The sequence below is a fragment of the Ananas comosus genome, linkage group 24, assembly GCF_001540865.1.
Source record: "Ananas comosus cultivar F153 linkage group 24, ASM154086v1, whole genome shotgun sequence".
NCBI lineage: Eukaryota > Viridiplantae > Streptophyta > Magnoliopsida > Poales > Bromeliaceae > Ananas > Ananas comosus.
The window spans coordinates 1310083-1381129 of NC_033644.1; the positions used below are offsets into that span (position 1 = coordinate 1310083).

The 71047-nt window shown below is 35.3% G+C and overlaps 7 protein-coding genes and 1 pseudogene across 13 annotated transcripts; 5 read left to right on the top strand and 3 right to left on the bottom strand.

The window, feature by feature from the left end:
• On the top strand, positions 4656 to 9278 carry LOC109728776 (probable methyltransferase PMT18). 4 transcript variants are annotated; one of them, XM_020259300.1, is made up of 7 exons: positions 4656 to 5192; positions 5310 to 5350; positions 6199 to 6899; positions 6995 to 7205; positions 7292 to 7589; positions 8122 to 8589; positions 8715 to 8940. In XM_020259300.1, exons 3-7 carry the CDS (start codon positions 6204 to 6206, stop codon positions 8938 to 8940), a joined length of 1899 nt encoding a protein of 632 aa, XP_020114889.1. In that variant the 5' UTR covers positions 4656 to 5192; positions 5310 to 5350; positions 6199 to 6203. The 4 variants fall into 4 exon arrangements, with proteins under 4 accessions (XP_020114889.1, XP_020114888.1, XP_020114890.1 ...); XM_020259299.1 differs by having other exon boundaries at positions 4656 to 5355; XM_020259301.1 differs by lacking the exon at positions 5310 to 5350.
• Positions 16001 to 21646, top strand: LOC109728583 (transmembrane protein 120 homolog). Its single transcript, XM_020259011.1, has 10 exons — positions 16001 to 16255; positions 16751 to 16829; positions 16929 to 17023; positions 18475 to 18579; positions 18667 to 18746; positions 18949 to 19039; positions 19114 to 19221; positions 20005 to 20091; positions 20909 to 20977; positions 21109 to 21646. The coding sequence occupies exons 1-10, from the start codon at positions 16031 to 16033 to the stop codon at positions 21295 to 21297; spliced, it is 1128 nt and encodes a 375-aa protein (XP_020114600.1). The 5' UTR covers positions 16001 to 16030; the 3' UTR covers positions 21298 to 21646.
• LOC109728505 (sphingoid long-chain bases kinase 1-like) lies at positions 23165 to 30200 on the bottom strand. Of its 2 annotated transcripts, XM_020258916.1 has the most exons (8): positions 30123 to 30200; positions 28374 to 28751; positions 27432 to 27525; positions 27308 to 27345; positions 26292 to 26438; positions 25477 to 25576; positions 24319 to 24785; positions 23165 to 23735 (listed from the first exon to the last, which is right to left on the bottom strand). In XM_020258916.1, exons 1-8 carry the CDS (start codon positions 30147 to 30149, stop codon positions 23586 to 23588), a joined length of 1401 nt encoding a protein of 466 aa, XP_020114505.1. In that variant the 5' UTR covers positions 30150 to 30200; the 3' UTR covers positions 23165 to 23585. The 2 variants fall into 2 exon arrangements, with proteins under 2 accessions (XP_020114505.1, XP_020114506.1); XM_020258917.1 differs by lacking the exon at positions 30123 to 30200 and having other exon boundaries at positions 27432 to 27535; positions 28374 to 28532.
• LOC109728796 (protein ENHANCED DISEASE RESISTANCE 2) lies at positions 37054 to 41747 on the top strand. 3 transcript variants are annotated; one of them, XR_002221107.1, is made up of 4 exons: positions 37055 to 37238; positions 39160 to 40128; positions 41182 to 41583; positions 41656 to 41747. XR_002221107.1 is itself a non-coding variant. In XM_020259327.1 (3 exons), coding segments are annotated over exons 2-3 (942 nt in total). In that variant the 5' UTR covers positions 37054 to 37238; positions 39160 to 39187; the 3' UTR covers positions 41195 to 41728. The 3 variants fall into 3 exon arrangements, 2 of the variants coding, with proteins under 2 accessions (XP_020114916.1, XP_020114915.1); XM_020259327.1 differs by having other exon boundaries at positions 37054 to 37238; positions 41194 to 41728; XM_020259326.1 differs by having other exon boundaries at positions 41182 to 41728.
• Positions 43073 to 46609, top strand: LOC109728609 (telomeric repeat-binding factor 2-like). The gene is made up of 5 exons (XM_020259064.1): positions 43073 to 44112; positions 44537 to 44997; positions 45720 to 45907; positions 46098 to 46164; positions 46255 to 46609. The coding sequence occupies exons 1-5, from the start codon at positions 43209 to 43211 to the stop codon at positions 46294 to 46296; spliced, it is 1662 nt and encodes a 553-aa protein (XP_020114653.1). The 5' UTR covers positions 43073 to 43208; the 3' UTR covers positions 46297 to 46609.
• LOC109728839 (cytochrome P450 89A2-like) lies at positions 49562 to 51327 on the top strand. The gene has a single exon (XM_020259373.1). The coding sequence runs from the start codon at positions 49720 to 49722 to the stop codon at positions 51304 to 51306; it is 1587 nt and encodes a 528-aa protein (XP_020114962.1). The 5' UTR covers positions 49562 to 49719; the 3' UTR covers positions 51307 to 51327.
• Positions 56773 to 58744, bottom strand: LOC109728870 (cytochrome P450 89A2-like). Its single transcript, XM_020259407.1, has one exon. The coding sequence runs from the start codon at positions 58703 to 58705 to the stop codon at positions 57125 to 57127; it is 1581 nt and encodes a 526-aa protein (XP_020114996.1). The 5' UTR covers positions 58706 to 58744; the 3' UTR covers positions 56773 to 57124.
• LOC109728504 overlaps positions 71025 to 71047 on the bottom strand; it is a 484-nt pseudogene continuing 461 nt past the window's right edge.

Consider the following 71047-nt stretch of genomic DNA (forward strand, 5'->3'; position numbering starts at 1 on the left):
TATAAGTTTTTTTGTACTTATAAATTTTCGGCCATTGGATAAAGATATGTGCGGTTAGGATCACAGTGATCCTCTAGGGTTGAATGGTTGGTTGGTTGAATAGTATGATCTGATGAATGAAAATAATCAAAGGAATAGATTTACGGTCGAAAATTTATGAGTACAAATAAATTTATACTCATAAAAATATAGTAGCCGGACTCATGCATCATTTGAATCATTTTAAAGAGGAAAGAGGCCACAGTTTTATTTTGGTCCTTTTCACCATCTGGAGGTGTGCATATGATATAACTAATAGAAAAAACTATGACTGTGTGTAGTGTAAAAATGACTCTGTTAATAACACCATTCTAAAAAATCATAATTTATTAGGTTTTAATATTAATTTTGACATCTTAATTAAGCGAGCAATTTATTAAAAGAAATGCTTTACGGGCCATTTCTGTTAATAACTAATTCAAAATGGTCCGTAATTTATGTAAGCTTTATATGTTTTCTTTTTTTAAACTTATTTATTGGAAGAACCCTAATCTTATAAAAGGCTACTTGTGGACATCACTGGCTCTGTACGGGACTGGGGCCCATTTAACGGATAAGAGCAATTATTCTCTATGAACAGTATAGCTTTATTAGAAACCACGTGACACATGAATCAGATCTTGCATCAAGATAATTAAATAATTAATTAGATTCTTGGTCCTAAATCTTTCTCTGATATTAATTCACAGGGCCAAAGCATAATGTACTAGATGATTAATAGTTCAATAATAATACTATCCCCTCAAGTGTTAGTTAATACACTTATGGGGACACACGTAGGAACACATATTCGCATTTCGACATATGTCCCCATCCGAATTTGCATCTATAAAAGAATATGGATGTTAGTATGGTCTCGTCAAAAATTCGACCGTATTCGACTGTTTTCATCCCTAATCATAGTTACATAAATTGAATTCATGTTTGATTCCAAAATACTGAGATATCGATGCAAATTCCTTCCTATCAATTTAGAAAAGTTCATATTTTAAAACAAATAGCAGTAGGTTCTTTAAAAATTAATTGTTTATTCGTTCTTGTAAGAAGTATTGCAGAAAATATCTATGATCCAGTAAATAACTTTTTAAATTACAACTGATTGGCCCTAGAGCAAGTGGCAAAGGGCTTGGTGGTTGGTACCCGAGACCCGAATTCGAATCCTAAGTTGATTCACATTTCTAACTAAGTTTATTTTTAAATGAAATAAACGAAGCGGGTAGTGTGCTATCTATCTCTGAATAAAAACTTGGTGGTTAAAGATTAAAAACTCTGAAATCTTGTCGAATTAATAGTCATACAACGTAAACTATTAGGGAGAGAGAGAGAGAGAGAGAGAGAGATAAATAATAATAAAAAAACCCCTGGGTAAAATGTTATCCATTCATCCCACAAATTTCACCACGGTATCACACCCCAGTAATACAAAGGGAAGTGTTTTTAGGTGAATCCTTCTTATTTCAAGTTTTTTTAAAGATAGTACCCATCTAAACCTAAAAACTGTTAATTGATATCTGTGGTTCGTAATAAACCAATTTATTTATACGATTTCTATAACATAAAGGAGAAAGGAATAACTACTTACCTAGTCTAGGTTAACTTTTTGTTTGTTTTTCCTTTTTATTTTTTTTATTATGTACAAGATACATGGGAGTGGTAAAACATCAAATTTTTCAAAAAAAAAAAAAACTCTCTNTTGGAAAATACTTTTTTTTCAGATTTTTTTGCTCATTTAGTTCTAAAGAAAACTAGCCGTTTTGAAATTTTTTTTTCAGATTTTATGAAAAACTAGTATTTTCATCTTTTATTTTTGTTAACAAATAAAAATACTAGTTTTTCATGAAATTTAAAAATTTGTTTCAAACAGTTAGTTTTTCTTAGAACCAAACAAACAGAAAAATAAAAATAGGCTAGTTTTCTATAAATTTTTTTTCTATATATTTCCAGAAAACAGTTTTTTTAATTGGAAAAGTAATTTTTGTTCGTTTGATTTCTAGAATTTTTTTTTTTTAAATTGTTGTCTAAATTTTATGAAAAAAATCTTCTTTTTATTTTTTTAAAATTTTCATTCAGAAAATAAAAATCATGGAAATGAGGTTTTCTATGAAACACTTTTTCTTTAGAAAAATAATTTTTCATGATTTTCTAAAAAAAGAAACAGTACAAGCTGGACAGTGTATCAATAATTGAATGTTTTCATCAGAAATTTACATATAAACAGTTCCACATCAAATAATTATAAAAAAGTTAAAATTTAATATATATATATATATATATATATATATATATATATATATATATATATATATATATGTCTATTCTAACTGATTTTAGCTTTGAAATCAGTCGAATTTTATTAGATACATCGCATTTTTAGCGTACGATGAACATAAATTAAAATAGAATTCTATCAATCAATCCTAAAACATTATTGTGATGAATGACTAATATGAATCATTTTTTATAAAATTGTATACATGAATTAATTAAAATTATCTGTGCATGAACAATTATCGAATGGCAATATTAATATATTTAAACTTACTATACATGTATCACATTTAATGAATGATAACTAGATCAAATGCATATATTTGTTAAGTTGATAATGTCACTATCTCAACCAAAATGATACATTTTAGTAAGTTTTATTTTTTAAAATTTTTTTATTTTAAGCCTGTGTTACCTATACACCTCTAGACTCATATTCTTTCTATAGTTTTATCAATTATTTATTTTTTTTTATTAAAATCTAAATAAATTTTTATAAATCTAGGATAGAAAGAATGTAAAACTTATACCAATATATAGATACACAAAAAACATTTTTTTTTGGATCTTTTATTAATTTTTTCTTCACTACTATTGAAAGTTTTTAAATTTATTTCGCAATACTCCAAATATCCTTCTAAAACATAATTCCATTAGTAAATTCTAATGAAATAAAAAAGAATATTTAATTTTTTTTAAAAAAACTAATAAAAATATTTTGGCCATTTAAAAGTAAATAAAATATTTTTAAATTTTGTAACAGCATATTAGATGTTATTATTATTATTTTGACATGACAGATCTATTAAATGTAGTTAAATTCAATAAACAAATAACAAATAAATAAATAAATTTTTATATATNTCGACTTTTCACTTTTTTATTTGAATTATTTAAATTAGAAATTTTATTAAATTTTTTTAAAAAAACTTCAAATACTATCTTTATGGTTTCACACTTTCTCACTTTGGTACCATATGGTTTAAACTGTATCGATTTAGGATTCCGTGGTTTTATTTTTTTCTTTTTATTATCTCTTCCATAATTTTTTTTTCGTTAAATCAGTGACAAAGTTAAAACTAAAAGGTATTAAAATGAATATTCGATAAACTTAGGTGAGATATATGAAGTTTTTTGTATATAATTTAACGAAATATTAACGGAGAAACTGACGAAAAGAGAAAAATAAAATCACAGAATATTAAATTAATACATTTTAAACTACATGGGACTAAAGTAAGAAAGTGCGAAACCACATGGGTGATATTTCAAGTTTACCCTTTTATTTAATATCTTCTCAACTTTTCACTTTTTCATTCGAATTATTTGCATTATTTAAGTTAGAAATTTTATTAAATTTAAGCCAATACAATTTCTATATCATTTTCTATCAGTGTGATTTTTTTGAATAATATGATAAATCAAATTTTCGTATGCAGCTGTCGTTGGCATGAAATTTTTTTTTTACTATTTCTTTTGTTACTTATCTTATAGATTATAGCAAATGCAAAATGGTGTACATAAATGAGATGTTAACACTATTTCAAAGTTGTTTGCTGTTGAACTAAATTAGTAATATAGTTTCGGAACAATTTAACAATAACATTATTTGCAGTTATTCATTAATTGATTTTGTTTTACTTACTACAAAATTCTTAAACTGTTGAATTTAAGATAATCATCAGTAAATTCAATAAAAAAAACAAAAGTTAAAGAGTAATTAATGATTATTTATTTATTATTATTTTTTTTTTGCAGTTGAGGGATCATTTAAAGAATGGACTAAAGTAGAGGGGTGACAATGCGAATTGCTAATTGAGGATGAAGTCATGAACACAAGAAAGTGTTAAATTATAAGAAGCAACTGCTATTATCTAAAAACTTAAACGGATAGAAAACAACGTTTACATATTTTTATATTTAACATCTCCTTATATCTGCGCTCGAGACTTTTTACGAAACTCATTACATGGACTTGAATTAAATAGGAGAAAATTAATAATACTTGGAGCTTAGCATAATCCAAACTTAGAATTTTTTATTCTGGTACCATATTAAATAATACGAAGTAATTGTTATTCTCTATAAAAATTTAAGCAGATAGGGAACGATATTTAAATATTTTTTTTTAAAAAAAGATAACATATTATCTGTTTTATTTATTTTTTTAAAAATAAAATTAGTTAGAAATATGAATTAATTATGATTTGAGCTTAAAATTTCGGATGCAAACCATTAAGTCCTTGTCATGCACACTAAAAACAATCAACAGAAAGAACAAAGCAACCAGCTAAGACACTCTCTCTCTCTCTCTCTCTCTCTCTCTCTCACACACACACACACACACACACACACACACACACACAGCAATAATTTTGTTTGTTTTTTTTAATCAAAGCCTTTTTGCAAGAGGGCCTGATCCTTCTTCTTGTGAGTTGAGTTTTGATTCATCTTTTATTTTATTGTTTACAGAGATACTGTATAGGGTGTGGTGGGCACTGTCCTACAGATCAGTTTTTTATGGTTTTATGTGAGTTTTTAGAGACACCCATGTGAACAAACTCTGGGCTTTTTCCAGCATTTTCTGAGGGAGGTGTGTTTGGTAGCAGCAGCAGCAGCAGCAGCAGTAATAGCAGCAGTGATACCAGTAATAATAATAATAATAATAGTAGTAATAGGGCTCAGCAGTCACTGGCCCCTCTCTCCTCCTCCTTTTCTGGGTCTAGTTGCTGCTACATTTCCTTTGATATTTTTTGCTGGGCCTTTTTAGAGTGTTTAGTGTGCCTGTGAGGGGGGTTAGTGGTGTGGAGTCTCTCACCCTTTTCCCCTTCACCCTTTCTGATTTGGTTGTGTTGAGTGAGTTCACTGTGGTGGATCAGAGCTTGGTACCTTCTTTTTTTCTATACTCTCTCTCTCTCTCTCTCTCTCTCTCTTTGTTCAGTGAAAGTTGGTGGTACAATCTTTGATGGTTTCTGCATTGGATGCTTCTTCTTCTTCTTTAGTTCTCTGCAAGTTCTGAATTTTTCCTGCTCTTCTCTGCAAGGTTTGGTACACTTCTCACTGTTCTTGTTCTCTTACTATTATCATTATTGTTATTATTATTATTATTCCCTAAAAAGTCTATTTTACTTCTGATCTGTATTATGGTCTTAATTTCTTGCTCATTTCACATTGCAACTTGAACATTTCTACAACCTGTTTCACAATTTCAAACATCTTTTTGAGTGTGTTATCATTGATTTCTTTTTCTTTTTTTTTTCCTTGTATAGTATTTTATCTTGTAGTTTATACTTCCATTTAGGCATTAACCATTGCTTATCTTTTTTTGTTTTTGTTTTTGTTTTTCTCTTCTAGTGTTGCATTTTTGGTGTCAAAAGAGTACCTTTTCTTTTTTTCTTTTTTTTTTTTTGTTCTATGATGGTTCTTTGGATTCCTCTTGTTTTGAAAGAGAAAACCCATCTTTGATGTTCCCTCTTTTATCATCATTATTTTTTTGGGGTTCAAGCATTATTGCATTTTAATTCTTGCATTTTTTCTTTTTTTTTTTTGGGTGTCAAAAACCAATCTCTAATACCAAAAGAAAATATTGCATCTCCTAAAACCCTTGCTTGTTCAATTATTACCTTTTTTTTGTGGTGCTGTTGAAAGAGTAAATTTTCCTGTTCTATGGTTATTTTTTTTTTAATCTCTAATTTGCATTCTTGCTCCAATTCCCTCTTTTAGGTGTAATGGCAAAGGAACACAATGCATCTCCTAAAACCCTTGCTTGTTCAATTATTACCTTTTTTTTTTTTTGTGGTGGTGTTGAAAGAGTAAATATTCCTGTTCTATAGCTTTTTTTTTTTTTTTTTAATCTCTAATTTGCATTCTTGTTCCAATTCCCTCTTTTAGGTGTAATGGCAAAGGAACACAATCCATCTCCTAAAACCCTCCATTTAGAATCCAAAAGGAAGCGAATCGCGTGGATTATCAGCGTCGCCGGTCTCTGCTCCATCTTCTACATTCTTGGAGCTTGGCAAAGCACAACCACATCCTTTCTCAATAACAACAACTTCGCCGCGGTAACCGCCAAATTCCAATGTAACTTCCCTTCTTACCGATCTGCTAAGAAACAATCGCCGTCCAAATCGTCGAACCTCGACTTCCATGCTCACCACCAGGTGGGCTTCAATGAATCCTCGTCCGTGCCCGAAAATTTCCCTGCTTGTGATCTAAACTTTAGCGAGTACACCCCGTGCCAAGACCCGAGGAGAGCGCGAAAATTCGCAAATGATATGCTCAAGAACATGGAGCGGCATTGCCCTCGGAAAGGCGAGCTTCTCCGGTGCTTAATCCCCGCCCCGCCGAATTACAAGAACCCTTTCAAATGGCCGATCAGTAGAGATTATGCTTGGTTTGATAACATCCCTCATAGAGAGCTGAGTATCGAAAAGGCCGTTCAGAATTGGATTCAGGTCGAAGGGAAGCGATTCCGGTTCCCTGGCGGCGGCACGATGTTTCCGAGGGGAGCTGACGTATACATCGACGATATTAATGCTCTAATCCCTTTAACCGACGGAAATATCAGAACGGCACTCGACACAGGATGTGGAGTATGAATTTTACCTCTATGTTCACTCTCTTTCGGCGATTTAACATCGAATGCAACTTGTTATCTAACATCTCTCCTTTGTGTTGGATTACGGAGGTCGCGAGCTGGGGAGCTTATCTCCTTAAGAGGGATATTCTTACGATGTCATTTGCGCCGAGAGACTCGCACGAGGCGCAGGTGCAGTTTGCGCTGGAACGCGGAGTCCCGGCGATGATCGGCATTATGGCGTCGGAGAGGATTCCGTATCCGGCTCGGGCGTTCGACATGGCCCATTGCTCTAGATGCTTGATTCCTTGGAATCAATTTGGTAGGTTGATTTTTCTTCGGTATTTGCTATTTGTAGTTTTCTCTTGCATCTATAATTGTTAACATGTCTTTTTCGATGCTCATTAGATGGATTGTATCTGATCGAAGTGGATAGAGTTCTAAGGCCCGGAGGTTATTGGATCCTCTCGGGGCCGCCGATTCGTTGGAAGAAGTACTACCAAGGATGGGAGAGGACAAAAGAAGACTTAAAGCAGGAGCAAGATGAGATCGAGGACTTGGCGAAGCGCCTCTGCTGGAAGAAGGTGGTCGAGAAGGATGATCTCGCAATTTGGCAGAAGCCCATCAACCACGTCGAATGCGTTCAGAGCCGTAAAGTCTATAAAACTCCGCATATTTGCAAGAGTAACAATCCCGATGCTGCTTGGTAAGAACTATGCAGTTTTTCTTATTTTATACAATTAGTCTTGCTAGTGTCAGCTAAGGTTTTAAGTGTTCATCGCCACGGGCCGTGTCTACTGTGTCGTACTGTGCTAACAAGATATTGGCAAGATACGACCTACCGATGTCACGGCTCAATATTATCTTTTCTTCGAAATTTGAAAGTAGTTATCTTTATAAAGTGTAAAAGATTTGATTAAGATATATAATAAGCAATTCGAATATACTGGTGCCAAAGAAAATAAACATTTCGTGTAATGGTTTGCTGACTCAGAGGCATTTTTGTGACGGGCACACATACTGTGCCAGCAAGTTCTCGGCACAATCTCGTGCCACGGCACTTAAATCCTTGGTATCAGCGACTTGCTGGATCTCTGAACCTAATTTGTCGATGTTAGCATGCCGATTCATCTATACAAAACCGTTGTTCCTATAACTCGATGTCGGACTAGTGAGGTGCGACGCATAATTCCATAGTGTAATACAATAAACATTAATGGTGGAATGAAATGTTTTAGGTACAAGAAAATGGAGACTTGTATAACCCCCTTACCGGAAGTGAACAGTTCAAAAGAAGTTGCCGGCGGAGCACTAGCAAAATGGCCGGAGAGGGCATTCGCCGTCCCGCCAAGAATAAGCCGCAGATCAATTCCGGGCATCACCGCCAAGAAATTCCAAGAGAACAACAAGTTGTGGGGCGAGCGAGTGAACTACTATAAGAAGCTCATCCCGCCTTTGACTCAGGGGCGATACCGAAACGTTATCGACATGAACGCCAACTTGGGCGGCTTCGCAGCTGCGTTAGCGAAGCACCCCCTTTGGGTAATGAATGTGGTCACCGCCGATTCGGGACCGGACACTCTCGGCGCCATCTACGAGAGAGGCTTTATAGGAACATATCAAGATTGGTGTGAGGCTTTCTCAACGTATCCGCGAACTTATGATCTCATCCATGCTGATGGTGTGTTCAGCATTTATCAGGACAGGTGAAAATGAACTGACACTTTCATTTACTTCTCCTCTTTGTTACTTATTATTTGTGCATTTCGGTACTGTTTGAATCCCCATGAATCTGACTAGAGTTTGTATTCTATTGATCAAATCGTCGCAGGTGCGACATAACCGACGTTCTCTTGGAGATGGACCGCATACTACGGCCCGAAGGGACAGCGATAATTCGCGACACCGTCGATGTTTTGGTGAAGGCCCAGGCCATAGCCAATGGGATGAGGTGGAAGAGCCAGATCATGGATCACGAGACCGGGCCATTCAATCCCGAGAAAATCCTTATCGCGGTGAAAACTTACTGGACCGGTAAACCGATCCAGCAGCAGTAACTGCGGCTCCCGAAAATCGCAGCCAAATTCGTCGGTAATTCGCAGACAATGTAGTATGAAGTTATGTGATATTTTATAGTACATAAAGTAGGGGTTTTAGGGGTAAAGGTGTTATGTGGTTCATAATTTGTTTGAATATTGTTAGGAAGGGATAGTATCAATGTATTGCTATTCTCACTTGCAAGTGTATTATGTGGTGAGCTAGATGTGTTCTTGTTGCAATTGATTTTTTTTTTTTTTTTAAATGTTGTTCATTTCGAGTTGTAACACTCCAATAGTCGTACATCGAATGGAAAAAATAATTCTGATTTGATTATGAGAGGCATCGTAACTTAATATCCGACGAGCTATTATTGTTAGCGGGTCTGATCGTTATAAAATTACGACTATTGCTTAGCTTATAATTTGTGGTTAAATTTTTTGAGTATAAAGCTATCTTTTTTTCTTTCCTTTTTTTGGGTGTGTTTTTCATGGCTTAGAATTGTGTATGCAGAATTTCGAAAGAGTTGATATCTTTTTGTATTTGGAGAAAGTTTTTGCAATTTTCGTTTTTAAAAATTTAGATAGAGAACTTTAATTTGCTTCCCAGTGAGATATCATATTTTCACTTTGTTGCTTCCTCTCTTCTTTTTTTTTCCTTTTTTTTTTTTCCTTTTTTTTACAGCAAGGAGTTGTCATAAAAACAATAGATGAAGGACATCAGATTTTTTTTATTTTTTATTTTTTTGGTTTCACCCTCTGCTGCTCTTTTTTTTCTTCAATCCTTTTTTAGCATTGTCATGATGAAACAGTACACAAAAATTAACAACAATGGTATGGTTATAATAGGATTTAAACATTAATAAAGTTGTTTGTAAGTAAAAGAATATCAAGCAAGAGCTTTTAGTTCTATGGTACATTTTTGATAAACAAAGGTGTTTAAAACCATAAAAAGTTTAAACCCTTTAGTCAAACCCAATTAGAAATGGCTCTAATCTCCTATTTTAATGAAAAAAATTTAGAATGCACCGGTTATATTGCTGACGTAGCATTCCCAACCAATAAAATTGTATTTTTGGTTCACCATCATGATTAATAGAAAAATATTTTTATTGTACTTTTCTCTTAATAAGAGAGATGTGATTGACTCATTATTGCTGATATAGTATAAGTGTGATACAGTAGACTTTCTTATTTTAATAGGCCATGTTATTTCCCTACACCTCGCAATCTCAAACGGTATTTGCGGGTACTCACAAATTACGTGCTAATTTGCATATATGAGTACTAGTTTTTTACCTAAAATTTTATCAGTAAAATGAACTGATACCTATTAGATTATAGATATCAGTAAAATGAACTGATACCTAAAATTTTGAAGTTTTCCCATGATAATTTGGAAAAACTTCAAAAAACCCCTCTGTGGTTTCACACTTTCTCACTTTAGTACCCTGTGGTTTAAAACGTATCAATTTGCCTCCCCGTGATTTCGTTTTTCTCTTTTTGTTATCAATTTTATTATTTTTTTTTCTTAAATCAGTGACAAAGTTAAAATTAAAGGATACTAAAGTGAATATTCGATAAACATAGATAGTTATCTGAAGTTTTTTGTATATAATTTAACGAAATATTAATGAAAAAGCTTCCGAAAAGATAAAAACGAAACCACAGGAGGGCAAATTGATACGTTTTAAACCACAGGGTACCAAAGTGAGAATGCACGAAACCACGGGGGTTTTTTGAAGTTTTCCCATGATAATTTTGAGCAACCCGCTAGTATCCACGGATTTCCACACATATAATTTTTAAAAAAAATTAGAAAAATAAAAAGTTGAATACTCCTGTTGTTTTACATGGTGATGTTTTAAACAAATAATTATATTTTGGTCTTTAGAAAATAATGTGTATGCTATTTGTACTTAAAAAGTATGGAGCGGAAAGAGGAAATAAAAAAGAACAGTATCTTGTCGGTAATTCATATACCTGTTTGCCCACCTGTGGCGGGTATGGATAAGAATAATGGCTACTAAAATATTTACAGATAAATTTTACTCGTATTAGTATAACCTTCAGTTGTAATGATCTGTCGGCGAGTTACCCAACCCACTCGTTCGCTAGGTTAATATGTCCCCATCAAATGATACTAAAGCCTACAGTTTAGCCTGTAAATTGTATATACTAGTGTTGAACCCGCGCTTCGCCGCGGACAATTTTAAGACCAATATTTTGATGTGAATTTTAATATATAATAATTACGAAAAATGAGGAAAATAACGTAATTAAATATCAATACATCTATATGTAAGAGAAAGTAAAAGAATAGTGGCCAAGAATGAATTGCTATGCAAAAATAAGATGGAATAATAACAAAATATGTAATTATGAACTATGCAACACGAATCCAAGTAGCTCTCAAAGATCCAGCAAAAAATACAAAAGAAATATAAAACTCAGTGTAAAGACAGATAAAGTTTAGTGCATGAGAGAGAGAGGAAGAAGAAACAATTAGGAAAATTTTTCGAAGTTCGAATTTGATGAGTATACGTTCTCTTATATACACACCGGAATCAAGGTGAGGATTTTATCATTTCCCGAGGTAAGAAAATATTTTGATAGATTTTGTACCTTCCCGAGATAGATTTGGGAAGATTTGGTACTTTCTCGAGATGTAATCATTAGATAGATTTGGTACATTTTCAAGATTGATTTGGAAAGATTTATTATCTTCCCCAAGATTGATTTGGGAAGATTTGTTATCTTTTCGAGGCATACCTTCACGAGGCGTAAAGATTTGGTATGAAAGGGAGGAGAGAGAAGAGATAAAAGGAGAAGAGAAGAAAGGAGGAGCGGACACGTGTGCAGGAGGAAGTGTCAATTAATGAATTTGTATGGATTTTTGGTATATCTTATTATTCAACATTTTGTTTTCTTAACTACACAATATTTATGTTCTGTAAATTATATATATTTTTGGTATATCTTATCAACTTTTTTAAGTACTCTAAATCGTCATACTTTTATACTTGCATGCATCCAAAAATGTACCATACTAAAATCTAACCAACCCAAAACTTTAGGTTTGAATTTATTTGCATATATTAGTATTTTATTTTATTTTTTAGAGTAAACTTCGAATACTATTTCTGTGGTTTCATACTTTCACATGTTAGTATTCTGTGGTTTAAAGTGTATCAATTTATTACCCTATAATTTTTTTTTTCTTTTCGTCAGCTTCTCCGTTAACTTTTTATTAAATCATATACAAATACTTCAGATACCCCACTTATAGTTTATCGAATATTCATTTTAATACTCTTTAGTTTTAACTCTGTCACTGATTTAACACAGAGTACGAAAGTGATACATTTTAAACCAGATGGTACTAAAGTGAGAAACTGTGAAACCACAGAGATGGTATTTGAAGTTTTTTTTTTAAATTTATTATCCAAGTCAGAATTATGCACATATAAACTTCTAACAAAAATTAATATTTTTAAATTTCTTTTTCTGGAAAAAAAAAATCCTATTGGCTACAGGATGGGTTAGTTCAAACATTCAATTGGGTCCTCATTCAAGTTGACATGTGGATATCATTTATTAAGAGGGAGTACCATTTACCAAAGGAGGTGTTACAGCTACATTCCATGTACAAGACCCTTGAATCACTTTATAATAAAGGCTAAAAAAATTACAAAACTTATCTAGTTATCTGCCATTCTAAATAAGTTATCTAATTTTTTTTAAAAATAATTAATTTTACTATCTAATTTTTTAATTTGTTTAATTTGAGTCAGTCGACAATTTTTAAATTTTAAATATTAAGTTAATTGCTTACTGTAATAAAGTTAATGTAATTCGGTTACCAATTTTTCAAAATTTTAAATTTACTATCCAATCTTTTAATTTATTTCATTTGAGCCGGTCAACGGCACCTTCACTTCAAAATTTTAATGCGTCGTTTGTATTTGCAAGTTTAGCTAATATAATTCATATTATTCTATTAAAGTAAGTAATTAGTTTAAATTTTAAAGTCAAAGTATCGTTGACTGACTCGGATTAAATAGATTGAAAGGTTGGATAGTAAAATTAAAATTTTGAAGATTTAATAATTGATTCAAAATAATCCATAATTCATATACCTTTTTTCTCCAAAAAATCTAAGTCCTTGAGCGCCTCATTTAATAAACGCCCAAAGAGAAAAAAAAATAGAGGTGCAAATAGATTCACGTTGGTGGAGCTTCTACTTCAATCCGTCTCAAATAGGGTGATAAGTAGGAATCAAAAACTGAGAAAAGCATAACTCGCTTCGAATCATCCCCAATCGGCCAAAAAAATAAAGCGAAAGATAGGAGACCTTTTCTTTCTTTGATTCGCTCAAATTTGTCAAAAATTCGCTCATGCCCCAATTCGTTCTGAATAAAGCGGTAAACATTGACGAAAAATAAGATAATAATTAACTCGTCCCGAATCCACTTTGATCCGATAAAAAATGGGCCGATAGGTGGGAGACTCCACCGACCCTCCGATCTGCTCTGTTTGCATCCCTAGATGAAACCTCGGACCTCTCGATCGCCAACAGTATTAAAAACCACATGTTGATGGGTGTTCACACCTAAAAAAGGGTGCATGTTTATTGGGTTTACTATGGAAATTAAGAGGTCTTGGTACATAGTGGTTGGTGTGGGTACGAGCACATGCTAGGGCTAGTAATTTTTTTTTTCTTTTTTTTTTTTGTACATAGAGCAAATATTGAAAGAGGGTATATGATTTCACATTTAGATACAGAGTTTGACACTTCAGCAATAATACTATCGATAGCACTAAATAATTGGTGCTATTAAATTTTCGGTCATTAGATCTACCTTTTTAATTATTTCTATACATTAGATCATACTATTCAGCTAACTATCCACTCAACCTTAGAGGATCACTATCATCTTAACCGCATATCGCTGCATCTAAGGGCCAAAGACTAAATAGCACCAATTACTCGGTGCTATTAATAATATTTTAGCCTAGTTCTTTAGGTACATAAATATTTGACTAAAATAGAGAATTTTTTCTTTTTTATAATCAGTCGTTTTTTCTATTTCTCTTCCTTGATTTTTAAAAATCTATAATTTATCTTCTCGAAATTTCAAATTAATGCATTCAGCTTCCCTCCATCAATACTTTATACTGAAAATACTTTTAAAAATAACAAAAATATATTAAAAAAATATTTTTTGATAGAACCAGTAATTATTTTTTAAGAAGTCAAAATGTAGGTTTTTTAAAGTGATGAGAAAAAGTAAAAAAAAAAATCAAATATTTACAGAAAAATTTTCTGTATCTTAACCAAAATATTTTATTTAGTATATTCTATTTTAATTTAATTACTAAAAATATAGGGTTTGGTAGATGGAGAGTGCACTCTAATGCCTAAGATAGATACCATATTTGATTGATAATTTTGTTTTCAGAATAAAATAGATTACTTCATAAATTAAGTATGTTATCCTGGCAATTTATCAATGTTAAATCTTTTAAAAAGAGCAAAAATTAAACTCCTAATTTATATTGCACAAAATAATCTCATATTAAAAATCTTATTATAATATCTAAATAGGCCTACAATACTTGGAACTTCAATAATTGGATCCAAGTTCCAATTTTGCATAATTTTTTTTTAAAAAAATTATACTTTTTTATGGAACCAAACAACACCTAATCCATTCCACTTCTAAAATAAGAAAAAAAAAAAACTAAAATATGACAGTCACATAAGGTGATATAGTATCTCCAACTAATTAAACTGCTCTTATGAATTTTATCTAATCCCATTATAATTTTTTTAAAAATATTTTATTTTATTTTATTTTTTTAAAAAAATAGATATGATTGGTTTGAAAATACCACGTCACTATATGACTGCTATATTTTAGATTTTTTTTTCTTTCATTCCTACAAGGTCGTCGGACCATTTCGGAATACCTGTAGTTGGGGCAAAAATTGTATAGAGATCGTCTCCAAACTACAAGTTTGGGGATGATGCCGATGGGGCGCTGCATGGCCAGTCGAATGAGCGGGAACTGGCCCTTTCTCTTTCTCTGCTTTTCTCTCTCTCTCTCTCTCTCTGTAAATTTAGATTGGCCACACGGTGTCCATCCGCATCGTTTCCAAACTAGTAGTTTTGGGATGATAGATGCGCCCATACAATTTATGTCCCTTTAGTTGAGAATCTTGAGATAGTTTTTGTGTTTTTTTCTTTTTTTTGCTAAGTATAATAAAACAATTTTTTTACAAAATAACTCTCTAAAATTTTATAATTTGTAAAATAAGTCTGTCAAATTTATATTGCATGGCAAACTAATCCTCTCGTTACCACATAGGAGCCGCATAATATTTTTTTCCAAAACTAGTAGTTTTGGTATGGTTTTTTTCGAAACGGGTGAATAGTTCACTGGATTCTGAAAGTCTCTCAGGCCTTTTAAAGACGGTAAATCATTAACCGCATTCATTAAAACGGAGAAAAAAAATAAAGTTGTTAGGATTATACGTGGATTATTAGAATTTTTATTTGATTGTTAGAATTTATGAATATATTATTCCTATTTTCAGATTGTTAAAATTATATGTGATTTGTCGAAATTTTTATGTTGTCGTTAGGACTATATATATAGAATACAGAAAGAAATAGTATATAAGCAAAAGACGGTGAATAGTATACCGCTCTTGTGAAAAATTAGAAATGTAGCTGGAAATTAGAAAAGCAGTGAATTGTTCATCGCTTTTAAGAGAAAATTTCAACACCGCTTCTATATAGCCAAAAAAGAATTAATTTGTCAAAAATTTTTTTATAGAATTACTTATCCATTTAAAAAAAATTATAGAATCTTTTTGAAGAAAAAAAGGTCCTAATAAAACACGTGGCATTGAGAGTCATAGCGCGCTCCAACGACCTCCTCCTCCTCCTCCTCTCTCTCTCTCTCTCTCTCTCTCTCTCTCCTCTCCAAAGGATATATATCTATATATATATATATAGAGAGAGAGAGAATATATATAATAAGAGAGAGAGAGAGAGAGAGAGAGGAGTAAAAAAAAAAAAAAAAAAGGAGAAAAAAGAAAAGAAATGGGGGACGCGAGCGCCGTCGCGCTCCTGGAGGAGGCGGCGGGCGCGGCGGAGCGGGCGCGGGAGCTGCAGGACGCCGCCGCCGCCCTCCTCTCCGCCGCCGCCGCCGACGAGCAGCGCTTCCGCGGCCGCGCCCTCGCCCTCGACTCCGACCTCCGCCGCCTCCGCTCCTCCCGTCTCGCCGCCGCCGCCGCCGCCGCCGTCGATCCCGAGATCGCCGACAGGGTGCATCTCATACACCGCATTTCTAAAACTCTCTAATAAAAGCCTCAAAAATCACAATGCAAAAACAATTGAATCCTACAGTTACAAACATGATATCGCAAAATATCGATACGATACAATACATTACAAATCCTCACGCCTTTTGAGAGATTCTAAAAGTACGCTAAAAGTATTTCTTAAAAAATTACGATGGAACATGTGAATTTCAAAAAAGCAATTCAATTGGTCGGCAATATTTTTACTTTTTCGTAGTACGTAATAAAATATATTAATAATAAAAATTAATAAATGTTTCACATTATTATAGTGTGTTAAAGTTTCTTTCAAATGCTTCTTGGTTTGGCGTGTTATGCGATATTTCGAATAGGTTGTGAGAAATTAAAAGTTTTTATATATAGGCACTTAAGATATTGCAGGTCATATTTATCGAATTAGATTTTGATTTTAAAATATTGATTGTGTCGCATAATTTCTCCTCTGTTTCGGATCCTCTAGATCGACGAGGAATTGGACAGGGCAAGATGTCTGATCAGCGACGGTGACGTGGCGTCGATTCTTCCCAGCAAAGCTCATGGTCCTTGGCTGTTACCCAGATTCATTTTGGTTTGCTCTTATTGTTTTTGTTTCTTTTGCTTGATTATTGAGAAATTTTGTGACGATGTGGGACTGTTAGGGCGTTTCTTGAAGATGTTTCTAGGCCCGGTGAATGTGCGCGCCGCGAGGAAAGAGGTGCAGCTGAAAGTGAAGCAAGAGTATAACAGCTATAGAGTATGCTACTCTCTTTCTCTCTCTCTCTCTCTCTTTCTCTCTCTCTCTCTATTTGTTTTGATGCTCTTTAAAAGTTATTATCTGGTCAACAAAACTTGAATTTTTTTCTTTTATGTTTCAAGTAGAAACGTATAGAACTTGCCTGAACTATAGACCATTTTGAATTGGCTACCAACCTTTTAATTTCTTTGATTTGAATAAGTAAATTTACTTACTTTAATGAATTTATAGTTGTGAGAATTATATGAAGTATGCTGATTGAACTTGTAAAGATAAACGACGTATTTAAGTTTTGTAGTCAAAGTGCCGGTGACTGACTGACTGACTGATTGAAATCAAACAAATTGAAAGGTTGGGTAGCAAAACAGATTAGTTTTGTAAGTTTTTACCATTCTTTTCCCGCGGTCGAATTGGATTCAATTGAATTACAGCCATTGTTCTTGAGATAAGTTGCATGAACTGTAGATGAATGAAAGATTGATGGCTCTATGTCTGCTGATTTGGTAGGTCAGATTAGGTTGGTTCAGATGCTGCAGTTTGACTTCTTACTCTTCAGCCATTTGAATTCTAGTACTCTTTTCGGATTAAGCGGTTGGTTAGTTGGTCTGTTAGATGACTAACTACAAACAGCTCGAGCTCGACACGATCAAATTTCATATCATCAGGGAGAAATTCTCGCGATCCCACTCATTGTTCCTGACACATTTTCTTTCAAGTACTTTTCGTCATTTCAATGCTTGATCTAGCGCGGTACATCTTGAATCCAAGAACATATTGGCAGACAGTCTGCCAACAAAAGACTTACTCAACAAGTCAGTCAGGGCAAATAAGTTATTATATACAAGATTAGCAATAAAGAAGAACAAGGAGGTTAACGGCGAAAATCCTAATTCATGGTAGAAACCACTGGACCTCTACACAGGCAGATTCACTATCGGTTACGAGAAGTTATTACGATTGCGCAATGTGTCCTCGACACCTCCTCTTGAAACTATGGAAAATAGTCTGAAACTACGGACTTAAATCCATTTATATTATGTTAAACATTGTTGAATAAAAGTTTCCACAATTTACAGGGAAAAACCATCGGGCCGTGGTATAAACAAATTCACTACTGTTACAAGAATCTAGTATGACCCCACAAGATTTCCTTGGCTTCTCTCTTTCTAGTAATTTTCTTCAAAACAAATTCTTTGGATTAACTCTAGTTCTAGTGAATAGATCCGAAACTCAAGTTTTTTTCATTTTTCCGTGTTTTTCATTCTTGATAATTTTGTAGAATGTTTTAGACCAACTTGTTTGAAGGATTTTCTGAATTTGTTGTGCAATTGAGCGACTGTGCTATTAATAGATTGACATTGTATTGCATAATAAGTATCAAATTTCTCATTTCCTTCGGCGACATTCTCTTTATTGCGCTTTGTTAATAAGAATGAGTTTTTCGTCTACAGGATAGAACTGCTTTTCTGTTTCTTCTATTTCCGTCCACTTTGCTTTTTCTAAGGTCCTGGATGTGGGATCGATGCATTCCAGCTTTGCCAGTTCAGTTGTATCAGGTAAAATGCATTTGCAGCTATACGATTTGTGTGGGTTTGCCGAGAAAACTACTAGATAGTTCAAAGTTCATTGTTGAATATTTACAGGCTTGGCTATTGTATCTCTACACAAGTTTAGCTTTGCGAGAGAACATATTAAGAGTGAATGGAAGTGACATCCGTCCTTGGTAAGGGAAAAAAAATATCTTCAAATACTTGTTCAGAAACACTAATCGCAGTTTAAGTTGTTTAGTTTTTACTGTTCTAAATTTAGGCACACTGCTTACAGTTGCTTCTAGGTTTTTGAGGAGCTTTTGCACCGCGCGCCTCGGCCCTTTTATTTTGGCACCTCAGAAACAAGGAGAGTTTATACCTTTTGTGTTTGTGTAGGTGGATATACCATCACTATTGTGCCATGATGATGGCCCTTGTGAGCCTTACATGGGAGATAAAGGGACAACCGGATTGTGCCGATAAGCAGGTTCTTTCATTCTCTCCTCCTAACTCATCATATGAGTTTCTTACTTCAATCTAAACCAGTAAATCTCTCTGTAGAGAGGTGTACAATTGTTTCTGGCATGGGCAATAATGCAAGGCTTCGCAATGCTTTTGCAAAACAGATATCAGCGGCAAAGATTGTATACTCGCATTGCTTTAGGAAAGGTATCATATCATATCACTATATGTTTTTTATACTTTAACTACTCCATTTATTCTGTTCTTTTATGCCATAAGAACCTCTTATTAATGGTAGATTAGAAATAGTAGTGGGATCAACAACCAACTCAAAATGCGTCGGGGCGAAAAACAGAGTCACGAGCCCCGTGTTTCATCTCCAGCTTGCCATTAAAAGATGCCGCTGTGGGTCCTTCGGAATGCTGCTCTTATGAGCTGATGATGTGTTGGCATACATGATATGAAAGGTTTTTCGATTGGTTTATAGACACATACCAAGACACCACATGGATTTTCTAAGAAATGAATAGCCCCTAGGAAATGAATACCAAGACACCACATGGATTATCATACATGATTTTCTAAGCAGTTAGGTGTTCTCTTCTCCTTCTATCTGTGCTTGTATTGTCTGTGTTCCTTCGGTTGTGTATTCGACTCTTTGCCGCTAAGTGTGTCGAGCCACACACCACCCCCTCTTCTCTCTCTGCCTCTGTAAAATAGGGTTTATCCCTATTTAATCAAAAAAAAAAAAGCCCCTAGGGGAGCCTTTATGGGGGGACCCAAAGCATTTCCTGCTAAAAGCCTAACGTAATAACACTTCCTATTTGGCGACTTTTCTTTCTAATGGATGAAGCGGCAAAGAAATACATTTGATTGCTTAAGACATTGCATCTAATTTTTTTTTTTATCTCCCCCAAAAACTTACAAGATAATACGTGGCTGTCGATTATTCTGCCTTCTTGTTTAACTCTCTCTTGTTATTATTAACAGGCTAAAAGAATGGATGTTGTGTGGGGTGAAACTGCTGGTGTTGAGGGTCAATTGTGGCTGCTGTATCCAATCCTCTTCATTTTGCAGGTATGAGAAACCCTTGCAACAATAAGATCACTAAAGGCAGGATAAATTGCCGACTAATCCCGTGGCAAATGAACGTCGTAACCCTACGATTGATGGCTAGTTTGGCAGTTTTAGAGAAAAAAATTTTGTAGAGAGGTGAGCCCGTGAAAGGTAAAAATTACGGATTTGAAGGCAGAAAAATATTGAATATTGAGGCTGCAGTTAATGTAATGTTATTAAAAGTTAACGCGAATAGGATGTATCACCGAAAATAAGCAGATTGTAAACGTATGTTGTTACAAATATATTGGTTGTGTGGTTACAAACTAATGATTAGACAGATTAGTACAAATATAAATCGCGGAAAATGGAGTGGCTTATGAAACATTGATAGTTTCTAATGATTTTAATTTCTTCATTGTCTTTTGAGAAATGGTATCAACTTTCAATTTTATTTCATAAAGTTTGATATCTATTGTAGTAGATGAGCTCTACCCTTGTGATTACAGAGAACTTGCACAATTGTTTCTATTCTATATATAAAGCGAAGTTATTCGACGTGATCGTAACTCATACAATTGAATGAGTTCTATATTCTGTATATAAACCTGGGTTTGTGTAAAGCATAATTATCAGAGTAAAGAGTTGGATTCATGGTTTTCGACGGTAACTCCTCACTCTCAAATACATCCGATTTACGATTATATCAGACTAGTGTGACTGCTGAACTAATCAATAGAACTGGATACTGAAGTGTGTTTTTCTTATTCTGATATCTGCACAAGCCAAACATGACATGTTCCCTACTCACTACTTGGAAAATGACAACTGTTTTCAGGGTTTCGAGGCGTATGTCGGGATGCTACTGCTTCGGACAGCTCTAGCCGACGTCATCCCCGAATGGCAGGTGAGAAACTAAGAAACTATTGCATCTTTCTTGTCGCGAGCAACCGATAGATGTTTAACACTGTCAGATATCTAATCTTCGATTGCGTTTTCTTTCTTGTTTTTTCGAAAAAAAACAACAACATATCACAGGTGTTAGTGTGTGGAATCTTGCTGGTTGTAATGGCAGCAGGCAACTTCGCCAACACGGTGCAGACGGTGATGGCGAAGTCGAGGGTGAAAGCGAAGATGAAGAGAAGCAAGAGCAAGCAAGATTTCGATCAGAGCACGTCGCCGACCGCCTCGTCGTCGAATAATTCAAGATCATCAAAGCAATCATGATGAATTTTCCTTCCAGCTTTTTTTCTGGTGCTGATAATCTTTTTGTAGAGCATTAGTTTGCAATAATTTTGTTGCAGTGCCCTATTTAATGTTAATCTATGTGTGTGCATAATTTATGTATTGGGTAGTTTTTTTGTTTTTTTAATCAATCCTTGATAATAATGAATGGTTTATGTCTCCTTATCTCATGATTTTTAAGCAAGAATTTAAGTGCCATGGACGCGAGGTTGTGTTGCGCATTTGTAGGCACGGGGCAAATGGTGTGTAACGTGTCGTGCCAATATACGCCGATGAAAATCACTATGCCGACACGCTATGGTGCGAAATATTTATTTCTTTAGCACCAATATATTTTACTTGTCTATTACATATTTTTCATTAAACCTTTTGCACCTATTGATATATTTACTTGCTAATTTTGTTTTTTTTTACAGAAAGAGAATTTTGAGTCGTGTTATCAAATATCAATACAAGCGTTATATATCATGCTGACATCTTGTCAGCACAAGTGTCTGCGTATTGGGTGGTTTCTTCATCAAATCAGTTGCTCAATGAGTAAATTGCACCATTGCTCCCTGAAATTTGGCTAAGTTTTACTTTGGTTCTCAACTTTTTAGTGCGAGATTCAACACTCTTAAGAGTGTTCACGGTTTATAATATTTCAGTAATCCTCTATGTTTTCTATTGAAAATATTCAAATCATTACTCATTCAACTCAAGTTGGTAGTGTTAAAAGGTGTGTTGGTGAAGTAATAGAATTATTGTAGATTCCCAACTAGCAACTAGTAGGAATACTAGATTACCATGAGTTAGGAGGTATTCTCATTCCCAACTTAATGGGAATCATCACTAGTTCACTAATAAGAATATGCAAAGTTTCAATCTATCTCCTGACCCAAGTGGCATGATAAGTTAGTAACAAACTTGGCATTCCAAATATAATCTATATTTTCTCAGAATATTACAAACCTCGATCCATACGGCCTCTAAGGAAGTGTTTGGTTCCTCGAAAAAGCATGAAAAAATAAATTGAGAAAAAAATTTCCAAGAAGAACTTCCTTTTCAATTTTCCGTCTGTTTGGTTCAAAAGAAAAAATATATATAGCTTTTTCAAAAAGCTTTTTTTACAAACTTTATGGTAAACTAGTATTTTCCTTTCCAAATTTTTTTAGAAAAATAAAACTAGTTTTTCATAAAATATGGAAAGGAGCTTCCGAAAAAACTATATATATATATTTTTTTAAGTTCAAACAAGCAGAAAGTTGAAGAAAAAAAATTCATAGAATTTTTTTTTGAATTTTTGTTCTCATACTTTTTCGAGTAACCAAACAGGCCCTAAAAGTGTTTACCTGATCATTGTCCATATTTACTACGAAAAGAAAACTCTTCCCCACACCAAATACATCTCTAAGTTCACACACCATATATATTTGTTAATTCAGAAAGTTTGAGATAGCAAATATTGAAACAAAAAATTTTGAGGGACTAATATTGCAATTTGCCCAAAAAGAATCTCAAAACTAATGGATATGCATGAAAAGATACATTAGAATTTTTTTAAAAAGTGTCATGTTCCGAGTTTCAGTACTATCTGGACCCGCCAACAGATCCGCCGTATACATAGATGGCCTTGTGTACACGAAGCGATAGCACACAAGGTGCCACCTAAGCACACAAGCATGATCCAACTGAGAAGGCATTCAGTTCGGAGTAATTTGTGACGTCAATTTTGCGTCCAAACAAATTCTGACTCGTTCTGACACTCTCCTAAAGTGTCGACTAATCCACAGACTGCAATCATTTCGAAAAAATATTTGGAAAACCAGAGTGCATGTAAATTACCCATGAAAAATAAGCGAAACGAAAATGAGTGGGCACAAGAAAAATGTTACGACTTAAACACAATTATCATAAATTTACTTCGAATTCGAACACAAACTCGACCAACCAATCAGAATCACAACCGTAAAACGAAATCCATCCCTCCAACCAAATATAAAAGAAAAAGAATGACACGTGGCACTCAGGGACACCATTCTCATATGATCATTCAAGAGGAGCTCCTCATTTAAATCTTTGTCCCCAAATAATTAATACATGCATGTATAAGGAATTAGGGCAGTGACTTACCACTTCATCATGCTTGGCCCCAGAAGTAGTTTCAGATGACTCTTAGGATGGCAAAAATATGGCAGGTGAATAACTTTACGCCGCAAGAAGCGCGGGAGCCCTCTCTAAGTGAAATAATAGTACATCCTTCCCTTGTGAGATTCCGCGACTAACCGTTGTTATTTACAATCTCTAGGGTTGCATCCGAGCAATACGAATTTCTCCGGAAGAAGAGAGCACACAACTTGACCATCCAACCGAAGAAGCTCGCCATCAATTCCACACCCATTGTGTGTATTTCCGATTGGCTTAATCTTTACAGATTTTACCTGCAAATGGTAAAAGAATGAGCTCGATCAAAATTATAACAGTTTTGAAGATATCTACGAAGCTAGTTAAGCAAGAATACAAGCACAAAACATTCCACAATGAGCGCATCATCATCATCAGTAAAAGCAATTAGGGGTTGTTTGGTTGCATGTGGTTACAATTGCACTGTAGTTGTAACTACATGCAGATCCAAATCCTATGTTTATTTTGATGTATTTGATTCAACTGCCGCAGTTGAAATTGTGCGATGAGACTTAACTACAGTAGTTGGAACTACATCCAAATTAGCAGCAATTTCAACTGCAGCAGTTAAAGAGATTAGCGCTAAACGAAAGGTAAGCTTACATAGAGATCACTTCAATCTGTTTTCTAAAAGAAAGCAAATATGGTAGCAACATACATATAAAATTTAAACCAGATTATGCAGAGAGAATATGCACAAGATATAAGTTCCGTACGAACTTTAGTGTCAAATTTCTAGAGACTGGAATTGCATGCACTTCGGGGAAAATCTGCAATAAATTATGCATGAGAAGAGGAGAAAAAAAAACCAAAAAGAACAATAAATAGATAGAGAAGTACCTTAACATATTCCACAAAGGGAAGCGAAAGATGCTGGCCAAACTGCAGATCGACGAAAAATCTTAACAACCTCATTCTCCCACTCCCATGTACCAATATTAAGTCCAAACTGTTGTCATCATGCTCGGCTTTTGGTGCCACAACCTCAGAACTTAAGCTCTGGGCTGTTTTACAAGAATGGTTGCAGACCAAGATACCAAGATATCGCCCTTTCCTACGAACCCACTTCGTTTCCAAATCAGGATTCAGTTCCTTAACTTGTTCCAGGCTAAAATCATCAGATTGATCTAGCGTGCCAAACTTTCCTTTATCTTCTAAAACATTATCCTCTTCAGATTTCTTTGCTGTCGAAGGAAGATACTCCAACTCAAAGCTGTACTCGGGTAAGGATAGGAACTTCAGAACACCGGCAATGAAGTAACGAAGCGGGCCGAATTGCACCCGGTATTTCTCAGAAAGTTCAAGAACTGTAAAATAAAAAAACAATACAAGAGCCAAAAATCATTAAGAAAATTGAATTAGAAAGCCTAGAAAAGTTTTTTGTAAAAAAAGGAAATTAGGACATTTGCAATCAATGAAAACAATAATTCTGCTGTGTTCTCTGTTAGCAATACAAGACAACAACGTAAACAACGAGATAAACCATGTAAACCACCCACTATCACTTGATATTGGCTCCCACTTACTACTGAGTTGGTCCGGCTTTTTAGTGGGATAGTATTTCTTACACAATAGTGTAGTGCGTATTAAAAGGCAAGCCTCCCGAAAATTTCAGCAGCTAAGAGGGCTGACTGAACAAGAGAGATGAAGTGAGTTACTAAGATCAAGAGGCAAATAGAAAGGACAAACCATTCACATAAAGGGAGAGGATCTTCCCCTCTTTTTATCCTCTTTATATATCTCTCACTCTCCTCCAAATGGTTATTTTTGTTCATTTTCACTCTTTTTGGCATCCATCTCTTCTACTATCTTGTTATCTCGAAAGACATCTGACAGTATGATGCTTGGCTCCCTACTAAGAAAATGGGTACCATACAGTAAGAATCTAACACAGGCAGCTTCTAAACCACTCGGTCACTAAAGTTTCTCAACCTGTACATCACATTTGAGGTAATAATGCATGCATTAGATCAACACTGGGCAAGAAAAAAAATTTACCATCACCAAGGAAACCAAAATATGAAGCTGTCACGCCAAAGTGAGTAACGCCAGCCTGGGGCCAATTGCAAGCAAAAACATCTACAGCTGTCGAACCCCCCTATTCAGTCAATCACATGGTATAAGAGAGCAGAAGATCCTTGAATATCGAGAGAAACATAATTGTACAGCAATAGTACATGGCTGCTAAATTGAAAAGAAAAAGAAGAAGAAGAAAACTAAAAATGAAGCAGGTTAAATTTAAAATTGCTTTCATACCATGTGAAACAAGCTTTTTTTTAAAAAAAACAAAACACCTCTAATAGCTTAAGTCGCTAGAGAACAACGTTTTAACCATCTATAATCGACATATGTTCAGTAAATATGAAAAAGCAACTGACTAATCTGTTAAATGTACCTTTGAGTCCTGAGAATTTCATTTCGTGACAATGCTTTTCTATATAAAGAACAATACAATAGGATGCATCGGGGTAAGCTACCTACTTTTCCTTTTATTATTCTTTTTCATGTAAAACATGGTGACAACCTTAAACTGCCAAGAACCATAACGACAAGTGCATTCAAAACAAATTAACAAACTTCAAGTATTTGAAGCTCAGTTTAGAATCTTCAATAACAGATGCTTTAATATTATTGCTTGCTCAATAAATCTTTCACTGGTAGCAACCAGTCAAAATAATTTTTATACAAAATCCTCAGATACTCAATGCGTGGACATGAAAACACAAAAGATAACAAACAATTAACTTGAAATAAGGAAGAATTAAAATGGTTTATTTAGGTAAGGTTGATATTTCAAACTACATCCTAACTACCTTCACTATAGACAATGCAGCGGGAATTGGATCTCTAACACCCAAAACACTCCAAGCAAGTGAATTGTCTGAACCAGCAGGAACAATGCCAATTGGCGGTAAATTTTTTCCGTTTGTATCAACTCTACTGAGTAAACCATTGAGGACCTGCATCATTACAAAATCATAGCAAATTTGTTGGCATCCATATTGGACCAAATTAAAGTAGTCTCTCGGACTGAAATGAATTAATTAATGCTCCCATATCACAAGTAGAATGTGAAGATAAGTAAGTTTAAAAAAAACAAAAGGAAAACAAAGAAAGTTAGGTGACCTATTCAAGCAAACGACAGCTGACATGGCTGTTAGTAACAGATATAAAAGACAAGTACCAGGAGCAAGGATTTGTACAGATAAGAGAAGATTAAAAGAACATATATAAGGGGACTGGCGACAGGCAATAGGTAAAATCAGCACAAAAGAATTCAATGTGAAAAGTATCCAATAGCAACAAAAATCCAAACTATTTATAATTACAATCTTACTTCATCTGTGCAAGATGATAATTCAAAGAAAAATCTATAAGACGAAGTAAAAAGAGGTTCAAAGGAACTCAAAAAAATATGAAGTTTAAGGGAGAATAACAACTGATCTCAAAAAGGAACTAGAGCTTAGATAAAAACTTGATTTAACATGAAAACTTCATGAAGTAGCAAGAGGAACTGCAGCATGCACGCAAATGACAAGTGCACAACTACCCAACTTTCATGCTCACTCATTCGGTCCCGAAGTTCATTATGTGGTTCATGAATTTTTTTCCCCGTAAGGCCGTAATAAATAGCACCGACATATTGGCCTTATTCTTGTAAATTGGCGGCAATTTAGTTTATATTTACTCATCAAACACTATATTGAATATAAAATGCAATAGTATGAATCCAACCTCACCCTCTTTACAAAGGGAAAATTGTCACTTTCACACAGGCTTCTGAAACATTAAATGCCAGAATTGAAAACTCAGAAGAGAATAAACTAACCTCATTTACAATTCCATCACCCCCAACACATATAATACCTGTAAGTACATAAGATCACTGAAAAAGAAAAAAAAAACCCCAAAAAAAATTTTGAATACATAATAGCGAATAATGAGTTAATTACCATCAGGGCATGTACCGAGATCAACAGTAGATGCAAGATTTTTTGCATGACCTGCAGCTCCTGTTTCAACCACTTTCATCCTAAAACCTGCAAGCTGTGTCAGCTTGTAATAAAAATGCTAAGATATGACGATAATGAAGAAATTATTTTTGAAGCTCCAAATAAAATTTAATCCATCAAAGTGGAGTATTTGGATGAAAACATGAACAGTTAAAAGATAGGAAATATCAACTAGCCTTACATCGGAGTATTATGTAAATCTAGCACAGACGTAGCGGTGTAATAATCATTTCTCTTCTATTCGGAGTAAAAACCAACAAGCCACTCATTTTCTTCTCCATCTTAGTTCTCTTAGACGAAAGGTCAGAGGACAATTATGCCCTTTCTAATTGCTCGTATACAACTCCTGTTCTTTGTCCGAGCTTTAGCTAAGATCTTAGTTAAGAACCTTGAGGTTCCATCGAAAACCCAAAATTAATTCCACATCCCACAACCACAAGTCCTACCATAGAGGATTAGCCATAGCCCTACTGAGCTTACAACCTTACTTAATCCAGGAGCACAATGACAGACAAATTAAAATTACCATTTTTCCAGATAACAGGTGTCATTTCAAGTAACATCTGTAATTGTAACTTATATAGACTAAGACAAGTTCCATGTAAAAGAGGAGTAAAGTAAATGTGGACGCACAAATTTGACTAGTGTTCACTGGAAAAACATTTTAATGAGCAAACCTCGAAACAAGTACATAAACTATCTCTCATCAATAAGAAACATCAGATGTAATCAGTGGTTAAACCAATAAGATTATGATCTTTCATTTCTAAAATTCTATACAACAGAAATTTTTGTATTTTCATTTTTCAGTCTCTATGTATAACATTGTATTTTGTAATTAAACAGAACAAAGTTTGAAATCAAGACATACAGATTACACACCTTAAGTATTGGTTGCACTTGTTCATAGAAAACTTCACCAGAACGACCACGTCCCGAGTGTGGATTTAATATAACTAGTACATTTCGAGGAGTTCGAGGAGCTCCACATCTGACATAAGGTTGATAATGTATGAGACTGCTTGCTGCAAAGTCGGCGGCTTGCTTCTCAGACAGCATCATTTGATGAGAGAAGTGATTCGCGAAGCATTTATTGCCTGCAGAAGCACTAATCTGTTGAATAGCTTCCCTTGAGTTCAAAGCCAAAAAGCATCCTCCTGCTTGTCTTCTTTGTGGTGTCCGAAAAGTATAAAGCCCACAAACCCGTCTTGGCGGATATAAATGCAAGGTGGGAAGTCGGAGTCCGGCATTACAATATACCTGCCGGAATAATTATTGACTAAGTACAAAGACTGATAAAACTCAGAAAGAATACCAAATTACCAATGTAGTGAAAAATTAACTTTCACAAACAATAGTAGATTGTGAATAAGTCATCAAATAAAACCATAATAATTACGTAAGAGAAAACTGTCGAAAGAAGTAAATAGGAGAAACCTGCTACCACTTCATTTGTATAAGAGAAACAAAACCACACAAAAATGTCGCCGCACCATAAATTCATCAACTAATGAACTAGGAAGAAAACAGTAACGCTTCAATACTTAATTTGCACATACTTTAATGTGAAACCAAAGTATGCCGAGTGAACTAACTAGTAGTAGGAGTTCAACATATTTTAAACCAGAGAGGAAATAATGAGATCGTTCATGCCTGCAAACTTGCATATGTGCGCGCATGCATGGGAGAGGGTGTGACCATATGTTCTGATAAGTATCAAAAGAACTAAGTAATAGTGCTTTCATGCACTTACAATTATTTCCAATACCATTTTCTCTTTTTCCTACGCGTACATCCAAAAAAGAGAAGAGAAAAACATTTTCATCTCTCCTTTTCTTTTCTTCTCCTTCCTATTCTCCTGCTTTCTCTCCTTCCTCCATTATCCAAGTAATGACTGCCGCATATACAGACCCTGTTTGAATGTCCAAACAAGTTATTCAGTGGTAACTTACGCACTACGAGCATTTCCTTTGCGACTGTCATTTAAGAGTTTGCTTTTAGTCCCTTAAAGAAGTCTTGCAACTATGATTTGTTGCAGTAATGCATTCCGCCAACGAGTTGATTTATCTGCTTCCCAGGCCATGGTATGCATCTAATAATACTTCTTTCCTGCTAATCCTGCTAATTACTGCATTCTTCTTGAGTAACAAAAAGAGATGTGCCGAACAACATATTCATGCATCCAAACAGACCCATAAGGATCAAAACGAATTGTACATTTTCGTACGAATTCAATCTAATTATAAATTATCCTAGAATAACCCTTTTTGATCAAAAACACATACCATTAAGATTCTTTCATCACGAAATTAATTCATGCTAAGAATAAATGCATTACATAATTAAGATTCTTTCCTTGTTATGGTTTCCACTCTCTTCAAACAACGATTAAATTACATGGTTTTGATGGCGTAACATCCAAGCCAAGATTATTATCAAAAAAAATTTCGTAACACCGGATTATACCCATTCAAACATTCATACATCAAATTTAAAGCCAAAAAATGATTTAAAAATGGGGAAACTCCTAAATTGGCAACAAAAAGTGGTAATTGAGGAAGCAAATTGCAAAACTGGATCATTTATCATGATTTAAAGGGGGAAATTGAGAGGGAGAGGTGTGTGATTCACCGTGTCGATCGCACGAGCGAAACCCATGGTCGGAGAGGGGAATGAGCTTCGGCGATGCGACAATGGCGTTGGAGGGTCCTTTGTGAAGAGGGCGAGTAGACCGGTTCGGAGCAACGATTAAAAAACCGGGTTGCGGCTCGGTTCAACCGGTCGGTGCAATGATTAAAAGCCGCGTCGCGGTTCGGTTCAACCGGTTCGGAGCAACGATTAAAAAACCCTGTGGCGGTTCGGTTCAACCGCTTCGGACCGATGATTGAAAACCGCTTCTGGGTTCGGTTCAACTCTTTAAACCTGAAGCGGTTCAAATTATGGAATCAGATTTTAATTAAACCGGCCGATTATTTTAATCAAATTATATTAAAATTTAACAGCTTAAAATTAACTTGGCTAATTTTATATTTTATTAGCACAAAATAATTTTATAAAAAGTAAAATTTGAATACTTATATCTGCTTAAGTATGATACTTTGAATACTAATATATATTTTTTATATAATATAATAAAATTAAAAAATATAATAATTAAATATTTATAATATCGTGCGGATGATTAAAGAATCATTTACTATCGAACCAGTGAACTTATCTAATTTTAATCAAATGGGCAGATTTTTTTTTAGTCAAGTCATATTATAATCATATTATAATCTAACAGCTTAAAATTAACTTAGCTGATTTTATTTTCTATTAGCACGAGTTAATTTTATAAAAAATAAAATTTTAAAACTTATATTTACTTAATTTGGTCTAGAATCAGTATTTTCCGAGAGCAAGTGGCAAAGGGCTTGCTGGTTGGTACCTGAGACCCAAGTTCGAATTCTAGTTGATTCACATTTCCAGCTAAGTTTATTTCTAAAAGAAATAAACGAAGCGGGTAGCGTGCTACCTATCTCTCAAAAAAAAAAAAAAAAATTAAACATGATAGTATTATAATGTATGTACATTTTTTATATAATAAAATTAAAAATAATAATTAAATATTTATAGCGTCACGCTAGCGTCTCGAGTTCAACCAGTAGTTGACCCGTGAACGTATGATCCTTGATCCAATAACAATTTCGGATAGCTATTTTAACCTTGTTTTTAAAACATTGATTATGCTGACGTTACTGGTTCAATCAGTGATTATGCTGACGTTTTGGATAGCTATTTTAACCTAGTTGAACTAGTGACCCTTGATTCATTTCTGAATCTTAAAACTATTGATTTAGAGAATGCCTGACTCTGAGCTTGTGCCATTTTTAGGTTATATAATGAGTTAATTATACTGTTATATTTTTTTACCTTTATCTGATTTTTCATTTTGGCCGCTAACCTTTTAGTTTTGCTTTTCTTTTTTCTTATTTTCCGGCTAAAATATGTAAATACTTATTTGTTTTACTTCTCTTTCCTTTCAAAGTTTATATTTTATCCCCTTGAAGTTTTAGAAATAATTTAAAAAATTATGGCGTTAGCGAAGATGATGAAATAACCAAACTATTCTTTCTTATTTTAAGAAAAATATAATTTTTAATATATTTTAACAATATTTTTTTAAAAAATTAAATACTTTTAATTATAAATTATAAAAATTAGAGGAAACCTCACTATGGGGATTGAGATTTTTCCATAGTTTTTTTTTGGCTAAATTACAGAAAACCCCCTGTAATAACCCGCTTTTTCACTTTCCCCCCCTGACATTTAAAAACCTACACTTTGCCCCCTTGTAAAATGAAAAATGTGCACTTCACCCCTTCCGTTAGGGTTCCGTTAGGGGTTCTGTTAAAAAATATTTTTTTATACCGAAAATACCCCTCTGCCTCTTCTCGGATGCTTCGCTCTCGCCGCCTCGCCGCTTCGCCGCCTCGCCGCCTCGCCGCCTCGCCGTCCTCCACTGCTTCGCCCTCGCCCACGTCCCCTTCGTCCTCCTCCGCAGCCTCGTCTTCGCTCTCGTTGTCCCTGTCTACCTCTCCATCAACACCCATCGCCGAAATCGATGGGCGGCGACGGTGTAGGAGGAGAAGGGGAGCAGGTGGAGAAGAAATTTGAGAGAAATTGTGGCCGATTGAGGTGGAAAATCGGCGGATCGAAGGGGCGGCTGAGGAAGCTGAGGAAAAAGACAACAATGGCGAGGGGCAAAATGGTCATTTTACACACCGTAACCCCACTGTGAACATTTTTCATTTTACAAGGGGGCAAAGTGTAGGTTTTTAAATGTCAGGGGGGGAAAGTGAAAAAGCGGGTTATTACAGGGGGGTTTTCTGTAATTTAGCCTTTTTTTTTTAATCCAGCCACTAATATTTATTATTGGGACTTTTGTTTATACATCTTTCACTACTATTCAAAAATTTTTAAATTTATTTCTATTCTTAAAATACCCTTCTAAATTATAAATCTCATTAATAAATTCCAAGATTAGAAATATATTTGGGAAATATTTTAAACTTTCTTTTTCAAATTTAAGAGATTTTTTAAGAAGGGGGTTGGTTGTACTAGATTTTTATAATTATATAAATTAAATTATAAGCTATGTAAATATATATTTTTGGATCGTTTTCTACTAGATTAATTTTTTAGTTAATATGATATCAGAATCAATTTCAAACCTCTTCATTCGGTGAGAAATTAGTTATGGATTCAATCTCTACCTTACCACCTTGATATTTAATAAATTAAATTTTTATAATTATATAATAGATTAAATTTATTTTTTTTATCCCATCTATTAATTTCAGATACCTAGATTGATTTTTTGGTTAACAGTCTAAAGTTATGTTACACTAGTGAATTACCCGCGCGATGCTGCAGATATAAAATTATTTTTATAATAAATCATATATTTTTTAATATTTTTATATAGTTTTATAAGTCTAATTATTAATTAAATAAAAAATTATATAAAAATAATTATGCGCAAAGTAAATTTATACAATGATTTATTTTATAAAATTTATATGAAAAGAATTTGATATAAATCTATCAAAATAATTTAAGAAAACCAATAAAAAGAAATTGTAAAAAATTTATTTAATAAATTAATTTATATATCACATATGCACTATATTTCTAAAATTTAGTCTGAAATTTAAATTCTATATTTTTATACAGCGATATTTTATGTAATTTAAATTGTATTTATTAGGTTAGATTTTATTACGCGATTTATTACGGCATATTATTAGAATTTAGAGATTTAAAATTTTAAATTTTGAAAAGTTTAAAATTTGGAAATAAATATTATAATTTAAAATATAAAATATTAAATTTAAAATTTAAAACTTTAAAATTTAAAATATCAAAATTTTAAATTTTTTATTATCTATACTATATATAAAAGCACGTATATTCAAATTTGGGTCTGTCGACAGACCCATTTTTCGGCAGGAAAATTAGCGCCCATTTTTCTCTTTCCGTACGAAAAATTTTAAATATAAGAAAAAAATCTTTCCGTACGAAAAATTTAAATATAAGAATAAAATAGAAACAGCAATGAATACGTTAGTTCTCTATAACAGATTACTGATGTGAAAATTCTAAAATATAAATTTTTCTATTTAATTTCAAATAAGTTCTCTATAACAGATTACAGGTGTGAAAATACTATAATAAAGATATTTTCTATTTTTATTTTAAAATATCTGTTTTTTTAGATATTATCTATTTAATTTCAAAATATATTTTCTTTTTAAGATAACGGATTTTATTTTTCTATTTAATTTCAAAAATTTATTTCCTAACAGATTTTATTTTTCTATTTAATTTCAAAAGTAATTTTTGCATTAAAGATTATTGTTAATTATTTATCATTTAAAGTATATCTTTCTTAATAGCGTGATTTATTATTTTAAATTTTTTAGATACATATTTGGCAATCATATAAAATATGGCCTAAAATTAAAAAAAAATTTTAAAAAATTATAACTTTTTCTAATAATTATTACGTGTATTTGCACGTACATTTTACTAGTATATATATGTGTGTGTGTGTGTGTAGAAGGAGAGAGAAGAGGAGGGTTGGGGGGACACGTGTCACTCTAAGGTCCCCAAAACCCTCCTTTAATGTAGTTAAATAGAAATAGATATGAATAAGTCATGAGTGGAAAATAATGTAGAGGAATGGGAGATGTATTGCATGCTCTTAACTTAATCGTTACTTTCAATCGTCTGTGGTGATACCGTTTTTGAAATTGATGAATAAGATTTTACTCAATAAATTTTAGTTTTAAAATAAGCGTGTTCTTTTTAGTTTTTCTATGAATTATTTTTTTAAAAAATTATGGTAATTTAAAATAATCCGCGTCTTTCAATATTATTAAAAGTGCTTTTTAGTTTTTTTATAATAATTATGAGTGAGTTAATATATAAGAAAATTGAGAGGTCTTTTGAGAGGTATATGTAATAATTTCTTAATGAAAAACAAGTTAAGTTGATTTTCTATTTTTATTTGAAAATTTGTTTTCTTATCTTTCTGCTATCTTCTAAATGAATTTTCTGTGAGAGAAGAGTGCTGCCTGATTGCTGCAGTTAGTGGAGTGCTTTCGATGGCAAGCGTTGCGCCACCATTGCATTTGTGGATTCTGCGTAGTGATGAGTGCACTCTAACTAAACGCAGCGGATTTTACAACAGGCCGAGTATTTATCGGATTGCGCATTTGTTCTGGTTTCCCGCTCCCTCCAAGTTCCAGTGTTAATTGCGTTATTAAGTTTAAAATTCGTATCTTAAACAAGCTCTCAAGGGAAGCGGATCTAATTAGTCATTTATTGATCAAAGTTCATAGTATAGAGTGGATTTTTAAGGTTTTTTTATTTGCTTCTTTATTTTCGGACTTTTTTTTGCAAATAGCCCCTTCATAAAATTTTATTTTAAAATTGACCCTGTCAAAAATTTATTTGCAAAAATGGCCCTGCCCCTCCCACGCAAGCGCCACGTCAGCGCCACGTGGGCGGGGCAGGAGTTTAAGTTGAAGACGGTGAATGGTTCACCGTGTCCAATACAAATATCATATTGGACACGGTGAACCATTCACCGTGTTCAATACTAATACAACCTTAGCCAAAAAATGACTAAGTCCTAAGTAGTTGTATTGGACACGGTGAATGATTCACCGTGTCCAATATAATATTTGTATTGGACACGGTGAACCATTCACCGTGTTCAACTTAAACTCCTGCCCTGCCCGCGTGGCGCTATCGTGGCGCTTGCGTGGCAGGGTCAGAGCCATTTTTACAAATAAATTTTTGACAGGGCCAATTTTAAAATAAAATTTTATCAGGGGGCTATTTGCAAAAAAAGTTCTTATTTTCTCTCTTTCCATCAAAAAAATTTGGACAAAGATTTTTTTTTTTTTTAAAAAAATTCTGTTGTTGTGAGACTGACAGGTGGGGCCGGAATGTCAGGCTGAATTATCCATATTTTTAAGGCAAACAAATGATTGGCCGGTTGACACCCAGGTGAGTTGAGCGCCACGTCAGCATCTAGGCCCTTCGTTTTGGCCGTTTTGGCCGCGTCCATCTCCGACTAATTATTTCCCTACACCGACTTCGCCACTTCATCTGTACACCGCCTACCTTCACCATTTTGATTGTGAGCGGGTAAGGGCGTGTTTATTAACAAAAGCTCGGCTCCAGTAGACAACGAGTTTCTATTAGTATAGACTAATCTAATTTTATGCGTGACAATTGTAAAGGTGTGAGTTCGCATCGAATGCAAAATTGCTGTCGAATAAGACTGTGTTATGTGTGCAGAGTGTTTGGATCCTACTGACTTCTAAAATCATAGCGTTGTTCACATGTTAGTGAGGATAAAATTTCAGTAGGGAGCTTTTTAACGACGTCTCGTACAGAGTCTCAATTTGTTGTCGTGTATTAATTTTATCTCTATTTAATAGTTTGTTGGATGTTTTTAAATACTAAATTGAAAAAAAAAATCTTAGAGAAAAATATTATAACTCTTGGATAGAGATAAAAGTGACACGTATCGACAGATTAGAGCTTTTTAACAAAACATCGTTAGAGAGCTTAATAAATGAATGTATGAAGCTTAATTGAATTATGTTTCCTTTTGAATCAACAGCATAACACTCTAAAAACTATACAATAATTCATTTGATTTAAGCTGTTTGATAATTTTCTGGATAGAAAATTTGGATGCATTTATATTATTAAATTTAGTTAAATACAATTCAATTAAAAAGTATCTAAACTTTATAGCAAAAAAGTCATCAAATAACTAAAATTTTAAAAAATTAAGACGTTAGATAATAAAATGAAAAATTTCAAAATTAAGATAAATAAAATAATTAATATATTAAAAATTTAAAAATAAATCATAGTTAAGATAAGATCCAAACATTTTTACCTAAAATAAAAAAAATAATTAATATATTAAAAATCTTGTTGGAAGTTTGAGAACCAAAAATATTGTTTATTTTCATATTATGTTGCGCAAATCATAATGAGTCAATTATAATATATTTTTTACTACAATATCAAAGAACAGAAAAATATATTTTTATTTGTACATTATATTATTCGTACTCCATCTCATGAATTAGCTCCTTTATTTAGTTCCTCAAAAAAGTGTACAAAAAGTTTTACTAAAAAAGTTTCATAAAAATATAATTTTTAGTGGTACCACCGATTTAGCTAAAAAAAAAAAAAAACTAGCTTTCTGAAATATTTTTTAAAATTTTATAAAAAATCGTATATTCATTTTCCTAAAAAAATTCGAAACTAATTTTTCATAAAATTTAATTTCTTAAAAAACTAAACAAGCAAAAAATAAAAAAAATATATATATATATATTTTTCATATTTTTCTAAAGAACCAAACAGCACGGAAAGAAAAAGCTACAGATATTAGGCCATGCGGTGCACGGATGATGTGGTGGACCGGGTGTACCCAAAGGTCCCTTATCCTCCTCCTTCCTCGAAACGCATATTCGCGGAATTAAAAATCGGGGGGCGTTCCTCGGCAACACGAAGCTAATGAAACAGCTCGTCGTCTCCAACCCTCCTCGCTCGATCTCTCCCTCCTCAAATCTCTCTCTCTCTCTCTCTCTCTCTCTCTCTCTCAGCGAGCACGAATTCGGAGGCACATCGGGCGGCGGGGGATCCTGTCGCTCGAGTCCAATCCAAGTAAGTGCGGAGCTCGCTGCGCGATCGTCCCCCTAGGGTTTCGTGATCTTCTGATTCACTTGCTTTTTTTTTTTGTGGTGAAAATTTGATCCTTTAATCGGTCGGAAATGTTTGATCTTGTGTAGTAATTCGGCTAATTTTGGTATTTTTGGTCTCGCTGGATTGAAATTTTACGATTTTGAGCATTTAAGAAAGACGCAATCTAGGGTTTATGAGGAGATCTGCTTGTTTTGTGCTGATTAATGATGTTGATCTTCTTATGATTGGGATCTGCTGTTTAATTGTGTTAGTTATGTTAGCCTTGAGACATATTTGTTCGGAATTAGGGTTCATTGCTATCCCCAAGTGTAAAGGAGTGTTTTGGTGTGAACAATTTTAGGGTTATATTAAGAGTGTAGATATTGGGTTGGAGCCAACTTGATGGATGCTATAAGGCGGAAATTTGGTAATCTGGGCCCTTTATTGAAGGTGATGCTAATGAATTAAAAATGTGAATGTGCCTGTTATTTGGATTTTAATACGATTTGTGACATCAAACTTTTTGTTGCAGAACCACAAATTTATTTAGAATTTAGACTAGGAGGAAGTTGCACTTGATCGAATTGATCTCTTGATATGATTTAACCTCTTAAAGATTAACATGATGAGCATATTTGTGTTCATGGTTCTTGATCTTAAATAAGGTTTTTCGACTTAAATTGTAATGATGGGCATATTTTTATAGAATTTTTACGATGAATTTATGCAGGAATTCTTAGTTTAATTCGAAGACGCAACACACAAGTTGTTATATGTTTTCGCATGACTACATGTTTGAACTTACTATTTGGATATTCAATAGGCTAGCTGATGGACTGATTGGGTAAGGCATCATATTAGCAAAACAATAGTTTGGTATTGGCTTCAGTTCAATTAAGTCAGGGACTTCGGGCCCGTAGAGTGTTAGTTCAATCAATTTGTTGGTTCTGAATCTGTGGACTTTAGTTTGTAGTGTTGGTTTAGTTCGCAAGATTTTTCAAAAACATCCAAAATAAATATAGATAGTTAGAATTATCATATCAAAAGTTACTTACAATATTTTGATATTTTGGTGCTTAATGCTACTTTTACATATCTTACAATCTAACATGTATGTTGCCATATGTCAAAGGGGTCAGGATACCACAAATGAAATAATTTAAATGGTTCATAAGTTGAGCGAATTTGTCCTAGGGCCGTCTTGGCCAACTGGGATGATATTTTGAAGCTGCCCCTTCTTTTCGTGTCTGATCGTGTATCTGGGTGTTGTCTTTGTCTGTATTAATTTTTAGTTGCTACTTTGTAGAGCATTTGTGTTAATACATTTTACGGTGTAACTTGTTCAAATACTGATATTGCTGCTTAATATTAAAAAATAAACAAATATCTCTAACTTATTCGTCGCTTGAGTGTAATAATTTATTGCACATTAAACAGATCATATGGGAGAAATATAAATTCTAAAACTGCAAATAAGGCAAAGGATATTCCTTAAAGATGATAATTATTGCTACATCATGAGATCAAAATGGTTGCCACCTTGTAGTTTATAAACTATGTGCTATAAAGAGTCTAGTCCAGGGCAGTCCTCCTTGCACAGCTATTTCTAATGATACCTGAAGGAATAATTAAGTCTATTTTTACATGCCATCTCTACAACTCACCAGAAGGTTGCCAAGTGATAAAGCAATTCCTTGATTCTCATCGATCTCTAATCAAGCATTCATAATACCTTTGTGCAAACTATCAACTATCTGAACCTCTCCACATTTTCTTTGCTTATCGTAGTTACGTACTTATTTTAATATTTAGTTTATCACGGATTTGAACTGTAATATGGATTATATTTTCATATATTTCAATTATGTTAAATACTAATTTTTATGATGTTGCTACATTGTAGGTAACCTTGAAAGTCTCTTTTCCAGCACATGGCAGGTTCAAATGGTGAGAGAGAAGAAGAATGGATTGAAAATGTAAAATCCAGTGGAGCAGTTCCCTTTTGTGAACCAGAGAATTGCCCAAATGGTTGGTCAACCCCACCTAACAATATATTTTTGGTCAGAGGACCTGATTATCTCTCAAGTAAAGTAAAAATACCAGCTGGGGAATACCTTTTAAAACCCCTAGGGTTTGATTGGATTAAAGGTTCCACGAAAATCATGGAAGTACTAAAAAATCCAAATCACCGCGTGAGAAAAGCCATTGATGAGGAAACTGCAAATGGTCACCAACCTTTCGTATGGGCCTTCAATTTGCAAGTTCCAAGCAAGGATAACTTAAGTGCAATTGCATATTTTGTAACGTCTGAACCTTTAGATAATGGGTCCCTTGTGGATCGGTTTTTGAAAGGTGATGATGCTTTCCGAAACTCGAGGCTTAAATTGATAGCTAACATAGTCAAAGGGCCTTGGTTAGTTAGAGCAGCTGTGGGTGAGCAAGCTATCTGTATCCTGGGGAAAGCAGTTTCCTGCAAATATATTCTTGGGCCAAACTACATTGAGGTTGATGTGGATATTGGATCTTCAATAGTGGCAAATGCTATTGTTCATTTAGCATTTGGGTATGTCACAACCCTAACAGTCGATCTAGCATTTCTTATTGAGAGCCAAGCTGAATCAGAGCTTCCTGAGAGAATTCTTGGAGCAGTTAGGTTTTCAGAACTTAATCCGGCGTCAGCCGGCCTGTATGAAGTACCATCTGAAGAAACTATTGGGAATTTGCAATCCTCACTTTCTACAAGATTATGGAGGTCTTTTGGTCAAGGCTTCTCTAATCTTCTACACCCGAGCAATGAGGATGAGTTGGATTCAAGTTTACGCAATGTCAATGGCAATCTTCATGGAGAAGATGGTGGAGGAAGTATGAATTGGTAAGTGTAGTGATTCCCAAATAGTTTCATCTCTATATTGCATGTTCTGTGGTATTTCAAAATAGAACAGTTGTGTCCAAACTGTCTGGATATTCAGATCAGCCCATCCATTCATATCTAATGTTAGTAACAAAGGAGAAAAGAAAATTAGAGAAATTGAGGAGTAACTTAGTACTATAATTCACTTTACTCTTTTTTATGGAAGAGATTTTTGCAAATATACCCCTCAGTGTACGCGCGTTTACCTGCATAACTCTTTAAAACTAAAAAAATGGACTTAAACACTTACAAATAACCATGTTTGTCTACTATCCCTCTCTCCTAAGTACAGAGTGTGCGGATATTTACTGGACTACAGTTTAACTGGACTAACTTGGTCCCTGCCTAATGCCTTTAAATAACGAAATGAAAAATCAACTATTAGATGCCACAGCTTTTTCTAACATCTAAAGACTGTTGTGAACAAAAATAGGGTTACAATGTTCATTTCATGAGTTTCAATTAAGTCCCAAATGTTTGATGATGGAAAGTTGAGCGGATGTGCTAATATGGCAATATGAGCTACTTTGAGATGTTTAGTTGCAAATTTTAACTTCAGTGGTACGCATACGCAAGTGCATGGTTTATAGGGGTATGTACACAAAATCACTTGTCTAAATTTTACAGCAGCCTGAATCATTTCAGAAGGATGTGTTCTATAAACAATTATAAAACAGTCAAAAGTTTCCTCCAAGATGGAATAATTTTGTTTGAAAATCCTATTCATAAGTATTAACTTGGAAAACTGACCTCTCAAACACACTTCGAGTTATCGCAACCTTATTACAATGGCACTTGATTTCATTCTCCTCTTTAGCGGATCTGCATATCATTCTTTCTATTTGGTGTCAGACCTTGCTGGTAATACCCTGTGATGGGCCAACTTACGATTCAAAATTCTTTGGCATTTTTGACATATTTTGTGAGATACTTTGTTTAAATCTGGGTACCTCTTAATTGTGGATTTGAGACTTTGTCTGAATAGTTTATTAAAATGTTGATTCGTTTTTGCAGACTCTTCTGCAGATACTCAGCTTCTCTGTTTGTGGTTTCCTGAGAAACAGGGAGATACAGAATCACTGAAATACCACACTTTTTCAGGCAAGGGAAACCGAATACAGATTTACGGGGTTGATTTGCAAACCTGTTAATTATTTGTTCATTTTTCTTAAGATTAGGAGGCTTTGATGGGAACTGTGTTCCTTGTGAGCGCATTGCTTCCTATTTGTGCATCATGTTATTCACGATTAACGGTTCTACTATATACATAGAATGGTCAGATGTACATGTGCGAGTGTTTGTCGTGTCGTTTGTGTTTCTTTTAATTATGCAGAACACATTGCGCGAGGTAGTGGTGGACGAAATATTTCGTATGCGGAGTAAAAGTAGCAGCTAACCATGCGAGGACAGTTACAGGTTCGACTCGACCCCCGTCTCCTGAGAGCAGTTACTTGATGTAAAAATGCTGAAGGTTATTGGTGTCTGCAGATACTCCCTTCTTCGATCGAACTTCGATCGAAATTGTAACAATAGAAGATGCAAGTAATGCAGACTTGAATGAGACTCGCGTAGTTCGGTAATGCTCCTTGTGCAGTACCTCCTTTTAAGTTTCATGCTCGACGAATCTGAAAGCGTTTTAGTGCTCCATCCTCTTTTGAGTCTCCGATCTCGAAGAAATGGCGCCAGGATCCTGTGGTTTTGAAAGCATCCTTTGGCCCTATGATGCTTCCTCAGAGTAAGCTTCTATCATAAGGGTTTGTTTGGTTCATCCATTTTGGATATGGAATGGGAATCGGTTTGATCAAATCCGGTTAATTTTGTTTGGTTCGCATGAATCCGTTTGGAATTCCTATTCCGGACTGGAATGGGAATGACCCATTAGCCTTCAACTTGATTCCGGTCTTCTAGCTTGGATTGAGATTTCATTTCGGAAGCCCACTAAGTTCTCGAAGCCTATATGACCATCTCACCCTCCTTCTCTTCAGTCTTCACCCCTTTCTCATAAAAAAAAAAAAAAAAAAAAAATCTATCCTCTCTCAAAATCCTATCCCTAACCCACGTCAATAAAAGTTTTTAAAAATAAATTTGATATTTTTTTTAGAAAACTTATTAGAGAATAGTATTATATTTTTCATAAATTTTAAATAATATAAATTTATATTTGAGAGTAAAATTAGTATTATAGTATCCTATATATTTTTTAGTTTATACGAACCAAACAATGAAATGTGAATAACTCATTTCAATTTCCAATCCATAAATAAACCAAACGTCTTGGGGGAGTGGGCTATTTCAATTACCATTTCAATTCATTCCCATTTCATTATTCATTCTAATTCCACCCTTGAACCAAACAAGCCCTAATTGTAATCCAGTAGGTCTAGGATTTTAAGATGTTTTTTTTTTTTTTTTCTTTTGGATTTTATGGACTTTTTTCTAAAAGGGATAATTGTTTATGTACCCCTCGTACGTTTGAAAATATCCGATTTATCTTTTTTTTTTCTTTCTAAAATACCTCTCATATGTTTCACTGTTATTGCAAAATACCTCCGCAGTTATCTTCTGTTAAGTTAAACGTGAGTTAAATGTCTACCATAGTTAAAAAAAATTAAAATACCAATTTTGCTCTTAACTTAAAAGAAAATAAGAAATGTTGGTGACAGTAGAGAGGTATATTTGAAAAAATCAAAAGTCAAAATACTTTTTGTGCCCCCTAACTTTAAGAATAAATAAGAAAGTTGGTAATGATGGAAAGTTATATTTGAAAGGATAAAATAGTAATTTTACAGAGATAACAGAGTTAATTAACAGATTTTAACTCTAAAGGTATATTAGAAATAAGTTAGAACGTAAAAAGGATATTTTCAATATTAACCTTCTAAGAAAGATAAATTGAAAAGTCGAAAATTTTTTAAAAGTATATAAGCAATTGTCTCTTTCTGAAATGTAATTTTTTAGATTTTATGAACTTTTAATAGACCCTACTAACCGGTTCTCCTCACTCCTACTCCCTTCGAGCTAAAAAGAATAAAATTTAAAATATGAATCGGTTCCAAACCCTCTTTTGTGAACTTCTTTTTTGTTTTTTTTTTTTGGGTCAATTAATACCTTCTTTCGAGTACGGAGATGGAACCCCGTACTCGCAGGGGCTCCCCGATTCAAACCAAACTAATCAGAACCGTCCATTTCCGCCATCACCATCCATCGTAACATCGACACGTTCCCACGCTTCAAGAACGGAGCCCCCCTCTCTCTTTTCCCGCCCGGGAAGAGAAGAAGAAGAGAGAGAAAGCTCGAGAGCAGCGACAATGGTGTCGTCTTCTTCCTCGGACCCGACCTCGTGGTGGTGGATCCTCGACTTCGTCCTCCACCAACCCTCCGTCCCCGACGCCGTCGCCAACGCCCTCCTCCTCACCATCCCCCTCCCCGAACCCCTCCCCGCCTCCTCCGTCCCCCCCCGCATCCAACGCCAACTCCTCCTCCGCCGCCTCTCCTCCTCTCTCCCCCTCTCCTTCACCACCCTCCGCTCCCTCGACCTCCTCCACTCCCTCTTCCCCTCCCCCTCCCTCGCCGCCGCCTACGCCGCCGTCGCCGTCCACATCGCCGCCGCCGCCGCCGCCGCCGACTTCGCCGGCACCGTCGCCGACCTCTTTGGCGCCCGCGTCGCCGCCCTCGAGCGCTGCCCCGCCGCCGCGGGGCTCCTCTCCGACCGCCTCAGGGCCGCGGGGAAGGAGATGGCCGCGGCCGTCGCGGATCCCGAGCTCCGCGCGCGGATCATGGAGCGGAGGGACGAGATCCGCGAGCAGGCGTTGGAGGCGATTAGGGTTTTGGTCGCGGAGCAGCGGGAGGCGATGGGCCCCCCGTTCCTCGAGGTCGCGGCGCAAGTCGTTATGGGAGAGAACAGGGCCCTAATGCGAGAGACATCGCCGTTGCGCAATAGAATCGGTGAGAGCTCTGTAGCATTGTTGTAATTTGCGAGCAAAATTTGTTTTCATAAATATGTGAGTTGAATAATACAATGGCGCTTCTAAAATCTAAATCGAGGATTAGTTCCTAAGCTTGTTGAATTTTTCTATCTTATGCTAAATTTTACAATGTAAACCCTAGATTCGTTTAGTCCCTGAGGTTTTGATGCATCTTCTTCGAAATGATTGAAATAAGTTGCAATTTCAGGAGCTATTCATTCGTTCCATTTGTATTCTTTTGAAGCTTTGAGATACTTAGCCCTTTCTTTTATTATAGTGTCAAATTTAGCACGCAAAGAGTATTACTTTTGAGTTCTAGTATCAGAATTTTGTGCCGACTAGAGGCGTCTTTGAGATATCTTTATGAGTTTAATGTGAGCTTGTAACTTTCGCCATGGATTTAGCAAACGAGAGCAGGGAAATTAAGTTCGACTCCACACTGACACCGGAGGTAGATAAGGTCACGAATGCGTTGAAATCAAGTTGTGCGGATCTCCAGAAGGTGGTGGAGGATCCTCTTCCTGATGCGGTAGTGGCTGCAGACGAAGTACTAAATAGAAGATCAGGAGAAATGGAAAATATAGAAGGGGACGGAGTAACTAATAGACTTGTAGGGGAGAGTTCAATTCCTACTGTTGGAAAGAGTGTTGAAACTAGTCACAGTGAGGATTCTGTTGCTTCTGAAGAAGTTGCTTCAGCTTTGATGGGTTTAAAGCAGGGTGAAGATAGGAGAAATGCGGATGGCATAGTGCATGATGCGGGAAAAGGCGTGGAAGATCCTCGTTCGGAGGGTCCTAGTACTCATACAAATGTCGCAGCGCGCCCTAGTCTTATGGCTTGGAATCCGACTGCTCGTACTTATGAGGTGACCGCTGTAATCTACGATAATTGTTCTCCATGCTTGAAACTAATATAATCAGACATTTTTACCTACCTACACCGGCAAAATCATCTACTACATATTTACCCTTGTAAAAATCTGAACTTCTATATATGCCATTCAAAAACCTAATCGAGTAATTTCGTGAAAAAAAAAAAACTTTTTTTGGGAAGTTTATTCTAATGCTAATCCAACATTTCCGATGCGAATGGGATGACTTAATCCCCAAATTGTTTAGGTAAGCAAACTTTTCCAAGAAACTTCACTTTCGAGGAGAGTATATCAAATTCAGATTTCACCAGGGTATATATGTAAATAGATGATTTTGCAGGGTCATATATGTAAAAGCTCCACACGAACAGCTCATTTAACATTTAAGACTATATATCTAGAGTGCAATTTTTTTTATGCATTACTAAATTTATTGAAGTTAATAAACTTATGATGTAAATTATTTCAAACTTCTTAGTTTATGAGCATAACTATATCCTGTTTCCTAAGCTTATTTTAGTNTGTATTAACTTGATCTCTGTTTATATAAAGAGGTCTTTTGTAATTTATCAAATCAGAAAGAAATATATTTTCTTCTCCAATTATTCTTTGTTTCAACAACAACTATTTATAATATTTTTAAGTTTATTTCCTAAATATTACCTATTCATTTTTTCCCTCTGTTCTTTTTGTTTGCATCCTTGGTTTGTGTATAGTGGAATGACTCTATTGATTCTCTATCGGAGAAGTCGCTATCACCATCAAATAAGCCTCACTTATCGACCCCAAAGAGCAGGATGGTTTCTCCTCTGAAGTTAGTAGAGAGCAAAAAGGTTTCTAAGCGAAGAAAATTTAAGAGATGGAGCTTGTTGGAAGAAGAAACATTAAGAAAAGCTGTGCAAGAGTATGGACATTTTGCCTTTCGTTCAATATTGTATTGGAAATCAGGAAACTTAGTACTTGAGTTTTTATCTTTGTTGGTTACAATTTTCAAATAAATTGAGATAACAATATTTCTAGTAAATGATACTCTTTTTTCTTTCCTTAATGATGCGAGTTCTTATTTGAGTTGTCTTACCTGTTTTCACGTGAAGGCATGGCAAAGGTAGTTGGAAGGCTATTCTAAACAGCTATGCCGATATTTTTGAAGAGAGAACGGAGGTATGAATATGGTGGTTTTGGTCGTGTTCTCCCTTCTCTTTTTTTCTCAATGAACACTGTAGAATGATAGTATGATACTCCAATTTACAGGTTGATTTAAAGGATAAATGGAGAAATATGACCAGACACTAGTTGGCATCTTTGTCGGGCTTTGTTTTGTTCTCTTTGGCACCGTCAGATGAGTTTTGGTAATACAGTACATTCCTGAGGTGCTTCTCTCTTTCGAACTAACCATATAATAGATAGTCCTTAACCATGAACTTGCACTTTTGTCTTGTATATAGTGATGGATTCTGTAAGCTTTCACATCTTTTGTCTAATATATAATTAATGGATTCCGTAAGTTACTGTGAAAGCTTTAATATATATTAGTTAAATGGATTTCTGGTTAAGTGGGAAGTTTTGAGCCTTATGTGATTTACATGAAATTCTGCATGTTGCTGTTCTTCTGGTATTATCATTCAATCTAGATGGTGGTAAGCTTATCATGGATATATGATGTTCTTTGCTATGTAATTTCATGAGAAGGAAAAGTTTTTGAGAAACTATTGTTTGGAAAATAGTGGAAGTGCTTTCTCAGTTGCTGGTATCTCTTTTAGTTATTGAATTAATTTCAGAAAAGTTATTCTTTCTTTCTCTTTTATGCTCATTTTTAGTGAGCATTATCTTTGTGTCTGGCTTGATGGTGTAATTGACTGGATGATCATTTTACAATGTGTTCAATAAACCCAGAAGCATAACAGAGTCCGAAATCTTACGTCTAGTTATTTCACGAAGGGGCTACCGAGGAAATAAGGCCTTCACAAACATTAATTCTTTTACTTGTATCATCTTTAGGTCCCCACCGGATCGACATATTGTTTAGCATAGAAAACGTGGTCCTGATTCAAAATATGCTTGTGAAAATCACTAGTAGATAATGGCGTTGTGTTGTGTCAGAGTGTATTTTGGAAACATTGAATGCTTAAAACAAGTTAGAGCATAGGTATCTACATACTAGATAATAATTTGAGCTTCAACAAGTCTATGGAATATCGCATTTTGCGACTTAAATCATTGGAGTGTGAAACTAAGAAGGTTCCTCTCCTTCATCCTGCTCATCTTCAAGGGGTAAATTAAGAAAAACGCTTCTCTTCTTGTCTTTAAACTTTTCCTTTTCATTCTTTAGTCAATTTATTTGCTATATGTGTTTTATAATGCAGAAGATTCTGTTAATACTTAATATATCTCTTCTTTTTCTTCGCTTCAATCTTTTTGCTAATTTTGCTTAGTGCAAGATCATTAAGAAGTTAAGTTAAATGTGCTATAGAGTTAGTGTATTGGCTTGTACTTGCTAGATGACCTTGATGCATGGATTTGAAGTTACAAGAAAGCTTCCACTGAGACATGTATTTTCCTCTGAAAAATATCCTTTCAAAGGCGCATTTATTTATTTTACTAGTTTGAAAGCAGGAGAACACTATATCACCTCCATGTATTGCTTTCTTAATCTGTCTCTCCTTTTTTGAGTTTTTACTTCAATCTTTTTGCTAATTTTGCTTGGTGTAAGATCGTTTTAGTGTATTGGATTGTACTTGTGAGATGATGATCTTGATGCATTGATCTGAAGTCCCTAGAAAGTCTCCACTGAAAATAATTTGAATGACAGGTTTTTTGTGCTCTGAAAATTTTTCCATTCAATAGACATTTGTTTATTACACTGTTTTGAAAAGCAAATGTTTCGAGATTAAAGACTTTAGGACTAACCAATGACATGCTCATTTCCTACTACTTTTGTCTTATGCAGACTTTGGCCTGTTTGAAAGGCATGCCATATTCTTTTGTTTTTTTGTTATTTTGGGAGGTGGAATATATTGTCCTTTGAACTCATGGCTGCCAGGACTTTTCTAGGAGCTAAACCTAAAGCTTCTAGCTTGTAATTGCAGAAGGAAATTTTTATTGAGCTTGAGTTATTACTAAATAGCTTCTTCCAACATCCAAAATAAACATTTTGGCCCTATTTGGATTTCAGAATAAATTATTTAATGATAATTTATCTATTATATGAATTTTCTTGTGTGGTTGCAAGTTAGGATGTTGATTTTAACTCTTTAAAATGTTTTACCATCTAGTACTTAGTAAAATAGACTGTATTTCACTTATAAGACAGTTATCTTATATTTAGGGTGCATTTGGTTCGACATAATCAAATATTTAAAATTTTTTAATCAGATTACTACTAATGCTGTATTATCACGTTTGGTTTAATGCAGGAATATAATGCTGGATTTGGTTTAATGTAGAAATATAATGCTCGATTACAGTGTATATAATAGAATTATTATGTTTGATTTATTTTATAAAATTCAGTCATGGTGATAATAAAGTGTAATTTATTTCAAAATTACTCTTACCATATTTAGCAAATTTTTTATTGTTGACAAGTAGTTTTTTTTTAACTAAATTTTATTTTAAAATAATTTAAATTTTGAATTTAAATTTTAAATTTAAAATATGAACAAAAATATGAAATTTAATATTTTAATTTAAAATATAAATTTGAAAAAAAGTTTAGGATTTAAAATTTAAAATCTAAATATAAAATTTAGAATTTAAAATATAGATTTAAAAATTAAAAATTAAAAATTAAAAATTGAAATTTAAAAATAGTTAAGATGGAGAAAAGTTAATGATTTGAAAGTTGAAACTGCTGCTTCTAGAGGAAGAAATCGTGACCGAGAGCCCTATTTTTCAACCATTTATTTATAGTGAGACCCATTCAACGTGTAAATTTATAGAATTAAATAAGTTTAGTATAGTAAAAAAAATAAAATTTTTCTAACTTTATTAGTAATTTAATCAAATTTAATAATTTTAATTATTTTTAGAAAATAAAATTATATTAATCAATAGAGTCATTAAATTTGATAAACTTTTTAACTTACCTAAACATAAAAAGTACAACGGATTTTAGTAAGGGGAAAAAAGAAAAGAAAAAAGAAAAACCTATTTCAAACTGGCCTATAGTTTGGGTGGATTATCCATACATATTTTTACCCATATACTAATATGGTTGGGCAATTAGGCCTATTAATTTTATATAATCCTTTATGCAAATAAATTTTTATTTTGAGAGAAAGGTAACACGCAATTTACTTTATTCATTAGGTAAATGAATTTAGTTATACAGAGTGATACACAGCTAAGATCTTAAAAAAGATGAAAGATCAAAAGAAAAAAAAATTAAAAAAAAAATCAGAGTAGAAGCAGAAACAAACGTCAAAACAAAGAGTGTATCTAACGTCGACGTCACCCAGCTCTACAAAAATTGGCCCACTGCTTAACCCGCACTCAATATGATGAGCGGTTAAGATAGTGTTAGTTGGTAGGTTCTAAATAAATGTCAAATAAAAATCTCTAATGAAAAATTACAAACAAAGTTACCATTTTTTATGAGTACATTTCCCAACTTAGGAGTTAGGATTGGTGATACACACGCTTTTTCTCTACATAATATTATCTCTTAATAAGCGTTTTTTTTTTTTTTTCCTCTCTTGTATCGCACTATCATCAATAATGGAGGATTGGCTTTTGCATCTTGTAGCACTAGCCGCTTCCATACTTGTAACCCTCCTTCTCTCCTCGCTCCTGAAACCGTCGAGGCCGCGCAAAACCGCCTCCCTCCCCTTCCCGCCGGGGCCGCGGTCTCTCCCCGTCGTCGGCCCGCTCTTCGCGCTCCTCCGCCGCGGCCGATCGAATTTCGACGTCGACCAGCTCCTCCGCCGCCTCCGCCGCCTGCACAGCCGGCACGGCCCGATCCTCTCCGTCCGCCGTCTGTCCTCCTCCCGCCCGGCCGTCTTCATCGCCGACCGCGTCCTCGCCCACCGCGCCCTCGTCGCGCGCGGCGCGGAGTTCGCCGACCGCCCCCCGGCCTCCGGGTCCAGCGCAGTCCTCTCCAGCAACCAGCGCAGCATCAGCTCCGCCCCCTACGGCCCCCTCTGGCGCGCCCTCCGCCGCAACCTCGCCGCCGAGCTCCTGCACCCCTCGCGCCTCCGCGCCCACTCCCCCGCGCGCCGGTGGGCCCTCGACCTGCTCGTAAGAGATCTCGGAACCGAATCTAGCGGCGGTGCAGCAGCAGCCGTCGTCGTCATGGAGAGCTTCCAGTTCGCCATGTTCTGCCTGCTCGTCCTCATGTGCTTCGGCGAGCGGCTGCCCGACGAGCAGATACGCCGGATCGAGTCCCTGCAGCGGGAGCTCCTCTCCAACTTCATCAGCTTCAGTGTCCTCGCCGTGTATCCTAAAATCACCAGGCTGCTCTTCCGGGGCCGGTGGAAGAAGCTCATGGAAATTCGGCGGAAGCAGGAGGAGACGTTCGTGCCGCTGATCGATGCGCGGAGGAATGATCTGCTGCTGCTGCGGCGGCGGCGGTCGGAGGAGGACGGGTTCGTTTATTCGTACGTCGACTCGCTGGTCGATCTCGAAATTCCGGTGGACGGCGGAAGGAAGCTGACGGACGGCGAGATCGTCAGCCTTTGCTCCGAGTTTCTGAGCGCCGGCACCGACACGACCGCCACCTCGCTGCAGTGGATCATGGCCAACCTCGTAAAGCAGCCCGATGTGCAGACGAAACTGTATGAAGAAATCGAACGTGTGGTCGAGAAGGACGCTGCGGTGCGAGAGGAGGACCTGCAGCGGATGCCGTATCTGAAGGCGGTGGTGCTGGAGGGGCTGCGGCGGCACCCGCCGGGGCACTTTGTGCTGCCGCACGCGGTGACGGAGGAGGCGGAATTCGAGGGGTATCGGATTCCGAAGGGCGCGGCGGTGAATTTCGCGGTGGCGGAGATAGGGTGGGACGGGGCGGTGTGGACGGAGCCGATGGAGTTTCGCCCTGAGAGGTTTCTGGAAGGTGGGGAAGGGGACGGGGTGGACATAACGGGGGGTCGGGAGATCAGGATGATGCCGTTCGGGGCGGGGCGGAGGATTTGCCCCGGGATGGGGCTCGCGCTGCTCCACCTCGAATACTTTGTTGCGAATTTGGTGAAAGAGTTCGAGTGGAAGCCGGCGGCGGAGGGGGAGGAGGTCGACATGACGGAGAAGTTCGAGTTCACCGTGGTTATGAAGACGCCGCTCCGGGTGATAATCTTGCCCAGAAAGAGAACTTGAGCATGCAGAGCAACAAAAAAAGTCCTTCATCAACACACTATAAAATTCAGAATATTATAGTGTGTAAGTATTTTAGTTATAAATGTCTTTTTGTTTTTGCTTTTAGTTTTAGCTATAATTATTGAGGACAGAGCATATCTAGCAATTATTGCAGCAGTAATTAGAAATAAGATTTAGCTTATGTTGTTGTATTCATATGAGGTTGCTTGATGTTTTGAATAAGAGATTCTGTTCTATGAGATTGATGAATATATTAAACTTTTTTGATGCAAATGATGTGAGTTTGTAAGACTCAAACTATTAAATATCTTAAACATGACTTGTAATTACAACATAATCATGTTTGTATTAAGCCTTAAGAGGTTGTTGTGTACTTGTTCTTGTGTTTGTGTTTCTCATGACACTTGTGTAGTAGTAAAGATTATAACTGTGGTGGTTGCTTATCTTTCTTTTTTGTGCATGTTAAAGCATTTGTGAGATTTTATTTTGTATAGAGCTGTTCGTCTAATCTGTCTCATCTCATACATTAATTAAATAATATAAATTTTGTATGGCTTATACTTTATGGTTATGGTACATTTTGCATCTTTTCTTTTTCTGCTACATAGACTAATTATCTTTCAAAAGAGTGCTGCTATAAATATCCTATAAAGTATCCTACAATACTATTGATGAAATAGCTACATTATTATTATATTTTAAACATTAATTACTAAACCCTAAATATTATTATTAAATCCTAAGCACCATTATTATATCCTATAATCGTAATCCCTCTACATATATATATATATATGCTAACACATCAACAATATATTTTTCACCATTTTTTTTTTCAATTTTTCTTTTTTTTTTTTATTTTGAGGAAACATGGATGTACCCTATTTGTGAGAGCAATACAAAAAACCACAGCCAAGAGTCTGAAGTCAAAATCCAGGAAAACTGAGACTAGGAGCAACATAATAGTAAAGAAAAGAACTAAACAAAAGTAAAAAAGTTTGGAATAGCTAAAGTATTAGACTCCTATTAGCCTCCTACCACAGATAACCAAAACTTCACCCTATTAATGACCCTGTAACCAAAGCTTCACCGTATTGATGACCTTGTTTCCGATCTCTTCACAGCGGATAAGGCGGTCGTTGAAGATTCGCGAGTTTCTCTGCTTCCATAATTCCCAACACGCCGCTGCCAAACAGAGATCAAAGTTTCTCTTTAAAAGCCCCTTTAACGATTGTCTTGCTCGATTCCACCGGGTTGGTAAGCTACTTGGGAGATCAGTCACCAATTTTTGAGTAGTTGGAATATCTTGTAGGAGGTAGTTCCACACCATCGTAGAGTATGTGCTCAAGTTTTTCGTCATTAGCATAGCAAAAAACACAGATTGAGGGGCCTTGCCAACCCCTCGTAGATAAATTGTCGGCTGTCAAGATTTTGTTGCGGCCAGCAAGCCACAAAAAAATTTAACTCTTAAGGGGATTTTTAGTTTCCAGAGAAAAGGGGTATTGCATGCATCAATTCCATCAAAAATTAGGAAGTCATAAGCTTTCCGCACAGAGAACTTTCCATCCGCACTCCAGCGCCAAATAGCCTTGTCGTCGGAATCAGAAAGCGCGGTATTGTGAACCAAAGCATTGAACGGCAGAAGCTCTCCCTGCTGTTGCTCTCCTATACACAGTGTAGGGTGGAAGTCCAGACCGGTATTGTGTGCAAGACGTCGAATCCAATTTTTGATTGATAGGTGCTTGTGAGTCGATAATGCGTACAGATTTGGGAATTTGTGAGTCGATAATCCAATTTTTCAATTTTTCTGAGAAAATAGTTCTAGGTGTTGGATCGATCAAACCGGTAGTTGAACTGGTTTCTGAATTAACCCGATCCAACCGACTATTAGAGAGCGAGAGATCATAAGTGCGAGAAAGGATTCGAATCTCGCATCTAGCAAATTTGTGCAGATGCTAAAGTGTATTGTTGGATTGGCCCAAGTCAATAAAGACTGTCGGCTTTAAATGAATTGATTGTATCTTCCTAACACTCGAATTTTTGAAATTAATGATTAGCGCCAATAATCTGACATAAAGCTTGGATGTACTGTTTGGAAAGTCCAAAGAGCAAGCTTAGATTTAATTCACCTAGTGGGACTTGATTATCATGTTCTGTGGTTGGATTTAAGTCAAATCAATTAAGTTAATTGGATCAGATCAGATATAATTTAGTTCCAATTGATCCGATTCAGTCGTATTGAGCTCAAGGCAAAATTGCATTAAATATCTTCCCCATCCATGTCGATATATTCTCCAAACTGAATTTGCGCTCCATTTAAATTAAAATTTTTAAATTTTCATCGTTCGAATTTTCAAGCTTCATCCCATTCGATCCCAATATCGTATTCAAAATTCAAACTAAATTTTGAATTTTGAAACTTTGAAGCCTCAACTAATTAACTCCCAACACGGAAGAGCTATTCTACCTATGTAGTAGAGACGTTCAAGGTGTGAGGCTTGTGGAGATCTTAGGATGCAAATTGGGCTCACTCCCGATTCGTTACCTCGGACTTCCTCTTACGAATAGTCGACTACGAAAGGAGGATTGATGGCACGTTATGAGTAAAATTGAAAGAACCAATTGAAGGATAGCAAGCTAAACTCTTTTGTCGAGGAGGCAGGCTGGTCCTCATAAATTCAGTCCTTTTGAAACTGCTGCTATATTTCTTCTCTATTTTTAAAGCGTCTAAATGGGTCATACGACGTGTAGAAACCCTCCGGAGGGCTTTTTTTTTTTGGGAAAGGAGGGAATAATGTCACTGGTGTTAGAAAAAATATCGCACAGAAATCTGATTGTAATTAAAATCTAACTAGTTTTAAGATGAAAATAAATAAATCAACTTACAGATAATTGCAAATATCCAAATAATAATTTGAACTTATCCGGAAGCGTGTGAGGCACTGTCCTAAAATGTATTTCCGTTCTTACGTGCAGGATTAACCGGGAACAACACCCTAAGGTACGACCGGAATTCTTCCTCCTGTGAGCACGATCGTGAAAGAGGTTGACGGAGACTCTTTCAACACCCAGAGACAAAGGAATCAAGAAAATAAAAAATTAATGAAAGAACTTTAAAAAAAAAAAAAAAAACTCTCTTTTCCACTTGTTGTTTTTCACCACTGTTCATATTACCCTATAGACAGTAGACCAAACATATATACACAGAGGGGAATGGGAAAAGTTAACACCAACGTTAACTTTTCTTTAATTAGCCCCTTTAAGTGGAATAAAGAAGGAATAAATTAAAATTAAATTCATCCAATTAATTAACATAATAAAAGACAATTAATGAGAATAAAATAATTATTAAATTAAATAATATTTAGAGATTTTGGATTTTACTCTAATGACTGGGAGCCAGTTGTCTAGGGTGGCAATCCAGCTCGCTGTTCGCAGGCCAGCTCGTATTTCGCTCGAAATGAGCTCGAGATCGAATCGATCGTTTAGTAAACGAGCCGAACACGAGCTGAATTTTTCAGCTCGTTTAATAATGAGCCGAACACGAGCTAGGGTCAGCTCGCTCGTGTTCGGCTCGATAACAGCTCGAATACATATATTTTATATTATATAATTTATTTAATTTATATTTTATATATAAATAAATAATTATATATAATATATTTTTATTATTTAATTTTTAGCAAAATAAAAATATAAATACAAGCTTAATTATAAAAAGACTCATTTATATGTAGAGTTTAAACTATTAGATCAAAGTCTAATAGATAAGATTTTATAAATTTATTTTTATTATATTTAATTTAATTTATTTTAATTTATTGTTCGTTGGCCAGCTCATGAGCCAGCTTTGTTTTGGCTCGTTAATAAACGAGCCGAACAACGAGCTAAATTTTCGGCTCGATACTTTTATCAAGCCAGCTCGTATTCAGCTCGTTTAATAAACGAGCCGAACACGAGCCGACCCCAGCTCGCGTGTCGGCTTCCGTTTACACCCCTACCATTGTCTGGTGAATTGGAATTAAGACTGTGTGTAAGACTAGAAAGGAAAGAGGATTAGGGATTAAGGACCTAGAGAATATGAATATAGCTCTAGTGGTGAAATGATGGTGGAGGTTGCTTTCTAATAGGACGCACCAATGGGGCCCCCTTATTCCGGGCCTTTATTACTTCCGAAGGAGACCGCTTAGAAAAGGTACTTCTTTCAAACCGCACTCACAGTGGTGGCAAAGCATTTTAGGGACTAGAGATTTATTAAAGTGCGGAGTCACCTACTTGGTCGGAGACGGACAAAGTGCAAGCTTTTGGCTGCACATCTGGTGCAGTCAGTTCCCCTCTAATATCCCAATATTTCTATATTTTTAGTAAAGCGCATGCCAATACCTACAGGATGGAGATTGTTTCCGGAGCAAATGGCTAAAGGTAGCGAAAAATTCTGTCTAGTTTTGCTCCAAGATCGCAAGAAGATCGAGATCTGATTTTGAATCTAAAAGACAAACTCTCCGACATATCGCTAACATAGAGAGGGGATAAAGTCAGATAGAGATGGTCAGATGAGTTTTTGGTTAAAGCACTGTATAATCTTTTGCAAGATAGTGGAGTCTAAGACAAGCATTTCGTCCGGTTATATGGTTGGAGAGAAATAGTAAAACTTTTGAGAAAAAGAAGTTCAACATGAGACAATTACTAACCGATATTCATTCGCTTCGATACCTTTGGGACTCGCACTGCACTTTGTAGGTTCGGATGTCTCACTCTGTAACCTAATTCATCGTATAAATGAATGAAGTAGTAGAATGTAACTTTTTTCTAAAAAAAATAATGATATTTAAGTTTAATAATTAATGTTTAGAATATAATAATGATACTGCCATGTCATCAACAGTATTGTAGGGTATTTTTTAGAGTATGTAGCCGCTTTCTTTTGAAAGATAACTAGTTTACATGGCAAGAAAAGAAAAGTAAAATAATTATGGTGACCCTGAAATTATTATTATTTTTTATGAGTGATAGGTAGCACGCTATCCGTTTCGTTTATTTCATTTAGAAATAAACTAAACTTAGCTGGAAATATGAATCAACTAGTATTCGAATTTGGATTTCGGATACTAACCACCAAGCTCTTTGCCACTTGCTCAAGGGACAGTCGGTCTCCTAAATTATAGGAATATAAAAAATTATTTTATATTTGATTAAAGTATGAGATGAAATAAGTAATAGAGTATGGTGAACCCTTCTTGTAGTTGAGATCAAACTTATTCTAATAAAAAAAAAGTATAGTTGGGCCCAAATCAGACTGAAATTTCAGAGGAGGTGAACAGCTCTATACAAAATAAAATCTTACAAATACCATAACATACAAAAAAAAAAAGAGAAGAAAGATAAGCAACCTGCCCAATTATAATCTTTTATACTACACAAGTGTCATAGGAAACACAAACACAAGAACAAGTACACAACAACATATCAAGGCTTAAAACAAACATGATTATAAGGTAATCACAAGCCATGTTTAAGATACATATTCACATCATTTACATCAAAAAAAGTTCTATATATTTACCAGAATCTCACGGAAGAGATTTATTCTCTTATTCAAAACATCAAACAACCTCACATTGATGCAACAACAGAAGCTAAATCTTATTTCAAATTACTGCTGCAATAATTGTCAGATGCTCTGTCCTCAATAACTATAGCTAAAATTAAAAGCAAAAACGAAAAGACATTTATAACTAAAATACTTACATACTATATTCTGATTTTGATACTGTCTTGACGAAGGACTTTTTTTTTATTTTTTATTTTGTTGTTCTGCTCAAGTTCTCTTTCTGGGCAAGATTCTCGCCCGGAGCGGCGTCTTCATGACCACGGTGAACTCGAGCTTCTCCGTCATGTCGACCTCCTCCCCCTCCGCCGCCGGCTTCCACTCGAACTCTTTCACCAAATTCGCAACAAAGTATTCGAGGTGGAGCAGCGCGAGCCCCATCCCGGGGCAAATCCTCCGACCCGCCCCGAACGGCATCATCCTGATCTCCCGACCCCCCGTTATGTCCACCCCCTCCCCCTCCCCGCCTTCCAGAAACCTTTCCGGCCGAAACTCCATCGGCTCTTGCCACACCGCCCCGTCCCACCCTATCTCCGCCACCGTGAAATTCACCGCCGCACCCTTCGGAATCCGATACCCCTCGAATTCCGCCTCCTCCGTCACCGCGTGCGGCAGCACAAAGTGCCCCGGCGGGTGCCGCCGCAGCCCCTCCAGCACCACCGCCTTCAGATACGGCATCCGCTGCAGGTCCTCCTCTCGCACCGCAGCGTCCTTCTCGACCACACGTTCGATTTCTTCGTACAGTTTCGTCTGAATGTCCGGCTGCTTTACGAGGTTGGCCATGATCCACTGCAGCGAGGTGGCGGTCGTGTCGGTGCCGGCGCTCAGAAACTCGGAGCAAAGGCTGACGATCTCGCCGTCCGTCAGCTTCCTTCCGCCGTCCACCGGAATTTCGAGATCGACCAGCGAGTCGACGTACGAATAAACGAACCCGTCCTCCTCCGACCGCCGCCGCCGCTGCAGCAGCAGATTATTCCTCCGCGCATCGATCAGCGGCACGAACGTCTCCTCCTGCTTCCGCCGAATTTCCATGAGCTTCTTCCACCGGCCCCGGAAGAGCAGCCTGGTGATCTTCGGATACAAGGCGAGGACGCTGAAGCTGACGAAGTTGGAGAGGAGGTCCCGCTGCAGGGACTCGATCCGGCGTATCTGCTCGTCGGGCAGCCGCTCGCCGAAGCACATGAGGACGAGCAGGCAGAACATGGCGAACTGGAAGCTCTCCATGACGACGACGGCTGCTGCTGCGCCGTCGCTAGATTTGGTTCCGAGATCTCTTACGAGCAGGTCGAGGGCCCACCGGCGCGCGGGGGAGTGGGCGCGGAGGCGCGAGGGGTGCAGGAGCTCGGCGGCGAGGTTGCGGCGGAGGGCGCGCCAGACGGGGCCGTAGGGGGCGGTGTTGATGCTGCGCTGGTTGCTGGAGAGGACTGCGCCGGGGCCGAAGGCCGGGGGGCGGTCGGCGAACTCCGCGCCGCGCGCGACGAGGGCGCGGTGGGCGAGGACGCGGTCGGCGATGAAGACGGCCGGGCGGGAGGAGGACAGCAGCTGGAGGGTGACGATCGGGCCGTGCCGCCTGCACAGGCCGCGGAGGAGCCGCTCGACGTCGAAATTCGACCGGCGGCGGAGGCGGAGGAGCGCGAAGAGCGGGCCGACGACGGGGACAGACCGCGGCCCCGGCGGGAGGGGGAGGGAGGCGGTTTTGCGCGGCCTCGACGGTTTCAGGAGGGAAGAGATGAGGAGGGTTAGAGCTACGGATGTGGCTATTGCTACAAGATAGAAGAGCCAATCCTCCATTACTGATGAGAGTGTGAGATAAGAGAGAGAACGCTTAGCTTTAGTGGGTGAGATAGATAGGCTGGGTAGTTTGCTTCTTTTGCTGGCTATTTCCTTTTCTGTTATGTAATCTGGTTTATTTTGAAAGTAGGAGATAATATTATGGATAGAAATGAGAGTCGGGCTACTATATTTTTATGAGTATTGGCTTTTTTATATTTATAAATTTTCGGTCCTTAGATTTATTTCATTGATCATTTCTACCCGTTAGATCATAGTATTCAACCAACTACTCGCTCAAGGGGGTCTATACTCATAATAGTATGTAGCCCCAGCCTAGAAATGGTAATGGATAAGATGAAGTCCGGATTACGGTATTTTTAAAAACTCATAGGTCCTTCGGGTTGCTCCTGAAAACGTAGCATAATTAAATTAATACTGTGCTGATTGAAAAATTATCCTATAGAGTATTTAGAAGAAAAAAAAAGCTCTAATTTTTAAAGTATAGTTAAACTATACTAAAAAAATAAAATAAAATTATAATTTACTTTTACTAAATTTTTTTTTTTACCATTTTTGGGCTTCCTTACCCCAAAGATGTATTATGTTTTAAATTTAAATGTCAACATAAAATTTTAAATTTTAAAATCAACTTTAATTGAATTTTAAATTTTATAGTTTGAATTTATATTCAAATTTTTAATTTGAATTTTGAATTTTGAATTTTAATATCAAAAATTTAAATTTTAAAATTTCAAATATAAATGTCAATTTTTAAATTTTAAATTTCCTAATTTTACAATTTCAAAATTTCATTTTAGAATATCAAATTTTAAATTTTTATTTTTCAAATATCAAATTTTAAATTTTAATTTTCAAATTTAAAATTTCATTTCAATTTTTTTTAAATTTCAATTTCAAATTTAAAATTACATTTTAAATTTTAATTTACAAAAATTTTAATTTCAAATTTCAAATTTAAATTTTCTAATTTTCTAATTTTAAATTTTTAATTTTTAAATGTCAAATATCAAATTTCAATTTTCAAATTTGAAATTTCATTTCAACTTTTTTAAAATTTCACATTTGACATTTCAAGTTTTAAAATGATATTCTGAATTTCAAATTTCAAAATTTAAAATTTTAATTTTAATTTCTTAAATTTTGAAATTTGAACCTATAAAATTTATAGTCAATTTATGGTGAAACAGCGACGTTCAAAATTTTCAACAGAACAATTCCTTATTGCTTAAGGACTTAATGCCCTTATGAGAGGGATGTGATGTTATTGTTAATTAATGTGTGTATAGAGATAGATAAATCGAAGATAGATAGATGACCTATAATTGAGGAGTCTTTCTACATATTCATCTTACATATCTTCTTTCTTGTTTTTTAGAAAAATGGTGTCCACATGTGAGAGATATGGCAATGAAAAGGGCGACGTTTCATCAGAAATCTCTCGAATACGATTTCTTCCTCTTGAAGCAGGAGGTTCACATCATTACTTTTCTGCGTCTTAGCTATTTTCAAACTTAATTATATTTCTAAACTTAATTGTATCATGTTATAGTACATTTTAATATTTTTTATTTGCTATATTTGTCACGCTCTAAATGGTTAAGGTTGTGAGCCGTTAAATTTAGAGTTTGACTCAATTTAAATAGTTTAAGGTTTCTGTAATTTCGAAAGTATAAAGAGGTTAGTATTTTTGGCTTTTCAACTCTTAATTTAGGTTTAGTTTGGTATTGAGGTCTATGAAACGTTGTTAGATAAAATGGAGTTGGGAAAAAAATATATAGAGATATGCTTCTGCATTCTGCGTTCTCCGGTGGGACCGCAGAAAATATATCATAACCGACTCTTCGCGATATGCGGAACGTAATATTACGTACGGAAACAAACAGATATTTTTCGAACGTACTTTCTCACCGCACATAACGCAATCTCCCTGCAATCCCAAACTAAGCCTTATAAAATGAAGTTGGAGTAAAAACATATCAGAATATGCTTAAAGGTGGAACTGGGCCGGTCTTGGGTCGGATCATACTGTACCCAAGTCCGGCCCGAGAAAAAATATTGGCTATTATGTTATTAGAATCACAGCAGTCCATATACTTTTAATTTTTTAACTATTCATCAATTTTGATGAATGGTTAGGATTAGAGAGAAAAGAGAAATTGAAGAAATATGCAAAAAGCAGAGAAATTGAGATACTCAATTTTTTTTCAATTTCTCTTCTCTCTCGTTCTAACCATTCATCAAAATTGATAGATTGTTAATAACACAAAAGTCCTACTCAAGTTATATGTATATAACTATGTAAAATAATACGTACTATATATTAGGAAGTTAATAACACAAGTCAGAAATATCAAATTCCATATGCTTTGGATAGTATAGTAGCTCTACTATATATATATATATATTAAAAATTTATATATAAATATAATTTATTTTAATTATATATAGATTGAATGAGTAATCTAAGTTAAAATTAAGCCAATACTATTTGCCCATAAAAACAAATCTAATAGACAAACAAAAAAATAAAATTTCATTAAATTTACACTCTCTTCCTCTTTTTCTTTTACAGAGCTTTAAATCCTTAATTTCTCTCTGTGAGACCCCAGATAGTCCTATATATAAGATATAATAGGGCTAAACTCTTAACCCGGCTTAAGCATTTTGGATGGTGGCTAGGCCCAAGAGGTTAAGAGAGTTAAGCGTGCTAGGACGGGAGTAGTCCTAGGATGGGTGATCCCCTGGGAAGTTGGGGCGTCACTCTCTCTCTCTCTCTCTCTCTCTCTCTCTCTCAAGTGGCCAAGTTTGAAGCTGGCCTCCCAAGTTACCAAGTAATAGTATGTGCCGGCCGTTACCTACCTTACCATTATTTCTGTGCTCGAGAAAATATACAGAATATTTTTAAGATAAAAAATTATTATTTATACAAAAATTTGATTTTAATTATATATAATTGAATAGTTTAATCTAATATTTTGCCCATATAGAAAATGAAGGTGGAAGAGAAGACATGCGAAACTAAAAAGATTAGATATTTAACTCATAAGTTATTTTTCTTCATATAATTATAATATCGTATTTTGTATAATTATTTTACATTTTGAACTATTAGACATGTTTTTGTATCAAATTGCAGATAATATTTTACACAAATTAAATTATTGATCGTACGATTTTGAAAATTTCAAGCGGCTCGTTTAAGGCTCGAGCTCGCTCAACTCGAAATTAGGCTCGCTCGAGCTCGGCTCGAATTAATTTTAAATCGAGCTTGAGCCTAAATTTAGGCTCGAAATTAATTCAAGCTGAATTTGAGCCGAGATAAGCTCGCTTGAGCTCGGCTTGTTTCCGCCCCTACGGAAGGAAAGTATAGTATTCGGGACTGCGATTCGTGTTTAAGAATGGCGTATATATAACTTAGGGTTTTATTCAAGGTTTTGAGCCATGTCTAGGCCTCGCTAAGCTGAAATATTTAGGGTTAGAATTCTCGTCTTAATAGACTGTTCCTAGAGCAAGTGGCAAAAAGCTTGTTGATTGGTACCCGAAGTTCCAAGTTCGAATCCTAGTTGATTCACATTTTCAGTTAAATTTATTTCTAAATAAAATAAACAAAGCGGGTAGCGTACTATCTCTCAAAAAAAAAAAAAAAAAGTTCTCGTCTTAGAACATTAGTTTTAGTTGCACGTTTTGATCATATGCAGTTTGAGCACAAAATATTTATATAGCATATAAATCAGATGAGATTTAGGGCTTGTTTGGTTCAAAAGTGGAATTGAAATGGATAATGGAATGGAAATGAATTGAAATGGTAATTGGAATGACCACTCCCCCAAGACGTTTGGTTTATTTGTGGATTGAAAATTGGAATGAGTTATTCACATTTTCTTGTTTGGTTCGTATAAACTAAAAAAATTATAGAATACTATAAGGACTTGTTTGGTTCAAAAGTGGAATTGGAATGGATAATGGAATGGGAATGAATTTGAATGGTAATTGGAATGGTCACTCCCCCAAGACGTTTGGTTTATTTGCGGATTGAAAATTGGAATGAGTTATTCACATTTCATTGTTTGGTTCGTATAAACTAAAATAATTATAGAATACTATAATACTAATTTTACTCTCAAATATAAATTTATATTATTTAAATTTATGAAAAATATAATACTATTCTCTAATAAGTTTTTCAAAAAAAATATCAAATTTATTTTTAAAAACTTTTATTGATGTGGGTTAGGGATAGGGTTTTGAGAGAGGATAGGTTTTTTGTTTTTATTTTTTTTATTTTTTGATAAGAAAGGGGTGAAGAGAAGGAGGGTGAGATGGTCACATGAGCTTCGAGAACTTAGTGGGCTTCCGGAATGAAATCTCAATCCGGACTAGAAGAACAGAATCAAGTTGAAGACTAATGGGTTATTCCCATTCCAGTCCGGAATAGGAATCCCAAACCGATTCATGCGAACCAAACAATATTAACCGGATTTGATCAAACCGATTCTCATTCCATACCCAAAATGGATGAACCAAACAAGCCCTTAATCGAGTTGGATTCGATTCAATTTTATATTCAATCTGATCAGGGTTGAGCTAATCAAATAAGATTTAATTCACCTAGTCCCACTTGATTATCATGTTCAATATGGTAGGATTTAAGTCAAATCAATTTAAGTTAATTGGATCGGATCAAATATAATTTAGTTGCACTTGATCCGATTCAATCTTGTTGAGCTCAAGTCAAAACCACATTATATAAATACCTTCCAAATCCATGTTGATATATTCTCGTAAACTGAATTTGTGCTCAGTTTAAATTAAAGTTTTTAAATTTTCATCATTCAAATTTCAAACTTCATCCCATTCCATCCAAATATCATATTCAAAATTCAAAACTAAATTTGAATTTTGAAATTTTGAAGCCTCAACTGACTCCCAAATATATCTCTTTTTCCATACAACTCCAATCGCATCCTTATCCATTCAAAATTTAATTTTAAATTAAAAAAAAATCCTAAACCAACCCCCAAATATCTCTCTTCCACCAACTACTTCATTTATAAGGAATAATATCTAATATGCCCTTCAAATCTTCAAAAATATTTTATTTATTTTTAGATGTTCAAAATATCTTTGCTGATTTAAAAAAATTCTTTCAACTATCTCATTTACCCTAGGGTTTACTAATGAGATTGAATTTTAAAAAAATATTTAGTTATTTTAGAAATTTAAAAATTTTAAATAGTAATTATGGATAAATAAGTAAAAATTCCTATTTACAAGTATAGAGATACTCAAAAAGGCACACACGAAAGTTAGATATGCATATATAAATCCAACCAAAAAAAAAAAAAAAAACAGAAAACTCTTTCATAGTCGAATTAATTTCTCATCTAGGGACGTAAAATGGGCCAGGTGGCTCGTGATCAGCTTGACCAAGAATCGCCCAACTCGGCACGACTCTAGGCCGGGCTGGCACAGCAAGGATACTGTGCAACGCTTGCCGGCACGGCATGGAACGACCCGACTCAAACTTACAGGCCATGCTGAGCCTAAAGATTTCGGCACGTCGACCTGGTAGGGGTGTCAACGAGCCGAACACGAGCTGGCTCGTTAAAGTATCAAGCCCAAAAATTCAGCTCGTATTGACTCGTTAATAAACGAGCCAAACACGAGCTGCCTTACGAGCGACCAATGAACAATAAGTTAAATGGATTAGACTTGAGATATATATATATATATAATATATATATATATATATATATATATACTATATATATATATATATATATATATATTATATAAGAACGATTATTCAAATTTGGGCTCGTCGAAGGACCATTTTTATGTTGCGAAAAAATTAGACTGCTATTTTCCTCTTTCCAGTAAAAAATTTTTAAATATAATAGATAAAAATAGAAGATAGAAACAGCAATGAATACGTTAAGTTCTTCTTAACCAAATTACTGATGTGAAAATCTAATATGAAATAGGATGATTAGCGTACAGTTTCTTATAAAGATTGATGATGTGAAAAGCCTTAAATATATAATTTTTTATTTAATTTTTCAAAAGTAAGTTTTCTATGGTGTGAAATCCTATAAAAGTATTTTTCTATTTTATTTTAATATCTTTTTTAGAGTATTATCTATTTAATTTCAAATATGTTTTTTCTTTATAGATAAGCGCATTTTATTTTTTATTTAATTTCAAAATTTTATTTCCTAAAGATTTTATTTTTCTATTTTAATTTCAAAGTAATTTTTGCTTTAGAGATTATTGTTAATTATTTATCAGTTTAAACATATCTTTTTAATAAGTGTGATTTATTATTTTAATATTTTTATGTACATATTTGGCAATCGATATAAAATATGGCCTAAATTAACAAAATAATTTTAAAAAAAATTATATTTTTTTAATAATTATTACTGTATTTGAGTGAATATTTTACTAGTAAATTATATAGTATATATTATATATATATATATATAGATTATATTGATATATAATAATTTATAAAATTTACCATTTAGATTTTTTTTTTGGCCTCAAAATTAATAATAAAATATTTATATATTATGCATATAATTATTTATTTATATATTAAATATGATATAAATATAATTATTAAATATAAATATATGTATTCGAGTGTTATCGAGCGAATATGAGCGGGATGACCCTGTAGTGTTGGGTTGTTTAGTAAACGAGACATTCGATATCAACTGATTTCGAGCGAATAGCGAGCTGTATTGCACCCTGATGGCACGGGCACGTCTCAAAAAATGGCGCCTAGAGCATGTCAGAGAGGTCTGGCTGTGGCTGGCACGGCCAACCCATCCAAAGGCCAGTCTTACTAGGCTATTGTTTTCTGGGAAAATCTTCGGGAAAGGAGAGGTCCCACGAAACCAACCTGGCGCTACCATGGGCTATTTTTATTTTTAATTTTATTTTTTTAAAAATTCCTATCAAATATTTTCTGAAATTATAAATATTTAAAATTTTTTCAAATTAATTTTTAACTTTAAATCTTGTCCATGAATTTTTAAGTTTTCATTTTATTTCAAGAAACTTATTTTTTTTATTAACCATCGTTACCCCTTTAATAGTTAAAAACATCAAAACATATCTTTATTTTTATAATTATAAAATTTTAAAACTGCTAAAATAATAATAATAAAAAAATAAAAATGACATTTGCTGACATGATTGTAATACACTGGTCTTAGCAAATTGCAAGATTCGAGTTTTGATTCTGTTGTTGGAGCTTTCCACAGTTTTTGGAAGGGTTCGTTGATAGTGTTCAGACCCCTGGCGCGCATCCGAGGAGGTTGGAGTGAGACTTGGCACCAAAATTCCATTTAAATTTTTGTGTCAGCTCCGGGTAGCATGCAGCAGGGCTTGTACCGGAACAAGACTGGCCTTGTCACGGTACAAGGCAGGTTGATGGGTGTACCGGTACAGCCACCGGTCGTGTACCGGTACAGAGCCGCAGACGCGCGACCGAGCCTCGGTTTGCATTTTCGTCGGCCTTGTACCGGTACAAGAAACCCGATGTACCGGTACAGGAGGCAGATTACGTGCAGTTTGGTCTGCAGGGGTTTTCGTGTTGTTCTAATTGTGGGTTTTTATAACAGCACCACGCTCCTTAGGGCTTTTTTTGTGCTGGAACCAGAGGAGAAGGAAGGTGAGTGATGCTCACCTTGTCCATTTGATTTTGATCTCATTTTTGCTTGATTTTTTGATGGATTTTCTTTCTATTTGACCTTTGGTGCGTCATTTCCACATGGATGAAGCCTCAAGCTTGGATTTGGAGCTAAGTTGAGGATAGATCTTTGGATTTAAAGGATTTAGAAGCTTGTTTTGAAGCTTCTAAGAGTAAGCAACATTTCTTCCTCTAGATTCGAGTTTTTATGGATTTCATGAGATGAAACCATAGAGTGTGGTTTTAGGTTTATTTTGGGTATTTTGAATTAGGGCTTTTTGAAGCTAGATTGAGTGGATTAGGAGGCTTATTAGGTTCGATTGTGAATGCCTAGCTTCATTGTTGGAGCTTTAGAGAGTATTTTTGACACTAGAGGTGAGTTTTCCTACCTATGCTTTGTTAGTTAATGTTTGAGCTAGGTTTTGTTTGTTTGGCACCGTATGACATATGTTTCTATACCTTTAGGGTATAGGAGATTAAGAGGACACCCTCGTTTGGAGCGCGCGAGGCAGTTTCGTATGTCATCTGTGGGTTGTGACTTCGTGGAAATGGGCGAAATGGCCCCTATGCTTCTTATCTATTTGTTGTAATTATTTTTAAGTTCATTTCTATGCTAAATGGAATTTATATGATTTTAGAGCACTTAAATGCATGCCATCGATGTTTATGAAATTTCATATATAGTAGAATATATGAGGTAGATGCATGCTACGAAAATGCTGCTTGTGTTTGCAAATGGAAATATCATCTCTTATGAGGCTATGACTTGGAATATGTTACTTGGAATATAGTTCCATGTTATTGACATAGGAGAGCAAAAGTGTTCATTAAAGGTGGCAGTTGAAACTAGTAAACTATGAACATGCAATATAAAGAACTATTGATAGGCACTAATATTGTTATTCCATGTTAGAGAATAATAACATAGGATGCACATTGAGCAATTTGCACATTCCATTTATTATGACATGGAGTTCGGTAACTTGCCCGACAGATTCTTTGACTACTTGCATTGTGCTCATTCGCACATGCCTTGTGGGTCGCTCGCCTACAAGCGGCACCTCGGAATGGCCTCGCAGATACATATTCCGGCGTTCGGGGATTGGGCGCGAAGTGGATTGCGTGATGGGCCAAGGCTCATTCTGGGTAGGCGTGGGTGATTGACTACCACGGGGCATTAGGCTCAGGCACCGGCCAGAACAGCTTACGGGTCGGTCTCAGGGCATAGGAAGCTTCGGGTGGTCTCTTCAGATTTGACTTTGATGTATCCATTTTATGACATGTGACAGATGAGGATTAGTGTACTCTTGGGCATTGACTTTAGAAGTAGAACACGGAACTTTACATGATTTCAATGTGAATCATGATAGATGGAGGAATTTACTTCATGCATAGTGCTTTCATTCGTATGCTATTTTGCTACCTAAAGATACATGTTGTAGTAAGTTAATTTTTACTTTACCTTTCGCCTTTCTACTTTTATAGTCACTGATATTCTTTTGTAGCTTTGCTGTGTGCATCTTCACTGAAGTCAGTAATTGCCACCTGTGGACTTATTTTTAATAGTTTCACGCCCCTGTTTCTATGTTTCCTTTTCAGAGCCTTCGGCACCGGCGGAGGCACGGGATCGCGGCAAGGGTGTCGCGTAGCTAGCCCGGGAGAGTTTCGTTTGCGCTAAGTGGTTGCTTCTTCCCCATTTTATATTTTGAGAGGGTGTGAGGCTTTTGTATCCATGTATAGAGACCACCTGTGTACCTACTTATAGCACTTGTATTTGGGATCCCTATTGTACTTACTTTATGCTTTATTTAGTGGATTTACTGTTTTATCCTTATCCCTTGTTGTAGCATTTAGACATTTATTATGCTCTGATACTTTTAGATGTCTTTTATTATTGCTTTTATTATTGTTGTTTTTAGACGCCTTATATGTTGTAGACATATGGCGGGTCTGGGCACGCGCCGGGCGGGCTTCCGCTGGGTCCCGGGGCGTGACATGACTCATCCCATATTCCCATTCGGACCCAAGGGCCGTGTTGGATCACAGGTCCAAAAAGTCTGGCTTGGCACGACTTACATTACATCCCTAAATACTTTCCGCAAATAAATTAAAAAAAATTTCTCTCTCCTCATCTTTTTTAAGATAAATTTTTAAAAAATCTCTCTCCTCACTAATCCGTTTTGCGTCCTGCACTGTAGCAGGGGAGGAGTATTACCAACTCTCCTGCTCTTGATAGCCTCATGTTGACTTGCCAATGCACACTATCTAGTCATTGGCCCTTCGTTTCTTCGGACCTCATTATTTAGTCTGAATTCGTCGCTTTCACCATCACTGTCGTTGCCACTGCAGAGGCTACTATTGCAGCTGAGCTAGTGTTGCTCGCTGCTGCTGCTGCTGCCGCTCGTAGCAGCTGCTAACGCTACTTCTCTTGCTGCTGCCATAGATTGTTGCCGCGGCACAGCCATTCTCGAAGGCAAAAGGGGATGAGAGATCTCTGCTTTCCATTTCTTCGAACCCCAAATTGCTACCCTGCTGCATCGGGAATATCTCATTAACATTCACGAACGCAAAAAATGAAAGGGAGCTTTCAGCTCTCAATTTCTTCAGACAACAAGTCCTTCGAGAACATTAATCAAGTGAAGTGTGTCGGATCGTTGGCGCTAACCCATAATTTCAAAAACTTGCGCTACTAAAAATACGCAATCAATTCACTTAAAGTGTATGAATACAATGCTTACGGATCTCGATTGTGACTCTGCCCAATCAGTCTCATGCCACTTCGAACATAACTTGGTACAACTTGATCTCTCGCCATTTCAAGCGTGACGTGGCCCAACCTAGCCTCCTACTACAAGACAGGATACTAGTATTGACTTCGTGATATCAAATTTACCTATTAGCCTATTTGGTTCATTCTGGATTTGATTTAATAACTCTAGTACAGCTGGCTCCTTTGGCCAAGAAAGTGGACTTAAAATCTTAACGGCTTATGACTAGAACTCGAGTTAGTTCTTCGGATACTCGAATATTCGTCCATAATCTATGCCTCGATGACTAACATTGGTTTATCGAATGATTTCTTCGGACATTCGAATACTGATCCTAGCTTGGGTCTATGTTATTATGGCAATTAATCAGCTTAAGGGAAATTCCTTCGAATCCCAAAATTCAAATTCAAATCATATCAACCCAGTTTTCTTCGGATCCCAAATTCCAAGTCAAACCAATTCAACGGAGCTTTCTTTAGGCCCGACGAGGATATTTTTTGGACCTCAAATTTACAATTCAAATCAAACTGGGGCTTCTTTGGACGCCAAATTTAAAATTCAAAATCCAAACAATTTCAATGCGGCTTTCTTGGACCAATAGGGGCAAAGCATTTTGAAACCTATTTGGATCTAGGGATGAAGACCGTCAAATATGATTGCATATTAGTTTTTAATAAAGTTTCAACACTTTAATCCGATATCAACACTGTAATTTTTATTTTAGTTTTATAAAAACTATTTCACATATTTTAATTAACTACACTAATAAAATTTCTGATAATTTGGAGACATTTGGTCTATCGAATTATTTTTACTTAATATTAACTAGTAAGAATATTACAATTTTTTTTTTTTTTTTTAAAGATAGGTAGTACGTTACCTGCTTCGTTTATTTCATTTAGAAATAAACTTAGCTGAAAATATGAATCAACTAGGATTCGAACTTTGGTCTCGGGTACCAACGACCATGTCCTTTGCCACTTGCTCCAGAGACAGTCAGTAATATTACAAAATTTTAAAGCTAGCCTATGCGCATCATATTTTCCAAGTACTCCAAATTTATCATTTTTAGGTGCCGTTTCACGTATAAACCAACCTCCCAAAGTACACTCCATTAAGACTTTCAAACTCTACAGTTAGAAGCTCAATAATAATAGACCAAATTAAAAATTAACAAGCCCAATTTGTCCGTATAAAAATCAAAATAAAGTAAAGTTTACTATTAAGTAAGGGGTCAACCCAAACAAAAACAACTTAATTTAATAGACAAAAGTACAGTGGAGCAATTAACTAAATCAAAGTAAAATATTTAATAAGAGAGAAAAAAAAAACTCCAGCAATCACATGGATGCATGGGGTCTCTAATCAAACAAATTAGTTTCTTAAAATTCACTCGTTCCATCCTAGTTTTTTTAAAAAATATTATTATTGTATTCTTTATATATATTAGTATATATATTATAATATATATTATATATATATATATATATATATATAATAGATCTAAGATAATAAATAATATATATGATGTGACTATCATATAGTAAATTTTTTATAAAATTTGAGTCTTACTACCTCGCATTATATAACATCAATAAAGTTGTATAAATTTACGAAATCTCACACAAAAGAATTATTTTTTTATAGACGTAGCATTTCTCTTATTAAAAAGATCAAACTATCTTATACAAAGACAGTATAAATAGTTATCCAAATTTTGTGGTGTTGAATTTTATTTTCTAGTCTCTACTGCAGTAATTATATAAACTGGATGTACGTACTATATTTTGAAAGGTATACTGTCTTAGCGAAGGACTTTTTTGTGACCATGTTGGTTTGATCAAGTTCTCTATCTGGGCATGATTCTTGCCC

Bases quoted from the DNA above. Each gene is read 5' to 3' on its own strand.
- LOC109728609 (XM_020259064.1), top strand. From the start codon at position 43,209: ATGAATCGGTTCCAAACCCTCTTTTGTGAACTTCTTTTTTGTTTTTTT. The intron at 45,908-46,097 runs GTATGGACATTT...TTTCACGTGAAG, and splicing joins TTAAGAAAAGCTGTGCAAGA to GCATGGCAAAGGTAGTTGGA. The intron at 46,165-46,254 runs GTATGAATATGG...TCCAATTTACAG, and splicing joins TTTTTGAAGAGAGAACGGAG to GTTGATTTAAAGGATAAATG.
- LOC109728505 (XM_020258916.1), bottom strand. From the start codon at position 30,149: ATGGGTTTCGCTCGTGCGATCGACACG. The intron at 27,526-28,373 runs GTGTGTAATCTG...AAGCTGACACAG, and splicing joins AAGTGCAACCAATACTTAAG to CTTGCAGGTTTTAGGATGAA. The intron at 27,346-27,431 runs GTAATTAACTCA...ATGTACTTACAG, and splicing joins TCTCGGTACATGCCCTGATG to GTATTATATGTGTTGGGGGT.
- LOC109728776 (XM_020259299.1), top strand. From the start codon at position 6,204: ATGGCAAAGGAACACAATCCATCTCCTAAAACCCTCCATTTAGAATCC. The intron at 6,900-6,994 runs GTATGAATTTTA...TGGATTACGGAG, and splicing joins CACTCGACACAGGATGTGGA to GTCGCGAGCTGGGGAGCTTA. The intron at 7,206-7,291 runs GTAGGTTGATTT...GATGCTCATTAG, and splicing joins GATTCCTTGGAATCAATTTG to ATGGATTGTATCTGATCGAA.
- LOC109728796 (XM_020259327.1), top strand. From the start codon at position 39,188: ATGGCAGGTTCAAATGGTGAGAGAGAAGAAGAATGGATTGAAAATGTA.
- LOC109728583 (XM_020259011.1), top strand. From the start codon at position 16,031: ATGGGGGACGCGAGCGCCGTCGCGCTCCTGGAGGAGGCGGCGGGCGCG. The intron at 17,024-18,474 runs GTATGCTACTCT...TTTCGTCTACAG, and splicing joins AAGAGTATAACAGCTATAGA to GATAGAACTGCTTTTCTGTT. The intron at 20,092-20,908 runs GTATGAGAAACC...AACTGTTTTCAG, and splicing joins CAATCCTCTTCATTTTGCAG to GGTTTCGAGGCGTATGTCGG.
- LOC109728839 (XM_020259373.1), top strand. From the start codon at position 49,720: ATGGAGGATTGGCTTTTGCATCTTGTAGCACTAGCCGCTTCCATACTT.
- LOC109728870 (XM_020259407.1), bottom strand. From the start codon at position 58,705: ATGGAGGATTGGCTCTTCTATCTTGTAGCAATAGCCACATCCGTAGCT.